Source organism: Anarrhichthys ocellatus, unplaced genomic scaffold, assembly GCF_004355925.1.
Source record: "Anarrhichthys ocellatus isolate YVR2014 unplaced genomic scaffold, GSC_Weel_1.0 scaffold22, whole genome shotgun sequence".
Classification (NCBI taxonomy): Eukaryota; Metazoa; Chordata; class Actinopteri; order Perciformes; family Anarhichadidae; genus Anarrhichthys; species Anarrhichthys ocellatus.
This window is the reverse complement of record NW_022280052.1, coordinates 5,359,192-5,431,280: the sequence shown is the minus strand read 5'-3', so window position 1 is coordinate 5,431,280 and position 72,089 is coordinate 5,359,192. Positions and strand designations below refer to the sequence as shown.

The 72,089-nt window shown below is 40.1% G+C and overlaps 4 protein-coding genes, 1 long non-coding RNA gene and 1 other non-coding gene across 6 annotated transcripts in view; 4 read left to right on the top strand and 2 right to left on the bottom strand.

Annotated features, from left to right (window-relative positions):
- Positions 1 to 22,809: 22,809 nt before the first annotated feature.
- srek1ip1 (SREK1-interacting protein 1) lies at positions 22,810 to 25,997 on the bottom strand. Its single transcript, XM_031859701.1, has 5 exons — positions 25,885 to 25,997; positions 25,257 to 25,304; positions 24,906 to 25,055; positions 24,569 to 24,647; positions 22,810 to 24,348 (listed from the first exon to the last, which is right to left on the bottom strand). Exons 1-5 carry the CDS (start codon positions 25,895 to 25,897, stop codon positions 24,117 to 24,119), a joined length of 522 nt encoding a protein of 173 aa, XP_031715561.1. The 5' UTR covers positions 25,898 to 25,997; the 3' UTR covers positions 22,810 to 24,116.
- An 8,946-nt stretch (positions 25,998 to 34,943) lies between these two features.
- On the top strand, positions 34,944 to 43,714 carry alpi.1 (alkaline phosphatase, intestinal, tandem duplicate 1). Its single transcript, XM_031859665.1, is given in 11 exon segments — positions 34,944 to 35,020; positions 35,606 to 35,734; positions 38,119 to 38,234; positions 39,260 to 39,434; positions 40,587 to 40,759; positions 41,025 to 41,159; positions 41,247 to 41,316; positions 41,426 to 41,560; positions 41,819 to 42,010; positions 42,284 to 42,400; positions 43,265 to 43,714. Coding segments are annotated over 11 exon segments (1,530 nt in total). The 5' UTR covers positions 34,944 to 35,007; the 3' UTR covers positions 43,540 to 43,714.
- A 3,959-nt stretch (positions 43,715 to 47,673) lies between these two features.
- LOC116390181 (alkaline phosphatase-like) lies at positions 47,674 to 53,970 on the top strand. Its single transcript, XM_031859573.1, has 11 exons — positions 47,674 to 47,778; positions 48,281 to 48,397; positions 49,603 to 49,718; positions 50,390 to 50,564; positions 50,913 to 51,085; positions 51,380 to 51,505; positions 51,628 to 51,697; positions 52,003 to 52,137; positions 52,405 to 52,596; positions 52,723 to 52,833; positions 53,536 to 53,970. Exons 1-11 carry the CDS (start codon positions 47,703 to 47,705, stop codon positions 53,805 to 53,807), a joined length of 1,563 nt encoding a protein of 520 aa, XP_031715433.1. The 5' UTR covers positions 47,674 to 47,702; the 3' UTR covers positions 53,808 to 53,970.
- A 2,474-nt stretch (positions 53,971 to 56,444) lies between these two features.
- LOC116390309 (5S ribosomal RNA) lies at positions 56,445 to 56,563 on the top strand. The gene has a single exon (XR_004213151.1). It is a non-coding gene; the product is annotated as a 5S ribosomal RNA (ribosomal RNA).
- Positions 56,564 to 57,145: 582 nt separating this feature from the next.
- LOC116390304 (uro-adherence factor A) lies at positions 57,146 to 65,686 on the top strand. The gene is made up of 9 exons (XM_031859822.1): positions 57,146 to 57,539; positions 58,125 to 58,277; positions 58,490 to 58,595; positions 58,724 to 58,847; positions 59,455 to 61,842; positions 62,147 to 62,315; positions 62,863 to 63,025; positions 63,121 to 63,253; positions 64,014 to 65,686. Exons 1-9 carry the CDS (start codon positions 57,475 to 57,477, stop codon positions 64,178 to 64,180), a joined length of 3,468 nt encoding a protein of 1,155 aa, XP_031715682.1. The 5' UTR covers positions 57,146 to 57,474; the 3' UTR covers positions 64,181 to 65,686.
- Positions 65,687 to 67,529: 1,843 nt separating this feature from the next.
- The window catches only part of LOC116390157 (uncharacterized), a 28,891-nt gene continuing 24,331 nt past the window's right edge, over positions 67,530 to 72,089 (bottom strand). The window contains exon 4 of the long non-coding RNA XR_004213145.1: positions 67,530 to 71,670. This is a non-coding gene — a long non-coding RNA (uncharacterized LOC116390157). The remainder of the gene's footprint in view (positions 71,671 to 72,089) is intronic.

Here is a 72,089-nt window from a genome sequence, read left to right as displayed (position 1 = left end):
GGTTATCAAAAGCAATACCATATGGAAATTACAATATACAATTAAAATGTGTTTCTTGCTGAAAGACAACACTTCTCCTCTTCCTGAGTATAATATTACACATTAGCAGATGAAATAACCTGACCATGAAGACAAAATAATCTTTCTAATGGACAAACATTCTAATCCAAATGCTTATGCTTATGCCAGAGGTGACCATTGACATGGGGCCTCATAGCTTTGACTTTTAAGCAGTCAGCATCAGTTATGGAAATGAAACCTTTTAATTTCACAAATGAAAGGAAACTTAATTTTCTTCTCCTCCTCCTCAAGCATTTTGTTTAATGTACCAGATGGCTGATATTTACAGCATAAGGACAACTTCGATAGCCTCAGGTAAATTGTCAGTCTTGGAAAGGTATATGGAATTGACCTTTAATCATCTCTAAGTGGCTGTCTAAACTTTCCGGGTTTCATTGTATTTACCCATATGGTGATCCCCAGCCATCTGGCAACAGATTGGACAAAATCAAACCATATTCTGCAGTGCCAAACAGTGTTTACCCAAAGTTTCACAGTGGCATCTTTTTGGAAAGCCTTGTTTGTCAAACCAAACTCATGAAAAGCAACATTTTTAACATTTACCATGATCGAGGTCTACCCTGTCTTACTTCATCATTTGTCATTCGATGAGTTTATATGAGTACATACAAGTACATACAGTACATACAGTAACAAAGTCTACAAAAAAAAAAATACAACTTTTTTTCCAGTTAACAATGAGCTTCCTTTCCTAGAATAGAATTATATCAGAAGTGTATTTTTTTAGATTGGAACGAGTGTCTGCTTTCTTAAAACAATGCATGGACAGCATGCCAGATATAGCAACTGATAAAATATTTGTCATGTCAAGTCTTTTAGTCGTTTTAGATCCAAACCATTGTCTGAGCACCTGACCTCAAAGGAGGAATAGGCACAAACGTTTTTAAGGGCTCTAACCTTAAGTGGTTTCCCATGAAAATTGAATCATAACTTTGGTCTTTGAGTTCTACAACTATTACTTTCTTGGTCTTTGATAAGAAGGGTTTGATGTGGCTCCCTTTGAACACTTGAGAAGACTGGATGTCATTCTGGTCTAAAAACGATCAGGGGTTTTGTCACCTACATGATGTGTTGCACAAGCAGAAGGATGTGTGTGTCCTGAGTAGCTCGGCTGCTGGTGATCAAGGTTGAAATCGCTCAGATCTTTGAGGATGATTGCGGCAAAAGATGAAGAGAGAGTAAAAGAGGTGCACAGGGACAAAGCTAGCAAGAGTACACCAGTGACCCTTGGCTGAGCTCTCCTACCAACAACTTGCACCAGCGGAAATGGGGGAGGGTTGGGGAGCACTCACAAAAACTGCAGTAACACTAAAGACGGGAAGAGAGTGAAAGAGAGCGAGAAGCCACAGGCAGGGGAAAATAGAAACAGAGGTGAGGGCGGGAAACAGATAGAAAACGAGACAAAGTGAGCAAGGGCGATTAGAGGTTCAGGTTTACCAAAACATGACTTAAGCAATTAACTGTGAACAGCCCCGTCAAGGTCATCGGCAAAGGGCTGAAGAGCGGTTCCTGAAGGCAAAGCCACTGCAAATGAATTTAATCCACTGCATCCGATTGGCTTATTGTATGTTTCAGGCGCCACTTTTGCCTTTTTAAAAATGGTCAAATCTTTGGCGGCAGCCCTGTGAAAGTATAGTGAAAGAGGAAGTATGGAAAGTTTTAGATCATGGCCCAATGTCTTTCCTCTCATTGGCAGAATGAATGAATTTTCCTTCAGTCCCCAAGAACTGTTAGTCCAGACCAGCAGCAATAATCTAAGAGTTTTACGTGGGTCTGATTCCATGCCCAGCTTTAAAACGCCTTACATTTGTTAAATTCATTCATTCTTTATCAGAGAATGAATCAAACAAATGTACTTCAATGAGTACACAATACAAGAAAAACTATATCGCTACAAATTAGGATAGATGCTTTTTTACTATAAGAGATTCACAAAACCCTCCATCCTTCTGAGATGTCAACATGTGTTGCGTCCATCCACAAACACGTTTGAAAGGACTCGTCAGCGCACAAGAGGCACACCATTTTATTTCCCAAAGTTGAATGTCTGTCTTGAAGTGTGTCACTGATGGCTTTTTTTAAAGATGACGTCTTCAGTTGCTTTCATCTGACATTGAAGGAGGCAGTGGTTTTAAAATGTAGTGCACAGCAATATTAGCTGTTTTCTTAAGGGTGCGCTACAGCAACTATCCCAAGTACCAGACGACCACTGCCAGCCTCCTTTCAAGCCTCTGGGGCAAATTGATTTGAAATTGGTGGGCTGATGCATCATTTCTTCGTCATAACAATATGAGAGGCTGTTCCTTGTTCCCAATGCCTCTTCATGTTGGGGGCCATTTCGATATCCCCCCTGTGTTGCCTTGAAAGGGGTTCCCCAGCAAGATATTTGTGTAACAACAACAACTTCCTCAGCATGTACTGTTTTTTTATTGCATGGTTCTATGCCATTAATGTGACATTGTGAGAACCAGAACCTGTGGCAGCAGTCATCTTACCATCACCCTCACAGAGCTGTAGACAGGGTGGACACAGATTCCTTTTGTGACTGTGTTGATTTAAGTCATCCAGATAAAGCATTGCCTTTGGCTGTCAGAGGTAATGTTGTAGTTACAATTGCAATAATGGTTCTGTACATTGTTTGCCATAGTTTGGCCATCATTCTAAATCTTCTAAAGATATTTTCAAACAAAAGATCTGGGTGTACCATTATACGGAAGGTTTTGACAGAGATAATAAACCTGGACGTTTATATGTCATCAGAAATTACTTGAACTGTAGTTATATTAATAACCCTCCTTCTTTCTATTCCTACCAACAGGTTGTCGTGCTTCTGCAGTAGTGCAGCTGCTCTCTATTTTCATAGGATGGTTAAGTAAATCATTTAACACATCGCTAAAGCACTCCAACATTCCAACCTACAACCCTACTCTCACAACTTACATCTTTCCACGTTAAACCTACTTTTAATGTCGTCAGAACACTTAATCGTTTCCTTCTTGCTAAAAATATACAAATAGGCTTGGCTCACATGTCCATTAAGTTGACATCGTAAAACGAAGGTGTGTTAAATACTTGGTCGTAAATGATACGCCTCAATCACAGTGAGATTCTTTTGTGATTTAAGGAACAGATCTTTAAAAATACACTCTAAAGGTTTAAGAGAAACTCTTTTGTAGATTGGATAGCAGTTTCATAACACAGCAGCTCAGTTTTACTATATGCATACAAATACTACAAATGTAAACAAACATTTGACAGCATAGAAATACACCTGTATGAAAAGTTAAGACATACATTTTCGAAGTCAAAACAGTAAACCACCATGTAAACAAGATAACTGGCAACCGATGGTGTTACCGATAGGGATGTGAAGTCAGATCTGTCCAAGGAGTTTTATAGACTGAAGGTCAAAAATGAAGAAGGAATACCTCAGCTTTGCCAGTGAATTCATTTTAGGATTTGTGTAAATCACCACATGTTGACTAGCCTTCACTTTGCTATGCCAGATCCGGTCCGTCAACAATTTGTGTTTTGACTGCTTATTTTTCAAGGGAAGTGAAGGAGCCTTATAACAGGTTCATTTGTACAATAAACAAAAGGTTCAAGACTGAAAAGAGAGAGAGAGGGAGAAAAGAGAATTTAAGGCCTTTGAATCAGTGATCGATGAGATGGCTTTATTTGACTTCAAAGACTTGTAGAGCTGTTCAGGCCGAGTTTTTGGCTCTCTCTATTCTTTTTCAGTGGTTGAAGCGATGCACGTGATGTGCCTCAGTCCTCGCTGAAAGCCTACCCCTGCTGTTGCAAACAAAACGATCAAAACAATGCTACTTTCTCTCAGTCTGGTGCAAAATGTCAATGGATATTTTTCCCCATTTTCCCCCTTTTTCCTTCCTTTTTGGCATTCATTTTTATTGGTGGCCTTGTTTTGTACCCAGGGCCCAATGGTCCCAAAGTAAAAGAAGCTGGGATTCTTTACCCCGTTTCTTTTTGTGAAGAGGTGCGTGCTGGGAATATCTATGGCTGCTCATATCATAGGTCATGCAAACCCTGCCTTTCGACTTTGTGGTTTTGGCATTTTTCTTTGTGCTGGGTCTGATTGATGTGGAACATTGTGACTCAATCATGCAACAACTAATTTAATCAAGGAGGCCAACCTAGTTTTCATGTGCAAATGTTCACTCTCTTTAGGCATGTGAAAAAGGTGCAAGAAAAGGTTCCACCTCCAATTATGGACGACAAAACATAACTGTTATGGAGCAGACAGATGAGTGCCTTAGGTTGCTAGTTAAATACACTAACAGCAGTGTAATGTTACTTCTATACTCTCTCAGCCCTCGGCCTGGCAAGTTTCAGAAATGCCCAGCATTGCAACACATGACAGAGAGGAGGCAGTTGTAGAGGAAGGGTTATCAGTGAGAGCTACAATAGACGTACACATAGACGTCATCCCCTAGTCTAGCGTTATGCGTGTACCTACCTTTGCCTCAACATGCCTTTGTGTTGGTCAAGGCTGAAGAAATATACTCAACCCACTGTGTTCACTGTTGTCTATCATTATTATGGAAATGCCCATGTTCAACTCCCTGTTGACAGTTTCATACATACATATAGATGCCTCTATACATGCAGACAGGTATACAAATACAACACTTAATTATGTATTTATTAAATGATTAATTCATGTAAGAATCCAAATCACTTAAATGCATTTCCACACAGATTTTCGATCCCTGAGCATTTAATGATTGGGGTTTGTTTTGGACTACAAGAGGACACTGTACACATATTTATGATTCAATTTTTAACTTTTGTTTAATATTAGATATCTACAAATACCCAATTTGTTACACAAAAAAAACTGTTAATGTCAATAACTAAAAATGATGAGTCTTAGCTATATTTTTGAGGCAATAACATCCCGAATGTGTATGATTTCTTACGCACTGTGCCCGGATCCAATCAACCTCTCCACTAATAGATAGACCTGTCCTCTTCTCACGTCACAAGTCCGCTTCACGTATTGCAAAGAGACTTCTAAAAAAGACTTGCTTAAATTCCTCATAACTTTACATTGTTTACTGTAATACAACTACCAACATGTGCATGTGAACACAAAAACCCCACTTCCTGTGAACTGTTTTCCTCACCTCACCTCAGAGGATGCGTGTTATTTTTTTTTCATGTTGGATGATTCACCTTCTTTACAAGCTATTCTCCAAGCAGCCCTCATTGGAGTAATGCATTCATTTGACGATAAAGGGACATGATGCAATTGGAATACAGTTTTGTAGTCAGTGCATCGGCAGGCCCCAGTGATTTATAATGTCACATAGTTTGATGGTTTTAGAGTGTGAGTGGGCTCTCACATTGAAATTTTCACACTCTGTATCTTTTGGATATGTTTTTCTTCAGATGAGGAAATCTAGGGTGCTTTTGGATGGATTCACGGCAAAAGACTTTACAGGAGGGAATGCTAATTTCTTTGGCAACCTGAACCCGCAGGCAGCAGCGCTAAGCGCCATCCAATAAGTATGTGACTCAAAGCATGTAGCCTGCCTCCAAAATACAAAGCATTTTATGAATATATGTATAGTAATTATTGCAACCGAAGCACAGGTCCAATGCGAGGCCAAGATTTTACCCCTTTGAGCACTTTGGAGCAAACATGTCAAGAATTGTCGTCCCCTGGGAGTATTGTTTTTTTATTTCTTCCTGTTTCATAAGCTCAGCCATATCCAGGTATATGGATGAAAGAAGCATTGATTTTATGAAGCCTGACAATCACCTGGGTATGACTGGCATGGGAAAGGTTTGACGATAACAAGAGTGGAAATGCTGGTCTTTTTGTGTAGCCTATCGATACCCCCCCACAGGCTGCAGCAGAGCAGAGAAGCTGTGGGCAGCAGTCACAATCCATCGGATAACTACAAACTTACTACAAACTTAGGTGTGGAGAGCCTCTGCCAGAACCACTGGGAGTAACCTGACATTAAATAGTACAGGGACAGCTAGGGTTGATGCTGTTGTCATCAAAAGTTAAAGAAGTATAACTGCAACAAATGCTCCATTAATGCTCGTCCATGGACAATTACATGTGGTCTATAAAGGTTGAAATTTACAGGGCTGTTTTTCAAATCAAGGTTGTGGCAAAAGTTAGCTTCACAAATGGAAAAAGGAACCAGATCTAAAATAAGAATGTGGCCTGTAATTTATTTTATTTTATTTTTTTGAAGTCGATCAAAACAAATGGATGCTGATGGGCGGAATGTATGAGGTACAGGTCTGCTCTAGCATTTGACTATTGCTTTGACTCAAATATCTCCTGCTATGGATACAGTGTGGGACAACTAAGTGCATGTGGCATAGCATTACAGTTTGGTGGATCGTGGCTGAATATTATTGAGAAACATTTAAACCCAAATCAGTAGTAGAATTCGATCAGCCGGGTGTTGTTTCCATGAGTTAGTTTTGGAGTTAGGTCATGTTGACACAAGACTCAGTTCATAAAATTGTACAGTCTGCCATGCTGTTATCCGGTGTACAATGACACAGCTTAAGAAAAAGTGCCGTGATTTGACCAACGAAATGCGAGTAAACTCGGGGGCTTCTCGACGGATGATTGAAATGATCTACTGTTAGGGTGCAGCCTTCGCTATGTGTGAATAAGACATTGCGGACAATGACACATCAAGGCTATGGACAGGAAACCCATTATGGGCACAGCACACTTTAACAGGGACTCGTTTCCTGCCTTATTATCATCTGCACAGATGTGACACAGAGGGTAGAGTGGAGTGGAGTAGAATAGCGCTTTCCCATACATCAGGTTTATAGAGTGAGGTGGGGAGCCAACCGGAGGTATGATTCAGGATCAGAGTTTGTCATACCATCATTGGGTTAGGTCAGGGTGCAGTACAGGGCACCACAGGACGAGTTTGTTCGTGGTGGCAATGACCGCAGCACCACCAACTCACAGCTGTTGTCATCTGCTCCCCTGTCTTCCAGGTTGAAGTCTGGGATGCCGCAGTGTGATGCTCATCGACAAGACAGATTTAGCATGTGGGGTGAAGCTGTGCTGCCCTGATTGTGTGTATTTTAAATGGTGATTTATAGTTTTTCATATCTTATGTAAAGCACTGTGGAATAGAAAGATGCTATACAGAAAAACCTACCAAGTATTAGTGTGGTTCTTCCACCATACAAAGATAAGCTTACCGTCAAGGTCGTTAATATCCGAAGGCAATTTCTTGGCGACCTTTTCATGCACAATGAATAAAAAAAGAATTTACAATAAACACTGTAGGAGCGTGTTTGTAACCTTGTTTTGTTTTGTTTAAGTTAACTGTACTATTTACAGTGTGGTACTATATTATATGTGGTAGTGTGTATTGTACGGACCTCTGAGTCCCGTTCTGTGTTGTGTAACATAACTTTTGTGTTTGATGCTGCTGTAATAGTGTTGTTCCACGCTGTTTATTAAATCCGCCAATAAAGTCGGTAAACTGTACTTAAAGATCCAGAGCTGTGACCTGAGTTGGGCAGTCGGGCTTCTGTGTGATAAAGTTACAGTTACTGTACTTTGCTGCTGCCATGAGGATTGCCAGATCCCAACATACCTGTCGGAGAAAGAGTACAAAGAGCAAGTTTGTCCTCTGTGTGGGTGGCGCCACGATGCTGTTGATGATAAGTGGTCTATTTATCTGATGGTAAGAGTTCTCGGTTGCATTTTTCCAACCTCTCTCTCTAATCTGCTATTATAATAAACAAGTAAAGACAAGTCTGACGGATTTCATGTTTAAACATGAAAAAAAACTAGTGTTACAAGCCCTTATCTCAGTGATACATATTTGCTCAAAAAATAATTGTCTGTGTAATCAAAATGAGATCCCACAGAGTACGTGTGTATCGCACTGTTCTCCTCCGGTTCTTTTTAATGGCTTTTGTGTGATGTGGAAGATAACAATTGATTTATTTACACAGTAAAGACATTGCAAAGGTAAATCTGTGTTTTTATTGTGATCTAAATTGTAATAGTGAAGTATCACAATACCATATTGAGTCCTTGGGAGTCAGCGGAGAACCCTTTCCCAGCCTAGTTAGGACATCTGCCAGCAGAGGGATTGTCCAGTAGCAGGTTCTGTCCAGAACCCAGGCCTCTATGCAGAACCAAGTGACTCCCCTGAATTTACTGTAGAGCTTGTGTTAGAGCTTGAGTTTCCAGAACGTTAGTGGAAAATGAGGCCTTTATCATGAAAAGGAGACCACACAAGAGCCGCATAGGTATTAAACTTTCCCACTAAAAGTTTATTGAGTTATTTTGGTTGCAACATCGCAATACCCAGCCCAGTATGGGCCGCCCCAAAAATAGAAACCAGTGTAGTAGTTTTAACATGGGATCTCACAATAAAACCAAAAGTGCTGGACAGGTAAATGCTAGCAGGGAATCCTCAGGATGTTTCACTGTGGGAAGGGATTTCCCATAGTTCAGGAAGTACAGAAGCTGACGAATTGCAGGCCGGCCCGTCTGTCTTTTAGCTGCTGTATTTCTCTTGCCCTCCTAAGCTATAGTGGGCCACTGAGACTTCCCAGTCAACAACTTTGAGCCAGCTTCAAGTGACAACTCTCTTTTCATGTTGGATCATTAGTTGTTCAGTCAAACCTTTGCCTGGCGGTTTACTAGGAGTCCTAGAGAGGCTGAAAAGCAAATGGGACCTGTGATAAATCTAGACATGGACACTGGGGTGCTGCACAGACATAGTGAAGAATGGTTGGCCTTTTCATTCTCAACTCGGGGCGCTCAGGTGGGGATTTATGTTTGGCTAAGAGCTAGCAGGCTAATTTGATGCTGCTAATGGTGGGATAGCATGTGGGAATCACCCATCGTCTCTGGACGACAGTCATGGTAATACACTGCTATTATTAGACAGTGAACCCTTGATGAGTGTGATCCTATATAACTACATCCGACAGACTGACATCATAACATAGCCAATGATGTCACTTATCACACAAGGGGATTTCACAAGGGCGTCGGTGTCATCCCCTTACCAAGATGGAAATCCCTGGTCATCTTAAGGTTGTTGGCTTCTTATCCTACTTTCTGTAATAGGATAAGGAAAGATGATGAACCCAAAGGATATACAGGGTAAGGAAACAGAACAGTTCTTAAAACACAACTCCATCACACAAACACATCTAACATTGCACAATTATGTACTGCTGATGCCCAAATTACTGTTTACTTTCCCAGGGCAGTAATGGAAAAGTCGTTGTTCTTTGGCAGTTAAGGTGGAAAGCTGGACAGATGTTGTCTTCATGATAAACATAGAGGCCCCAGGTTAATGAGAACGGGGGGTTGGAATTGTTGAGTTGGTACGGGCGGGCGAGTGCCAGTATGGGGTTTCTACACCTGAAGGAAACTGTGAAATACCGATGGAAGAGAGGAGAGCCTGTTTAAAGGATTCAGATGTTACAGTTGAAAATGAATTTAATTCACTCAATCAAGAAGAAGCTCTCCTCCTGCATAGCACATGGGGGTGTCAATTAATCAATTTTGATTTTCACTTTGCAACCCTAAAGTTGGACCAAAGATGCATCCTACTTCCTATGCAGATGGTGCTACTGTGTACCTTTGTAAAGGATGAAAAATAGAAATTGCACATCCGCCACTCATTCATAAAAAAATTGTATGAAATTATGGGTGACGTTACCAGTAAAGTCTAACAGTTTGGTTCTCACAGGATGATCATTTTAAAAGGATCTGATGTCTGAGTCGACTGGATTTTTCAAGGCTGATGTAGATCCTGGCTGGAAAATAAATAAATAAATTCATATTTGTGGTACCATAATACTTTCTGTGACAACATAGATCGTACTTAATCCTAAAATCAAGTAGTAGTCAAGTGTAGCAGGAGGTACCAGATTTCCATCACACTGTACCGTCCGTATACAGCATGTTAATAATGGCAAACTTCAACAGTTCTTGTTAAGATCTATATAAAGCTCTCTATAAAATGTTGAGGGAGCGTGCAAGTAACTCATCCTGAGTATACAAATGTATTAATGAACACGCCTGTTGGTATTTGGAAACCAAAAGTCGTAGAGCACTCATCCAGGAAAAGTAATTAAAGATCATAACCGTGTGCAAAATAAACACAACATATTCCAAGAGCTTTGTTAAAAAGTCCTGTGCATAAAACAATTGCCTGTGCAACAGAGGGGAAGGGGTGCTTTTGACCTGGACGCCAGCCCAGACTCTTGTGAAAAGACTTTGACGCAATATGCAACTACATTATGGGCCAAAGTAGGGGTTTACATTCAAGACCTTTAGGATGAAACACCCTAAAACACAAATGTTGCGATGCATGTTGCAATACTGGGCCTATTTTGTAGGTGTTTTGCTTTGAGGTAATCTTGTGGAAGGACAATCAGTTAAGTGGTAAATTACTGGGTTTAACATCTGATGGTTGGCTGTAAGGGTATATGTTATCTATTTTAATCAAAGTTTGTGTCTATATGTCAAAATGCCTTGCTTTAAGAATATTTTTAAATCAAATGTGAGCATTTGACATGTATGTAATGTCCCAACAGAACAGTCCACTACTTCCTTTCTTTGATGAAGTCATTGTTTGGGGTTTCAGTGAATGTTTATCTCTCGTGTTCCCTGGTCTGTCCTTCTATCAGTCACAATTTCCTCAAATATGACTCAGCTGTGAGGTGAAGGGAGAAGTTCAGATAAGCTTCCTGTCTCTGTTCTTCGAGTCCATTACGGGAACTGGTGTAAGGGAGAGTTTTGCGAATCATTGTGATTTGTTTCTACTAATGTCAGAGACCATTTTAGGCAGATAGCACAAAGGACACTGTTTTAAAACAAGGAGCCAAAGTCCACCTGCAAAAATGGCAGATGGCTGACTTCATATTAAATTATAAGTGTATATCAGAGCTCTATAGCTCAGGGCTTATGTGAGTGTAACATTTGATGTTTACGTACCTCTAAATTAGACATAATCCTCCAGAAAAATAAATAGCAAACAACACCTTTGGACTGCTTTTAGACATTGATAGAATTTACTACAGTTTTACTTATAACATCAATTATTTGATCATCTTAAATAGACAAAGCTTTGATCGTTTGGGTGTATTCATATACATTTTGGAATCCTTACTTTTCACAAGTTATGGCAATGTTTTGACAACATTGCTCGTCAAGCCTAATTTTAGCTGTTGACTAAGTCAGTCCTGAATAACTTTGAATAACAATGGTGATTTCAGAAGTGGTCTGTCTTTGTCTCAACAGGAAGCACCATTCTTTAATTACAGATCAGTTCCTCATGTCCCCTGTTTAAACTTCTTTGATAAGAGGTCACAACAGTACCCACCATCTAAACCAAGATCAGAGAATCTCTCAAAAGGTAACCAAGTAATGCAGGTTTTCAATTTGCTCGGTCTCGCCAAAGGGAAATCATTCCCTCACCCGACCGCTTTGAAATCTATTTCAATCTATCAAACTGAGGGTCCAAAGGAAACACGTTTAATCTTTTGATTCAAGTGCCCCTCACTGAGTACAGAATTCTCTTTAAAGTATGAGTTGGCAGCATGACTCCTGAAGATCAAACTGTTGCTGTGGTTAAAATAGTGACATCATCAATTTAAGATTGTTTAAATAGATTTTGGGAAGACAGGAATATGGGAAAAAACTCAAGGTTGACTGCTTTGGTTTCCAATTACCATGACCTTTTTCAATCACTGACGTCTCAGAAGATGAATTAATAATATATTCTGCTTTTGGATCAACCTCCACCCAAGATATAATTCACTTACCGTGTTGTTGTTTTGTTACTTTTGTTGTCATCTGGTTTGGCCTTAAGGGCAAACGTCAAGCTGAGGAGTAATAGAGTGTGTAGGAGTGTGTCCATTCTGGCAGTGGCCCTCAGAGCTCAGACATCCAGCACAATGTCAGCGCAGCAGGGTGAAAGCAGGGTGAAAGTCGAGCAGGTTCTGGAGAGGGTTACACATTTGGGCAAGCACACACACACACACACACACACACACACACACACACAGAGCAGCCATCCATTACCCCAGTCCTATTATTCAACCTTGCCTCCCTCCTTTTCTCCCATTTCTCACGCTTCTTCTGTGTACTGTGGTGCAGTTCCTGATTTTATGGGGACAGGACCAGAATGGAGATGGAGAATTACGTCACCTCTTATTGTTAATCAGACATTACATAAACAGCAGCTGCCACACATAAAAACAAAGCACTGAAAATGTAAATCCAGTTGATAAAGGTTTAGATGTACACTTGCCCCCACTGTTGTTCAAATCCACTGAATGAATTCTGTACAGACACGTGTCCAATGCTATTATTGCTGTATTTTTCAGACATAGCGTCATGTAAAGTTCTAGTAATGGCAATGTTAGTCGGTAAGTCCACCCCTTTTGGTCCAGACTAAAATATCGTAAGGTTTAGGAAAAGAGTGTTGCTGATGTTAACTTTACTTTCCAGGGACTTATTTCACTACAGAGTGATTAACGACACACGTCACTAGCGATTATCAATCGAGTCACGCGGCTAGACGGCTAACAACTCAGGTGTAAAGGTGTAAACCTTTACTTTTAGTTTTGTACCTCACACGAAAACCTTTTTCCTGGAAGAAAAGCCTGTTTGTTTTATGACTTTGGTGATACCTGATTCTACTTTTGCACCATTATCAATAGTATTTCAACAATAGCGAAAAAGTACATATATATATATACAGGACATTGTAATCAACAATACAATTATAATTTTTAAAGGAGATCTTACTCCTCATCATAATTCAAATATTTTTGTGTAAGTTCTGAATGTTTTCTCATGGTTTTGTATTCTGAAACTCTTTAGGAAAAAGCGAGACCTGCAAAATACAGCATACTTTTTACTCTATGTCCGGTCATTTTTCATTTGATACTTGTTGACTGTTACATAAGTAACCTTTTGATGTCCTTTCTGTTCTGTATTTCAGTATTCCATGTTGATTCATTGATTCAAATCAACATGGAATACTGAAATACAGAACAGAAAGGACATGAAAAGGTTACTTATGTAACAGTCAATATGTATCAAATGAAAAATGACCGGACATAGAGTAAAAATGATGCTGTATTTTGCTGGTCTCGCTTTTTCCCAGGAAGAGAAAAGCCGGCTGTATTTTGAACTACTGCATTACTCACAACCCCCACTGACATAATTGGCCATAGCCGGAGCAGAGAACGAAATGCCCCTCTCCAGGCCATGGCCAATCTCCTGCACAGATCAATCAAGGCAGTTCAACACTGGCCCTTTCAGCACCAGGCCACCCCTGGACTGATGAATGACCTTGGCTACAGTATACCCCCTGCGCACACACGCACACACACACACACACACACACACAAACACAAACACACGCCTACTACCTGTAGCTGCCCACCCACCTAAAATGAGTCCAGAAATATATCTCATCTGTTGCTGATGCTAAACATAATGCAAGTCCATTTGGTGGGTTCTTTTATCCAAAGAATTTATGAGCAACCCTGGTGGGAATTGAACCCTTTACCCCCAAGAGATTAAGTAATGGAAAATCTTAACTCTAGTGGTATACACAAAGATTAGAATAATCCGTCCAGCACTAGTCAGTACAGCAGCATCACTCCACATCCTCTGATAAGATTAAAAAAAATCATTTTTCAGGAATTACGTGACTCATACTCCCTCTGCCTTTTTAACCATTGAACAAATTGCTCTCATCCTCTCCATGCCTATTTAACGCTGATTCAGCAGAGCAGGAGCCAGGATTTTAGAAATTCTAAGGTCACCATTTAGAAACGTTTGACCATAAAAGTATTTCATATTTTATGTATTTCTACGGATTTTATTCCCAAACTGGAAAGTCCAAATGCTGGAAATGCTGCAGCACCTGCATCTTTCACTCTTCAATGTTGATTTAACAAAAGAGAGACTAACTCGTAAAATCCAATGAATGGCTCTATTCAAATTGAGAATTTTTTTCGAGCATTTGTTTTTATTAGGGTCAGGTCGTCATAAGATAAGTGACGTTCAAAGATTCATTCCAAAACCTAAATATAAACTGTGAATGTAAGAACAAAAACTCTGTACCGCCCAAGTTGGGTGGTAGACTGGTGCTTCGAGATGTCTATATCTGAGTTTTGAAGCATATGCGTTGGTTTTTTTAAAACAGTTTTTTGAATGAAAATTTTCAGCACCAAGGACAGTGCCAACGTTATTTTTACTTCTACTGTGGTATGGTTTGTAACAGGCTGGTAATGGAGCTTCAAATACGTGTAATGAGTTTGTGTGTGTATAAAACATTTTAATAAAGTTTGCATTTGTTGGAACTTTTTCGTGCTTCGTGTGTGGCTTATATAGGAGCCGGTTTAGTGGTTGTGTTGTTTAAATGATGCTGACCGACATTGCTGTAGAGCCATCGCTTCAGTGCTGTTTATTATTTCCACTTAAGATTTAACTATAGAAAATGTACATCTGTCAGTTGTTTTGTAACACAAATTATCAAGTGCATGCATGTAACTGACACATGCATGCAAATATCCAGGGCAGGCCCCCTGCTGAAAACGCATTCCCCCGCTTCTGCAACAGGGTGAAATAAATCCATGCATTACAAAATTGATCCAATCCAGTGTTATTTTTAGGATTCAACTTATCCACTGAAATCTGTCATGATCAGGGTATTGAGATTTGTAATAAGAGACCTACGTGAAACTACACTATCTATTTTACCCAGCTAGGTCAGGTTCAGGTGTTTTCATTTGTCTCCACTGACCCTTTCCTTTTGTTGTCAGTGTCTTCCCGCTGTAAGCGTTTAATCAATGGTGATCAACACTACATTTCTCATAAAGGGTCATTTACGTACAAGGAAGCCTTTTATTAGTTGTCCACCCACATTCTCCCCACATCTGCACTTACTTGGCACCTGAACATCTCAGCCCTCAGACTTCCATGTTGGTGCAACAGTTTGATAGTTATTGGCACAAAAAGTCATTGAAGATTGATTGGTAAGGAGGCGTTTGTATATATATATATAGTATATATATTTTCCCTCACTGCACTGTGCTTCTGGTAATCTCATACCAGTGTTATTCTTTTCCCTCAATTTTCTTGACAAGTGACACATGAAGTGGAAAAGGCAGGAGCTGAATCATCTGAAGGTTTCTTGGTTCACGTTCAATTCACAGAGGTTTTCGCATTAATCACCACAGATGATAGAACTTGAGAGTTGGCAGCTGGAAGTGGATATTTTTAATCGGTAAAAGCTTAACATAAATAAGAAACATGTTTCATGTTTTCATGATAGTCATTCAGTATCACCAGTAAGTCTCTTTTCACTCCTAGAATAAATACTGTCCATGCTCTAGCTAGACTATAACTGGATCAATCCCTTTTGGCAACAGGGTGGCTGATTTTATTAAGTCTTAGGTCCAACTATGCTAGTTTTAGTAGGTGTGAAATTAAATTTTGTGTATCTTTAACTGTATCAAAATCATTTATTAGCTGAAGTATTATGGTATGTATTAAACAGGTATTGTTCAACACAATAATACATCCATCCATTAGCTATTGATCTTATTCTTTGCCTGAACTAAGGCGCTTTTACATTGCGGCATTTTGTAACAACATTACTTTGCTTAGCGTTGCCAGCTTTATCATCTTTACTTGCCACAAAAACAGTTTTTAGTTTTATAAAAAGTCGTTTTTAAGTTTCATTTAGATTCCCAATATGTGATCTGTTTATCCAAATAACGCCCATTTCAAAATGAATGCCAATGTTTTTGTGAGTTGTGAGGAGCTGCTGAATGTGTGAGACGGGTCATTTTTTACAACGCCACTAGCACTGAACCAGAAGAACCGGGAAGGAAAAAATGGGCAGGGCAGCATAAAGCGAATACATGCTTATTCTTTCAATCATACATTAAGTGCAATTATTTTTCAATTGGTTCAGAGTAAAATTATACAAATATAAAAATGGAAGCAATCAAAGTCAAAATTCCTACTATATATCTATGTAAACTCTTTTTTAATCATTTAATGATACCAACTTATTTGCCAGCAACTGACAATTTCCTTACACATACGTATGTAGTTTAGAGGGATTAATGCAGACAATATATACCATATAAAAGCCCCAAAAGTGGTTATAGTCTCCAAAATGTTTTTTTATTGATGTTGAATCGAGTATTTGTTAAGAAGTGAGCTTCATGAGGTGAATTAAATCACTCCATCACTCCATCACTTCCCAGTCATTGCACATCTCTCATTGACTATTTCTTTATCATCATCTGCTCTCTGGCTCCATGTTTTTTCTGTCTCTTTCATTCTCCTTTTCCCTTTTTCAGTGTTTGCTGTGAACAGACTTTCCCATGCGCTGCAGGCGTGGTTATACCCAAATCCAAGAGGGAATTACTGAGAAAACATCTCTGGTTATCATCATCTTTGTGGCTATGCTCCTTCTCGATTTTTGCAACTGGTCTGTTTGAAGTCATGGATGAAATATTACAATACTCTCGCTCTGTCCTAAAAACAGGTTGGTGAGCGCTATTCAGTGGCAATTAGAAGCCTTACACAAGTATTGAAGTATTGAAAGTGCTGAGCTGCTTCTTATTTTTGTGCTAAAAAAGCCTAAAACCTTTCTAAGTGTATGTAAAAGCTCTTCCAAGGAGCTACTCTGGTGCAAAATTTGCTTTTTTCTTAAAGAAATAAGTCTAGTACAAACATTGGTGTTTCTTTAAGGTTAAAATAATATCTTATTCGAGGCTATTGGATGATTAAATGCAACCATCCGAGTTGCAACTTTAAACTTAATTTAGTATTGGTTTCTTCAACACTATGACCACAATCGTTCTCTGACCTTAATCATGTGGTTATTATTTTAAACTTGATGATGAAGGTCATTTCAACCCAAAATATGATGTTTATCCCCTTAACCAAGCACTTATTTTAACCCAGAACTTTTTACCTTTATGCAAAACATGTGTTTAAGCTGACAGACTGATTCTGGATGATTTGAATTAGTAACAATTTATGTCCTAGTTTCCCCATGAACCAATATAAAGACAGTCACTTAGGTCGTTAGAGTTGTGCTCTTTTCTAACAGTGGTTGAGAGAGAAAGTCGCCTTAAATGGAAGATAAACCAGCTTTCTCTGTGTGAACCGCAGGGATATTCCAACAGAGCTGCTCTCTGTGATATTGCTAAGAGAAAAAAGGGATTATCCCAGAAAGTGCCAATTAATTGCCAAAATATTAAACTGCATTGATGTTTAGAATTTAAAGCTAAGCTCATCACAGGCCAGAATGAATAATTGATCCTTTGAATAACATGTTAGCAAGCAACCGCACGTTAAACACACCCACACAGGACTTACTTTTCTCCCACTGCCTAATAGGTGTTTCTCCTCCTCCTTCCTTTGACATCTCCTCTTTTTCTCTTTTCCAATCTTACAAACACATACACTCAGAGACAATCTCGACAATTACAGACGTCTGCTCATTTTGCCTTGGGAACTTTTGGCAGTTTACGGGCAAGATACTTTGGAAGAAACAATTTAGGTCATGAAAGAGCAGATCGTAAAACGCTCCCCCACGTAGTGTAGACATAGCAAGGCCCATACCTTGAGGTAAATGGTCATATCTTTTTCCATTTATGAATATTGCTCTTCAGCAACAGTAATGGCATGATTTTGTATCATTGAGTGCGAGGTAGACTTGGCAAAAGGAAAAAAGAGATCATTACTGAACATTATGTATAATTCTTTCTCATGATGGCTTTCCTCTTCCATTGATAGAGCAAACATCATCTGAGCTAAAAAAATCAAAAAAAATAAACTGGGGGAATCAATGATAATTGCTTCTCAGAGGCTGAATGTTGGATTTGAACATCTAACACCACCAGAGGGCCCTCTTCTGGGGACGGGAATTTAAAAGAGAAAGTTCCAACATCTCACTTTGCTTTTACCCAAATGTGGTCCCTCATCTTCCTTAAATATATTTTCTTTTTGTCAACTCAGGGTTGAGGTACAACTCAACATTACTCACTCCATCTTCACACAGTATAGGTGCAGCGGTAGTGTAAAATGTCCACTGTCAAGATGACAAAGAGGAGATACATTCTGACTATAGGGTTTCTGGTTTATATCCCTGACAATTTTAATTACATTTTAATTTTAAATTTAAAAAAAAGTTATACTACAGTTAATACTAAACTAGGACTAAACACCTACGACATCACTTGAAGCAACCAACAGACTGTGAAAACATTTGTTAACATCTGTCAAAAAAAGTGATGACATCTGTGCCATTTTTCTGTCTTATTTAAAGTTTTCCATCAAAAGAAAAAAAAATGAGAGCCAAGGCGAATGACAAAAAACAACAATCTCCATCATGTTCAAGCCATCATGCCCCGCTGGCCCTGTTTGATGTCTCTTTTAAACAAAGGGACAGAAACCCCCCACAGAACAGAACAAAGGCACACAACTTTCCATATAAATGTGGAATGGAAAGAACATTAAACCTAAGAGTGAGCAGATGTGCCCCGGCACAGAGATGACACCATGTCGTTCATCTTTCAAAAAGCCACATGTGTCTGATGTTGGGGACATGTAACAAAGTCTATCGTCATTTGAGGAGCAGAGAGGAAAGACTGTGGTGCTGAAGCTGTTGGGTGGGTGGTAATATATATATGTGTATATATATATATATATATATATATATATATATCTTTTTTTTCTTTCTGCTGGTACGTTGTCAGCAGTGCCACTCCTGCCACCTTCTGGACCTCAGTGGGACGGATGGATTGGGTCAGAAAAGGAGGATGAAGTCTATGCGAATTCAATAGTCATATTATGGTCATGTAAATATTTTTGCACAACAATATGAGGAAATAAAGCAACCTCTGCATTGTTTTCAACCATTTGTCATGATGATCACCGAATACATACTTTAAGAAAGAAGTCTGAACTCAACAGAAAGATCCATCCCCTTTTATGTGGAGCTAAAAACAAGTAATTAAATAAAACAAATGGAATACTAAGCCCCCAAGTGTATTTTTAAGCATGAATATACCAATAAATGTAGACATCAAGATCATTTACATCACTGTTCACGCTTGCCAAAGATAATTGAGATAAAATCATATACTGTAGGCTAAAGTACTTCCTCCAGCTATCAAAAAAGGTTGGGTCTTACAGGGCAAGAGATTCCCAATATCATTAAGACTAATCTGGAAAATGATGGTTAAATAAAATGATATAGAAATGAAACAGTAAGTGGAAAAGCATCAGAGGGATTTATGACTTACAGTTCCGAGGCCTACACATCCTGGGTTCTGGCTGACCCATATTCCAGAGCCAGGAAACTTGTCCTCACCGCCACCACCTCCATAGGCAGCCCGGTCCAACACAGGTTAGCCGTAAATGACCTACTTATCGTGATCCAATGCGACCCTGTGCTAATTCCCTGGTGAAAGCCACCCAGTCAGTGCAGCGATGCCTCAAAACCTCAAGGTTTATATGAACAAGCTCCACTCTGAATGGGAACCCAGGAACTAGGCCGGTAATAACAGACCTCAAGAAAAAAGGTTTTGACCAAAGAAAGAGCGGCGAAGAGAGACTCACCCCATTCACCCTCTCGTTTTCTCTCCCAGCAGGTTTTGGGAGAATGTCGAACATGCTTCCTGTAAAGCGATGTAGTATTTGATACAGCCTCCGTTTTTCGATGACTGGGGTCATGTAGCCTGCTGTCTATTTATCCTAGAAGTCATTTACTACATTACGCCTGCTTTTGGGGCCAGGAGAGGAAGAGAAGAACGAAATCTAAGATGCAGGAACTAAATTGATAGCAAATGTATAGTCTCCAACTTGCCCCTTGGCCCTAATGCATTTTTAAAGGGCTCAGCTCACCGTGCTCCAAGATGCGGGGACGGCTTGCCTCTGAAATAATATTTCAACAGTGGTTACAGACGCAAAACCGGCGCCATCTCTCAGCTTGGGTTGTTCCCACCAAAGTGCAGCATAAGGGATTTTCATTTTATTTCTGGGAAGATGTTATGCTTTGCTGTGTATAGTGGTGGTGGTGGCCTTAAGGTTAAGAGAAGCAGGCTCAGGACCAAAAGGTTGCAGGTTTTAATTCCCAGGCCCAATGATCTCTGTCCTCCTTCCACAGCTATACCACTGAGGTGCCTTTGAGCCAAGCATTTAACTGTATGTGGAGCTGTGCACTGGCTTCAGCAGGAGACTGTGGTTGTATTGGGCCGCTCCCAGGTTGGATGAATGTAAGTGTGTGAATGTGAAGCAGGGCGTTGCTGGAAAAAAAAGAGCATGTGTGCTCAAATCCCCAAGAAAGGTTAAAAACAGACACCAGCACAGAGGCTACCAGGCCGCCCACACAAGCTACTAAAGTTGTATAAACAAATTGAAAAACACACCTAATGCTAACGAGAGATCATTTGCCCCGATGGGGTTATTCTGGTCAGCGATTGTGCAGAAAAGTTTGAGATGAAAGCCTCAGGGATGTTTACATGGAGGCTGAATCGCCGTTCCACTGCAGCTAAACTCTCTAAAAGATCACTCTGACCATCTCATTTTCATTTAAATGGCTCAGTGGAGTCCCATTCGCTTGCTGCTTTCCTACAGCCCAACAGGCTCAATAAAAGCAAATGAGCTGATGAAAACAGGCAAAACCTAGTTGTTGTCTTATACAAACAGCATATGGTTTGCTCAGTGTGGCTGCACATGGCAGCACTCCTTCAACTTCATTTGTTCCTCTGTATCGAGTTGTCCTCTTACCATCTGGACAATTATGAATTTTCCCTCTCTCCAAGTTTCTTTTGTCAAGACTTTACTATTGCCTTCATTAGTAAGCATATGCACAGGAGGCGTATACTGTTAGTTCAGAATGAAAACATTGAATGCTTATACATTTATGCTGGCAATAAATGTGTAATTTACAAAGTTTTTTTTCGATGCATTAGTACTCAATCATTTTATTTGAGAATCTTCTTTGAAGCTTTGCACTCATTACTGTGGATGGGGGACATAAAATCTACATAACATATGTCATGAGACACAAGCTTCAGATATTTTTAACATGTTTTTCCAAATTCAATGAATACCCCTCTGGTGAATTTTTAACCTCCTACATGTCTTTAAAAAGGGCGGTTGCCAACAAGTAGCAAAATGAGACTACACAATGTCATCACGCCGACTAGTAGTGTAGTTCTTACATTTTGGTTTCTGTACGGATTAAACAAAAGAGATATAACAAGTTAATTAGTGAGCTGTAAAGATGCTGGTAGGTGGATTTGTTACTTTTGGACAAAGCAAGGCTCACTGTTTCCACCTGTTTTCAATGTGTTGCTAAGCTAAACCAACTATCTTCTTAAAATGTTGAACTATTCCTTAAAAGAGGCTTGAGTGCCTGTAGATGGCACTATTCATACTCAGCTGAGAAGGAGCCGAGTGTTGCTTTTTGAGATCCTCACCTAAACAAACAATTTCCTGCGAGGACTTTTCTTCACAGGAAATTGACCAGACACTGAGAACATGGGACATCAGACATCACGTATTCCGTATTCCCAGAATTTGTATTGACTTCTCGACTGTCTCAGTTGTCAGTAGCAGCTGAATGTTAATGTCCTGTCATAATGCGGGGCTTTGATCAGCAGCCATGCATGTAGCTGTTCGGGATGTTGCAGATGTTTCAAAGAAGTGAAATTAATGGTGCTATTATAAACATCTGTCACACAGCCCAGATCGGCCAAAACAAGTGCTTCCAAAGATCCTAGTTTTGTAATGTCTGTAATGCTATGTGGCTCTTAGTGCAGTTTCATGTCTTAGCGGGGGAGTGAAAGCCTACTGACAACATGGAGGTAGTGGGATGGAAGCAATAATGCATGTACACCAATAACTCATGATGGTTTGCTGCACCTGCCTGTGGGCCATGGTGCCTCAGCGCATAGACACATGCCTGAGCAGTCTGATAACCGTGTGTACACTGTAGGTGCAATGAATGGCCCTTTGAATTAACGTAAAAGGTTGTTTATGAAATTTGCAGACACTGTTGTGAATCTTAAAATGATTGTGTTTTTGATACGTTTCTGTGTGTGTCTGTGTTAGCATGTGAACGTGGATTGGATCTCCCTATGAGTACGTGATCGACTTCCCCTCCAAACATTTACAGTTTGACACATGTGCCTCTGCAATTAAGAAGTTGAGCCAAAGAGTATTGTTACCCAGCAGCTTCTGTCTATTCGTGATTATTTGGCAAATTAAACAAGTGTCAGAAAGTTCAGTAACACTCCTATAAATCTGTCTGTCTTTCACCATTGCACATTATCAGTAGAGATGATGGCAGCTTGAATGGATTCAGCTCAGTCCCTGACCACTCACACACCATGACCACTAGATGGAGTAAAGATAGATACTCCAAGTCTACAGTAGATGTAGGCTTGTATGTCATTATTATGGGGTTTTATCATTTACAATTATTCTTTTAGATTACATAATAAAGGTAAATTTACATAAATAAATGTAAATATTACTATTATATATATTTTTTTTCCATCCCCTTCCTGCTTTTCACCGTTTTTCTCAGTGGATTTTCTAATTTAATTTCCTTTTTTTTGTCTATTCATGAAGAATATGTATGTAAAAAAAATCATGTTAAAAAGGAGGGACTCAAATATAAGTACCTGATGCAAAGCAGTTGCATGTCAAGCAACATTTTAATGGTTTATACAATATAGTGAACTTTCTTGTTACTGTGCTTCACACCTAAATACAGACTCTCACCAGAAATATTAAGTATTAACATGTTATTCCACAGAATATGTGGCATGTGTGCCATTGAATGACTATAATAGTCATATTGTAAATTGATTATTGAACAAAATGTTTGCTTAGGATACAAACATCGCACTTTGGATTTGTGTTTGACACTTGAAACATACAGATTAAATATTTTCTTTTTGTTGATGTATATTTGCCTCAGCCACACATTTCCTTTTCATCTTTAATACTCAGAAAGGTGTTTGAGATCACTGTCCTTCATCTCACATTCAAGGTATTTTGCTGCCCTCTACAGGAAAAAAAGAATTCTAGAGACAGAGATACAAATATATATATTTTACTACAATAAAAGTACACTTATGGGGAGGACCAAAGATGACAGACCGAAGCAATAGTACATTGTGCATAGGAAATAAACAAAGCTGTATCAAAAAAATCTGTTAATGATTTTTAAATAATACGCACAATATTTTTGGAATGAACTTTTGAAATGACCAGATGGTTTTCAACAAGGTGTGGGTGGTTAAATGATAACCTTTCTTTGACAATAATCACATTAGTAGCAACCACACAGTCTCACAGGTACGTCCAGGAGTTTCATTGTACATAAAGTCATCCTAGAAAAAGTACAACATAAACATTTAGGCAATTATAAACTAAGAGAAGACCAGTTAGCAGCAGTTGAACTACTGGCTGACACGTCAGCACTGATAAAAAAATACGCCACTGAGTATTGGTGATCGTTATCCTTGGCCATTCGTATCTTGTCAAATCAGGTTTGTGATTCACTTTTGACCCCTTTAAAATATTTTTGGGTCAAAAAAAGAAAAAAAAAAAAAAAAGGCATTAAAGCAGGAAAACGTATAAAAGAGCAACAACTACAGGACAGCATCCAGAAACGTATTACTAAAGACATGTATGATGAGTGTACCATGTGTCACTTAAAGATTCCTCTGCACGCAGCAAAGAAACACGATAACAGAACATGTTCCCTGGCTTCCTACATGTTTTACAAAATTCTTCAGAGCATCCCAAAATCATTTTTTTTCCACTGACATGATGGCATAAAACATATAGTACGCTCTACGGTATTTTTGGACTAATTAATCATTTAAATCCTTGATGAAGTGGAAGATGAGGCGCCTTATTCACGCAGTTTGACGGAGAATAAACCTGTTGGACCTCCGGACACTGTACAGTCTCAGTCACTGTCTGAGGAGTCACTAGAGCCGGAAGAAGCAGAAGAGGATTCTTGTTTCTTCTTCTTCTGACTCTTCTTCTGATGCTTCCCATGTTCCTTTTTGGTCTTTTTGCTTTTCTTCTTCCGGCTTTTCACTTTCTTTTTCTTCCCCCTCTCCTCCTCGTCAGATGAGGAGCAGGAACTGCTGCGTTTCTTTTTTTTCTTTGTAGTCTCATCACTCGACGAGTTAGATCTGGAGAACAGAATTTAAAAAAAAACATTAATATCACTTGAAGAAAAAAAAAAAAAAGGTCAAAATATGTAAATTGGCCAATAAAAGGCAAACACATCTCAACATCAGCTTCAAAGTCTGATCATCTGGTCTGGGACATTAACCAACAAAGCATAAACGTATAAAACAGTGATGTGTTGGGTCGGTGTGGATTGAAGAACTAGGTAGGAAAAACAGTTACCTCTTTCTTGACTTTCTGTCACTGCTCTTCTTCTGTTTGTGTCTCCCTTTCCTACCATCATTTTCATCATTATGGGAACCTGCACAGATTTGAAGACAGAACAGTCAAGGCACTTTTTACTGGAATAATAGCTGCTCATGACATACAAATGAAAGTAACATCTTTAAAATCTGAAAAAGTATGTCTAATAGTAGCAACATTGAGATTTCAACCACTTCCTCTTCTGGGACTACTGCTGCATCAAAATCACATTTTCCTCCTTAATAATCTTCAGCTGGTCTTTGATTATATCACAGAGTGTTTTAAAAAAACAAACACAAGAGGGTCATCATTGTACCTCTACTTCGCCCCAGCTTCTCAATGACTTTAGCTGCAGGTACATCGTCTTCGTCACTTTCCTCACTGCTGGTGCTGCTTACATCCAGAACAATGTCTTTCTGGGGGTCAACTCGGACAAAGTTCCGGCACTCAAAGGTCAAGTGGCCCGCTGGGGAAAAAAGTAATCCAAAAAGGTCCAAGAGAGCATGGATGAACAACCAGAAACACTTTTATAGTCTACATTCAAGTATTATAACCCTTCCAGCTGCAGAGTCCAACCGACCAAACAGACCCAAGACTAACAACACATACACATTGAAACATCCTCCTTTAGTAAGCGATGGAACTAGTGTGTCAAAGCTTTACTTACGATATCCACATTTCTTGCACCCAGCTCTGATGTTGTCCTTATTAGGACCTGTGAGACGATAAGAAACAAACGTGTGTTTAGTGTTTGAAGTAACGTTATTTAAGAGCTCGTATACATACACACATTAAAAAGACTATTAGGTCATTGTGTAGTTACACTAGCTAACTTGCACGGAGCTAAATACCCGGTTCTGTATGTTGGGCTCTACAGACCATGTCTGGAGTTTTGCGCAATACCTGTAAGTGCAACAACAGATTCAAGCTTTCCACAATGAGTAGCTACATTTCTTTCTGTTTTTACGTCGCAAACTGCTAACTCACTGCTTATTAATTGCTGTGTCGTTAGCTATATTAACGCACTATATGTAGACATGTATGAAGACATGAACACAGGGACGTTACAGTCTCTTTTCCATGTGGAATAGTGTATTGTGTGGGGTCAAAGATAACTTTACCGTTTAAAGGTAACTATTAAACGTTTGTTTGGGTCTGTGACGTACGTTGAGTGAACACGTGAGGCTAACGTGAAGGTTAGCGCCACTTTGTTGAACCATAACATTACTCTGTGTGCCATTACACTTCCAGAGTGAACTACATTCATCATAAATCACATAAAATGTCATACCGACCTGGGGCAGCCATTAAGCTCTCCACGATGAAGCCGTAAAGGTGATCGTTATTAGAGCGCGAATCAACCAGGATTTCCACGAGTCTTCACTCAAAATAACGTCGGCCGGAAACATTTGTTGAACAAACTACTGGTTCCGTCTTCTTCTTTTCTCCGTTCATTTGGCGGCTTGCAAACTAAATTCTTGTCGCATTGTCGCCACCGACTGGACTGGAGTGTGGAGTGCAATGGTTTGCACTGGTTTGAAGGATCTGCTCCTACTAGCAGTCTCGCAAGACCAAGCTTTAATAAAGCCAGCAGCGTTAAAGAGCTGAAAAACATCGCGAAACAATTTGATCAAACAAACTAAGCCTGAAACACACTGTTTTGAATCGCTGAGGAAGAGTAGATGTAAAGAGACACAATTCTCTATTCTCTCTTATGTTCATACTTGTATGAATTATGAATAGGCTACTATCTGAAAAGTGTAAGGGGCTTTAGCTATTACTTGTATGTTCAATGTTCACATGTTTATTTGTTGGTATCAAGGCTTAGCCTGCAGTAAGGTGGACAATAGTCAAATTAAATGTTAAATCAAATTAGAAAATGTCAATGCAATATATAAACGATGTAGGCCATTTGTGCAAGCATTGTTTAAGACACAATTAAAAATGCAATTTTGTAATCATTTTGAAAATGAAAATGACAGCATTTGACATCAAACTCTGCGTCAAGTTATTCCATCTCAATAAAATGCTAAGAATTTTTCAGAAACAATATTGTGCATATATTCTGAATTATTGTCAACAAGAAAACACACAAATTCATGATTTTGCATCTGTATTTCATACCTTTTGACTGTGTAGATGAATATGTCTCAAATGTATATGGTCACAGAGAATAGACTGGGCCTTTAAGGAGGGCCTTATTGGTAGCTGCTGACAAGCTGGTTCACTTGTATACATTTTTGTGCATATCATAAAAAGCTCTATTAAATAGATAAGACTGTGGTAAAACATTCCTCAGTTGCTATGTTGCTGCTATTTTTTTTTCATCCTGACCCTCACTTCTACAATATCTGTCTTCCATTTTGCCCTCCGTTAAAGTTCAACTTGATTTTTCTTTTAAGCAAAGGAAGGAGAGTTGTATTTGTGTAAATGTAATGCCAGTGAATCGACAGTAAAAAATGAATTTCTCTGTATTTGACATGCTGGAACATCTTTTATCTTGTACCTAAAGGTTTGCTTTACACCCTCTAAACATCATTAATGGCAAAATTCGCACTGCATTCAATGTGTTGGACGGGACTCCCCGGCTCAGCCGTGGCCATGTGGAGAGCTGTGCGAAAAATAAATGCTCTGAATTTCGTATTTAGCACCTTTAATGTTGACTCTTCCTCTTTGTCTCTGCAGCCTTTGTGAGTCACTAAACAACTGAAAGAGAATTTTTATTGTTGTTGCCATAGTGCAACAAACAATATACAACTTTTACAAACTTGATTGATCGGGAAAACTGTCAAAATGAGATACGTCCATCTAGTTTCTGGGAATTATTCTTGACTGATTTGAAAGCGGTGCGGTGCCTGCAAAACATTTCCAGTAACTAGTTAAATTGTTGGAGAAGCCTGACAGACGGACATGCTTCCTCAGGGACTAGAAGCCCTTGCTCTTAACTACTGAGAAAAGAAAGAAAGAAACATTCCTTTATTAGACCCACACTGGGGAAATTATTCTCTGCATTTGACCCATCCCTGTATATATAGGGATGGGTGGGATGCCAATTACAGGCACCCAGGGAGAAGTTAAGGGTACAGTGTCTTGCTCAGGAGCACTTCAACACAGGACACAGTGCAGCCGAGGATCGAACCAGTGACCTTTCGGTTGGCGGACAACCCTCTCTACCCAGTAAGCCACGGTCATGAGAGATGAGATGTTGTTGAACAAGAAACCCAAAATAAAAATGTTAAAAAATTCAACCAACAAAATTACAGTAATATGAAAAAGTAGGATCATGATGAAGGTGGTTTTGTATTCCTTGATTGAATTCATGAAATTCTCCAAACGAGATGAATCTTAGCCATTACACACCACGATCAACTCATAGCAAAATGGTTTTGGTAATGTGTATATGTGCAAAGTTGAACAAAAGATTGAAACAATCTGTACTCCACTGAGACACTCCACAGTCAATATAATGTAAAATGTGTTTCATTGTTTGCCACCGTTTGCTCAATTTCAGATTCATTATTCACATGTTCGTGCCACAAACACAAGTCAAAGACACAGTTCAAACAGCGGTCTCAAACAAAATACTCTGGTGGCGCCTTGAACTTGTTTCCCAGCCTGAATGTCACCAAGTTGCATGTTACCCCAACAAGCATCTGGAGAATTAGCCTTGAGGGCAGCAGGATGTTTAGGCATGAGGGACTTTTTCCGACAGAAAAAAGCCAAATGTTTTTGAGCAAAACCTTTTGTACTCACTCATCTACTGTAGATCAGTAAACATGTTTGAATCCGAAAAAAAAGCCCCCATGTATAGGATTCACAAAACAAGACTAAAAGTCTCTTTAAAGGGCTGATCACACCGAAAGGTGTTGCTACAGACACCATCGCTACAAAAACACCTTAGCAAAGCACACACAGCAACACAGCATACTGCGCCTGTGGAGCGGGGTTGTGTGCGCAAACGGTACATTTAATGGGATTAATGGGATTAACGGGATTAACGGTAAAAATGTGGTCTCTCTCTCTCTCTCAAAGACAGTAGCCAACATAAAACTTTCACAAGCATGAGATTCCCCCTTCCCTCCCACGTAGCTCTCTGACAGTTCAACAGCTAAATAGCTCGATAGCCCTACCACATCTTCCGGCGTCAAAACAGTATGGAAGTGGTTAAGTTAATTGATTTGATTGGCTTCCTGGGCCAAGTGTGTAATTGATAAAAAAGCAAAACAATGACACTTCAATGAAGATATGCCATGTACCAGCCTCTTTCAAGACCTCCAATATGATCCCCGTCCCCAAAAAACCAAAGATTACAGGACTAAATGACGACACGCTCTGACCTCTATGGTTATGAAGTCTTTTCAGTGCCTTGTCCTGTCCCACTTCAAAACCCTCACCGACCCACTCCCGGACCCCGTGCAGTTTGCCAACAGAGCCAACATGTCTGTAGACGACACAATCAACATGGCCCACCACTTCATCCTCCAGCATCTGGACTCCTCAGGAACCTACGCCAGGATCCAGTTTGTAGACTTCAGCCCTGCCTTCAACACCATTATCCCGTCTCTGATGCAGGACAAGCTCTGGAGATGGTTGTGGATTTCCAGAAGAACCCTGTGTGACTCCCTGGTTGCCACTGTGAAGTCCTTCTGCTTCATAGAGATCTGGAGAAAACATCAGGGGTTCGCCAAAGGTATTAGGCCTCATCCTCTGGGGACCTTTCTGGGACCACCAGGTGTGTAATGGGTGATGAGAGCATCAGATAAAGACTGAACAGATAAAAAACATATAAAAAAAAGCAAACATATGCTGGGACATCTATGTTGCCTCTTCACTGAACATTTCTGTTGTAATTTTCTAGCTTACTTATCTGTGTAATTATACATTTCTCTACAGTACATGCAGTTCCCTGGGTGGTCCAGTGTGTTTCTCAGGACATTTCAACCCCATGCCTTATTGGTAATCCATGCATGAGTGTGTGACCTGAATGCCTAAATTGTATATGTAAATGTATACCACCACACCAGCTGAATGAAAGAAGCCGTCCATCTCACAGCAGTTCTCCTTACGCTACTAACAGGCTCTGTCTGGTCAGCACCTGGCGGACACCGAAGACGCTGTGGAGGATGTTTTTGGACAGAGGCCTGCCTAGCAAAATAAACCTAAGTCTGACCTCAAGCGCCAGTCGTGGAGTCTCCCGACCTCACCACCTTACACAATGTTCCTCCCATAAGCATGGGCATCATGCCTGGGTGGCCATGTAGGAAAAGGGAAGTCTCTTTGGCATCATTTCAGAGGGGAAAACAAAAGCTGTGAGGAAGAAGAGCAAGACTCTGATTTCATGATGTTTCACCACACTGATTGGGCTCCCTGTTTTATTCAAATTCATCTTATTGGCCTTCGTTTAATTTGACTCAAAATAAAAAATCTTTTTGCACATTGTTCTTCGTTAACTGCAAGGTTATTTTTTGTGTTTCTGCCTGGTCTCGTCCAAGGTCTTGCGAGGTTAGGCAAATAGCAGCTGGAATTGATTTGTTTTGAATGATACGTCTGTATGCTGTCGGAGTGTGCTTGCTCTCCCTCACCTCCTCTGTCCTCCCATCTCAGTTCTTCCCTCCAGGCTCTCACTTTCTCCCTCCTCAAATCTTTCTGTGCATGTTTGATGGCTTCTGTAATGAGGGCTCTTTGATGTGGAGGAGATCTAGGGTAAGCAGAGTGTCTAGTTGAGTGGGAGGCGAGGAATGCGGGGCAGGTACACCACGATTGTGTGTGTTGATTAAAACAATTGTTTCTTGAATACAAATGCATCTCACTGGATTTCTATGGTTTCTGTCTTCCCACACAATCCTGGTTTTCAGTCAACATTTAGCTCATTAGTGCAAGTTTATTTTCATATGCCTGTTTTTGTAATGTATAACATCTACACATTTGTTTATTTCCCTGCATTCCTTAAACCCCTTCGTCCCACTTTGACTCCTCTGAAACCAATTCAAACATTGCCTGCAGCAAACTACAAAGCCCTAACAAACCTGTGTGAGCTGCTGACTGACATGTGTCCACAAAGGACCAAGAGAGAAAAGCACTTTGATGCGATGCATTGTGGAGGAAAGAGATGGACAGCGTGGGGAGGGAAATGGGCCTGCTCTCTGATTTGATGGATATTTCTGACGCAAACATGGGAAAAAGGTGAGTGCTGCTGTTGGTGCAGATATATGTGTGTCCAATAAGTGAGTTTATCCCTCCTCCTCTGCCTCTGCCTCAAACAAAAGATGCAAGCCACGGCTACAAAATGGTGGAAGGAAAACAACTTTTCTTTTTCTGGATACCTTGGAGGTGAGAAACTCATATATAAGAAGCAGAGTGTAATCACTAGGCATTTGGAGTCCCAAGAAAACAGGAGAAGCAGAAGAGGAGCAAGAACAGCAAAGTGGGGAGAACTACAACTGCTTTAAGTCTGATAGCTGAAGAGGTTTTAAGGCTCAGAGGCAAGATGATAGTGTTCATAATCTTACTTCTCCTCACTGGATGTGGCCGCGCAGGTGAGTCAGAATGTTTTATTTGTGATGTTGCTAAGAGAGTGAGAAAGCGGGCAAAGGTTAGCAAACCAACAACCATGAGCAAATATTTGATGTGGTCTCTGTGTAGCCATGAAAGCATTTCTTCATGACATAATGTCAAATGCAATATATTCTTCAATGCACACAGTAAAAACTGGGGCTAAAAGCCTGGATATTAGTTTGCTGCAAATTACTTTTTTCCACGTCATAACTTTCATGTCTGAAGTCAGACATAACAAACCATAGACACATCACACAGAGGCAGGCAGGCATGTTTGCATTCGCACGCACGCACGCACACACATACACACACACACGTGCATGTCTCATTCACATGCAGACTTTTCTTTTATTCTCTCATGCTCACATGTTCTCTGCTTCTTGTTAAGCAAGTATTTTTCATTTACTTTCACACTATTTCACACATCGAACGCATGCACAAAAACACACACACACAAACACACACACAAACACACACACACACTCTGCATATTTCCTTTATGAGTCCAATTAAAAACTAAAAGGGGCAACTCCTCAAAGCTGTCAGATGTTTGATGTTGAGGTAGCAATCTCTTGCCTTTGCTGCTGTGAGCCGTCTTGAGTTGGGACATGAGCACCTCTGTACGTCACTTGTAATTGTTCCCCAATTGAGTTGCGTGTCAGCAGTAAAACCTTTTATGACTGGCCGTCCAACTGTTCTGAGATGGGATCTCAATCACCAGTGCTTCACATAAAAAGGGGTTACATCATTTATGATACCTCTTAAAATTGAATTATTTACTTTGTTCCACCAGTGCTATCTCTGTTTTTATTCTCTTTAAGTTCTGGCAGTCCATCTGTCTCCTACGTCTTTTTCTTTCCCCACTGGATGTCTGGCTCTCTCCCTTCTTTATGATACCATCTCAAGCATCTACAACTTTTTCCATCAATGTTATTAGCTCGATCTTCCCCCTCCCCCTCTATCTTTGTCATACCTAAAAAAAAAAATCCTTTTTAAAGAAATCTTTAAAAAGCCAGGGGAAAGGATTGTGTTTGTGTGGTCTGGCACCACCCACACGTATATCCTCGTTCTGACAACCTGAACCTAAACATTTCCCTCCGTGAGTTGTAATCTAGAAGCAACAATCTGGCTAACTACTGTAATTTACAGAATATATAGGTTAAAGGACCCTGCAGAGGGAAGTGAAGCAGAGGGGAGTATAGCGTTGGTAATTTACTTTTAGGAGAGTCTGACTCAGGGTCCAGATGCATGGAGCGAGGGAGTGCTTGTGTGGGTAAAAAGGTATTTGTGTAACTGTAATACAGTGTATATATCTTTACACTTTAAAAAAGGTTTGCTTTAAGTTCTTTACTTATCAATCTTACAGGGCAACCCTTGAAAGGAACTTCTTCACAAGAATTCAGGAATCCCAAAGAACTTGAATGCTCTTCCATTACAGTGTTATCAGCTGCACAAGACCAAGGATGTTGTATTTAAATGGCATCTTAAACCCTATCGTCCAACAGGACAATTAAGGATTTTTTTCTATATTTGACAATTTGGCAGGGCGTCAAGGTTACATGTTTATTTATTGCCGATTGACAGTTCATCAAGGGACACTTGGGGGTAGATTTTCAGTAAGGAACTCAAAGGCTCCAAGACATTGTAGCTGAAACCCCAAATAACTTGTAGTCAGGAGAGTTGTTCATTTTACCCTAAATGTCATATATTCTGTTCAGAAAGGGATGTGGAGTAGAACTAGGATTCAGCTTAGGCCATGCGCAGCAACTTTCACCATTTGTTTATGACTCTTTTCTCTTAAGATCTTTACAGCAAAGAAAATAATCCGTAGCACAAGGGTAGTCTCCTTCCAGTACAATATTCACCATTTGAAAATACATCTACTTCTATGAAGCAATAGATGTCAAAGATTTAAAACAAACAATATACTGTTGTAGCAACATTTCGTATAAATCTTCATTACAGATTATGATTATTCCTTACCAGGCTGGATTCTATATGTTTTGGAGATTTATGAACAGGGGCTTTTTTTTAGTCAGATACAACAGGAAATCAGATTGAACACTCCAAATGATGAAGAAAAGCCACCCTGGACAGTTTTCTCTACAATGTCAGCTCAATAGTGTCCACAAGTCACCATCTGCTGCACTATAAATATCCGTCTTTATACACTTGCTCTCTATCAGAGGGCCGGGACATTCTGAATGCATATACTGTAGATCAAGTTAGAAATATTATGTATAATCTCTGTGTATAATATCAGTGGTATGGCTTTAATTTTAGAGACTAAATGTTGGGAATCATATATTGATTCTACTACTGAAATATATATATATATAAAGTATACATTGGGATTTTAATTCTTAAACAGTTATTGTGCTTTCTAAATTCCCAGGAGTTCACTGTCTTCTCACGAGGGTTCAAGCTTGCCATATAATCAGAAAACAAAAGCTACTAAGCACCTTTCGGTGAATGGATGATCCACTCTGAGACCTAAAACAGCCACCAGGTGTTTACACTTGTCTTGCAGGAAACTAATTGCACTTTCCCAACATAAGATTGACTTTCTTTCAGGGGCAAACCCATAACAAATGGACAGACAGACATTCCTCCACAAGAGTTCCTGCTCTTGCACTTTGCCGCTGGTATTTCCAGTTCATGTGGTGTGAGCCGCATCATGTGAGGCCTCTTTACACAGATTACTGCTATGATTTTATTGCAGTCTTGATTAGGCACATGTGACTAACTGCAAACCCATGTTGGCAACGGATGAGTGGTTGGTAAAAATACAGAGGTCTTCCAGAGCTCTGAATTGTAACGAGATTCAGCCATGCAGGTTCAAGAGGCGAGACCGGTTCCTCGGGAATTTGATTCCTCTGGCCGTGTGGAACACAGTTGGCCCAACTCACTTCATTTCACACATTAACTGTTATGTTTGCGTGGAAGAGAGACATTTTCATTCTGCAGGCGGTCTCCACTACCTCACTGAAGAAAAATGCTAACCCCGCTTCACTTCCCACAGAAAAACAAGCCAAGACAACTTGGTGAGAGAGGGAACATATTGGGGTCTTTCAAATGCAAAAAATTCAGAGGGGGGAAATGGAAATATGACCATTTTCCTGACATGAAAAGCAGAGCATAACAAGACTTAATCATGATATTTCAAGAATAGCTTGCACCTCGTTCCTTTTCTTCCCTTGGACTGTTTTTTCCAGGGGATGAGGGGAAATAAATGGAAAAAGAGTTATGATTTGTGTCGTGATGGATGCCAACACAAATTGGGTAGCCATTTTTTTCGCTCTCTGTTAAAGGCTGCTACATAAAAAAGACCCATTATACATTACCACATCAAAGGACCATTCAAATTTCTATCATACACAGTTCAGAGTAGGGGAGCCAGGGAAAAGAGGGACAGCTAAATTAGAGCAACCTTTTAAGACAACAAAATGGGGGTAATGCATTTTCAGGAATCAAAGTGAGTAGAGGGGCTGTGATGGTAAAGCACTCTTGTGTGGTCCCAGCTTCTCTGTCTCTTCCTCTCTCTCTCTCTCGTCTGGCTCTTCCTCCTTCTCTCACATTTTCGCATCCCCCTTTTATGGCTCTAAGCCTATGAGCTGGCTTGGGCCCTTCCTTACTATACACCCAGTGGGGCTTTAAAAAGGCAGGGCCAGAGGTCTTAGCAGCCACACTCACTCTCTGCCTGTGCCTCTTTGGGTCTCGGTGTGCTGCGCTGAAAGCCGGCTGTGTCAACCTCTCCAGCCTCCAGGTTGCTCGGATTAGAGATGCAGACGCCACACTGCAGGACCAACAATCTCCTGCTTATCCTTCTGGGCCCCATACTGTTGGCTGTGGGCCGGGCCGCTATGGAGAGCCAAGGTGAGGAGACGACAGACTTATTATTGCTGCCTGCGGTTGGGATATTAGTAGCATTTTGTGGGCAGACAAATGGACATGCAAGCAGGTAACCTCAACCTGGGAAAGGGCGAGTGTGTGAGGACAGACTTTTGCTTGAGAACTTTAACTGCGTTGCACTGTGTCAGTGTAGGTGCACAAAAGCGTGTGTTACTATATTTTTGTCTATACCTGTTTATGTAAAATGTGGGGTTGGCTGTTTGTCTTTCTGTTGTTTTTTCATCTGTGGCAGGAGGAATTTTCCTGTTTGACCTCCTTCACTGTGACTCTCAGTGGGCATGAATGGACACCAACCAAAGTGTCTTCTTTGCTTTTTTTGAGAAACCTCTTGTAACCCAAGGCTAAATATAATTCTAATTATCAGAAGAAGACAGAGAGAGATGCATGAGTGTGCAGGCACCCACAGAAACACTTGAAGCTTTTATGTACTGGAGCTTTACAATTCCACGCATGTACGGACCACGATGCAAAATCTCTGAGATTCCCTCCTATGCATCCACAATCCCCACATACCTATCTCATTCCCCATTTATGTGTGTTTCCACATAGCAGCACTGTATGAACGTGAGAGAGAACCAGCCTATTGGGATGCTCAGGCCAGGGCAACACTGGATGCTGCGCTGAGACTCTGCCCTCGGGAGCACCAGGCCAAGAACCTCATCCTGTTCCTCGGCGATGGTAGGTCATGCTATCATTATGAAATCTATTCCAGCAAACATTCAACACTGACTTGACTGTGATATAAGTTTGAAAAGGCTACTTCCAGCCTCAATGACAAATACAGCTCAATATTCAATGCAAGACAGTGCTAGACAAGTGTGGTCAGTGTTTACTGTGCTCAGAATGAATAGAGGGAAAGCCGTTTGGACAGCAGACTGTGAGTGACTGGTAGTGCAGGTGTGTGTCTATATATGGGAAAGCTGATAGTAAAACTTTGGACAGCTTTAGTCAATTGTTCAAATGCTTAAAATCGATTACGTTTATGTAGACTTGACCACAAAACGCATGGAGTTGTGTGAGTAATGGATCAAGTAGAAAGGCATTAATCTCATGTTTCCTCTCCTACCTGGTTCCTGACAAAGATTTGTCTCTTAACCAAGAAGTTTCTGATGCCTAAATTTAAAGCTTCTGTGACCACGGGCCACGGCAAGGCCCGGATTGGGTTAAAAATTTTCAGTGCACTGCACCTTTAATACCGGCTCAAACCACTAAAAAGCCTACAGATTCTATATAAGGGTACATGTGGCAGTGAATGACTTACTGAGACCAAGGATTATCCCAAGATTACGACATTTATTATAACAATTAACAGGGTATTAAAATACAGGAAGTCCATAAAATCTAATAAATTAAAAAACCATAAAAGGTATATATCTAATATACTTGGTGACACAGGTTATAATAAAATAGGGTAACTAAATGAACTAACTACCAACACAAAACCATGCAAAACAAAACCATGCAAAACAAAACTATGAATATAACTAAATTGATAACTTAAACAAAACAGCAGTGGCAGTCAACGTCTCTCCTGCCTGCTCACTGCACAACCCCCATCCGGAAAGCCTTCATGTGGAGGTGTAACCCCCAGCCAATAACAGCGTGCAGGGTGTGCAGCCCATTCAAGTTGACAAATGATCCGCTTTGTCCCGCCGCTTGATGTCTGATACCGAGGCACAAGTCCCCTATTTAGCTCGGTCAGATACCAAGCAGCCGTATTAGACGGATGAGAATAAGTTGTGACATCGCTGTGTTTTCCCTTGCTCCTCTCTCACCTCTGCTGTTTGCAGAGTATAGCTCTGTGTCTGTTTACCGAGGCACACACACACACACAAACAGAGAGGACAAGATGAAGCTTGCCCTTGGGCTGCATTTCTTTGTACTTTAAAACGTAACTGCTGTGAAATAATTAGAAATTAACATTTTATTTCTCTGGTTCACTGTTTTGTCCTTGTTAATGCTGCTTCTTCTCCTCATTCACTCTATAGCTTGCTCGACCATCGCCGCTGTCTCTCACTTGCTCGCTCATTGGGCTGAATTGAATTATGTGTGTTTACGAACAGCATCCGACAAATGTAAAATATTACACCTTTAAGGTGGCAGGAGCTGGCTGTCACCCTGAGGATCCACTCCTGTCGTGCTACAGTGTAACGTGGCATTTAGGCATTTAGTGACTGTACTGTCTACCGAAGGTACAACTACTGCCAGAAACTTTCCATCTGGATCGGATTTGATTGAAAGATTCTTCACAATAATTGTCACTGGTGTGGTATATTTACAGCTGGTGAGGCATGACGTTTTTTGTTTTTTTTTAAAGGGGAGCTGTTTAACGGAACAGAGATTTAAGAGTAAAGTTTTCTGTGAACCACTAGAATATCTGCTTTAAATCAGACCTACTTAGTCACATTTCTGGGTGGTCGAGGCTGAGTTTTCTTTGTGCATCTCTCCAGTAATGCCCAGAGCACGTTCTCGGTTTTATGACTATGATGTTGAAGGGAGAGTGCATCACTGTGACATGGGCTTCGTAAAGTATGGTTGTCAAAGTCAGGAGTGAAATACACGAGTGGACCACAGGAAGAGATAAAACAAGTCCCTTAATTGTTTTAGAAAATTAAAAGGCAAATGCTGTATGTTTCATGTAATATATGCCAGATTGTGACATGGCAGCTATACAGTATGTTCGACCAATAATGGTTTGAGCCAGCAAGAGTCGATGTTGGGCTCTGTGATGAGTTTGTTTGAAAGTGTAGTTCTAGAAAACAACCTTAAATGCCCTATCCATTAGTGGATTCAGTTGATTCCTTGACATGCTTTCATTTAGTTTGTTTAGAGAATTACTGAATATTTTTTTTCTTCAATCTGAGTCTGAGCTTTTAAAACATACACATTTTAATAAATTTGGTCTGGATTTTAAGAAATTTTCACAACAGGGCAGTATTCTGGGCACGGTGTCAGTTTCTGTAAGATCTGATTCAATATGTCAGTACACTGAGATAGTGAAGCTAAAAAGATAAATAGATGGACCCTATCAGTGACGTTGCCTGTAAATTATTGTCTCCCAGGGATGGGTGTGTCCACAGTGACGGCAGCTCGAATCCTGTGAGGTCAGATGGAGGGCGGATCAGGGGAGGAGACAATGCTCGCCATGGACACCTTCCCATATGTGGCCCTGTCAAAGGTGACCGCACAACACTGTTAACCTGTAGCTCATCAGGCATTATTCATTAACAAATTATCCAAATGTCGACTACAATACCATTTCTAATATGAAAGAGCCAGTAGGGTTTCTTCATGTAAGTTCAGCTGTTTGATGAATGATTTTTCCATTTCTTAGAAAAAAGGGTATTTTATAACTAATTCTGTGTCTATACTGTCACGATGAGTATATTTTTCAGTGCTATGTGAATTGTGTGTGTGTGAAGGCAAAGCAATTCAGAGGTCACAGAGTGCAAGGCCATAATAAAAATAATCACTTTGGCCTGTATACATGTCTTAACTAACTGTTAAAGTTTTTGGAAATGCGTATATATAAAAATACATTTATTTTTCTCATTTAAACTTATAATTGGCTAATACAAATCAAATGTTATTAAGGAGACGTCACATCACATGAAAAGCTATAATAAATGACAAATCCTAATCACAACAGGAACATGTACAGGTGTCACTGGTAAATGATGAATGTGTGTATGTTATTCAGGAGTGTATTTATGTGTCTGTGGTTCCTTGGTAAATCAGTACAGCGTGACACATGGAGAAAGAGGTAGAAAAAAAGAGTGAGTGGTTAAATGAAGAGTGGGTCAGGGGCTGTGTGGCTGTGTGTGTGTGTGTGTGTGTGTGTGTGTGTGTGTGTGTGTGTGTGTCTCCATTTTTTACATACTTTGGTCTTTTAACATGTTGCAGCTTGCCTCATATTATCCCACTCTGACTTAAATCGGTAAACCTATGGTGTTAAGGGATTTAGCTAAAAACAGCACTTAAACTGAAAATGCTGACATTGTGGTAAACAGGTTGGATTCAGCTACACGGACAAGTATAATCCCTGAATTATTGTGACTTAAGTGTAAGTGATAGTGTGACTTAGTCTGAGAATTCTGCATCGTTTGTGTTTCTGTGTTCTAACCTATATAAAAAAAAATGAATACTACTTCAAATACATGTTTATTTCCTGTCCTTTCCTTTGTTTGTGCCTCTACTCAACAGACCTACAGCGTGGACAAGCAGGTAGCAGACAGCGCCAGCACGGCTACAGCCTACCACTGTGGGGTGAAGGCCAACGCTAAAACAGTGGGGCTTAGCGCTAACGCAGTGGCCTACGAGTGTAACACCACCTTCGGTAACGAGGTCTTCTCAGTTCTCCGACGTGCTAAAGCTCAAGGTAAAGACACCTTCTGGCTTGGCTAAGTATGGTGGGTGTGCTGTGTACTCGAAAGGTCAACTGGTTTAAATTATATTCTTATCTCAAGCTATGCAGACTATATCTGCCTTCAAATAATATACGAGGAATAAAGTGTGATATTTTTTTCTATAGTCTGCATACATCTTTATACTGAAGTATTTCCAAAAAAGCCATAAAGTTTTAATTATACAAAGTTTCTAGAAGGCATCAAAGTTGAACTTGAAAGGGTTGTGCCAATAAAGCAATGTCATCCAAAGGCAACCATTTTTAAAAATTTTATTATTAATCATTGGAGCAGCAAGCATTACACAATATATCTAAGAAGCATTGATTTCCATTTTTAATTTCCGTAGAAACAAACTTACCTAGAAAACAATAAGTCATATGGTTAACTGGAACCTCTTATACCTCTTTTAGTTGGCTTCATTACATAATGTATCTGCTCTTAACCGTCTGCAGGTAATCCAAAACGCTACCGCCAGATTACTCACCAGGACAAATCGACGGTCTCACATCACCCCCATACTCCGATCTCTCCACTGGCTCCCTGTAGCATTTAGGATACACTTCAAAATTCTCACCATCACTTACAGAGCACTTCACGGTCAGGCTCCTACTTATGTAGCTGATCTACTTCACCCATATTCACCCGCCCGCACTCTCAGGTCAAACGCTCTAGGTCTTCTGTCAGTTCCACGCACACGATTTAAGACCCGTGGTGATCGAGCCTTTGAGGCAGTGGCGCCGAGGCTCTGGAATGCTCTGCCTGCTACTCTACGCCTCGCAGATTCTGTGAATACTTTTAAAAAACAGCTCAAAACCCACCTTTTTGGGCTGGCGTTTGAGTAAAAACCCATGTCCTAGACCTGCTCTTAAAATATGTTTTAATTTTTATTTTTATTTTCTCTCTGTGTATGTAATTTATTGACCCTAGGGTCACATTGTGTTTTTTATGCTTTTAAATTTCTGCTCTGTTAAGCACTTTGTGATTTTCTGTCTGTGAAAGGCACTCTATAAATACATTTTTTTTAATTTTATTATTATAACCAGGAAGGACTGCAGGACTCTGGCTACACTCATTAAGAACTAAACTGTTACACTCTGATTTCAGTGTCTCTCTGCTTTGTCCAGGTAAATCAGTTGGTGTAGTGACCACCACCCGTGTCCAGCATGCCTCCCCGGCCGCTGCTTATGCCCACTCTGTCAGCCGCAGTTGGTACAGTGACGCAGATCTTCCTTCCAGCGCCCGCCGACAGGGCTGCGTCGACATTGCAACCCAACTGGTCACCAATGTTGATATTGATGTATGTTAGAACAACGACGTTTGGTGCATTTATTTTGTTCAGAGTTTAATACTTAATCTATAAAGTATTACTGGATTCAATTCTAGCCGTATAATCAAATAAGTATTTACACATAATAATTAAGTTAAACACTTGGTAGTTTATTAAATCAACAGTTCTGTGAAAAACACTGCGCTCTATTGTTAATGCAGTATAGTTTATCAGTACAATGGCCATCATAAGCTATTAAATATAATGATCCTATTCTGCCTGGTGTCCCTTTAAGGTGATTCTCGGGGGAGGGAGGATGTACATGACACCAAAAGGAACTCCAGACCCCGAGTACCCTACCTCCAACTCTCGCAAGGGGGACCGCAAAGACAAGAGGAACCTCATTGACGTGTGGCTGAAGGCTAAACCAGTAGGATTTAAATAACATTGCTTTTGGATATTTCCATATATTTTAAGAAACGATTCAAGTGTCTACTGGTTTGATTTTCAGAACAAGAAATCACACTATGTTTGGCACAGGAAGGAGTTTGATGAGATAAATGTTAAAGCTACTGACCGGCTCATGGGTGGGTATATTAACCTCTTAAGCCCGACCACCTTACAATATCAAATTATTTCTTCTTTTGATTCTACAGTGCCTACAAAATATGATTTCCTTATTTTTGTTGGTTCCAGGTCTGTTTGAGCCAAAGGACATGCGATTCGAGGTTTTCCGGAACAGCACACGTGACCCCTCCATTGTGGAGATGACAGAGAAAGCCATACAAATCCTCAGCAAGAATCCGAAAGGATACTTCCTGTTTGTGGAAGATGAGTACTATATCAACAGTCCACTAATGCAAAATCTCATCAAGCTTGTCATGATGAGAGTATTATCAGATTTTAAGAATACAAGGTTGTCAATATAAAACCGGGAATTAATTCTGTAATTTTTTTTTTAATTTAAGGGAAAAACAACATGTAGCATAATCCAACAGGCATTTTCCTTTTAGCTTCTACTAAAATGAGTCCAGTGTAGTACTAGTGGGATGTTTTCAGGCAGGTCTAATTTTCTTGTTTTTGTGTTACGAGGGAGAATTGATCATGGCCACCATGATGGCATTGCCAAATTGGCACTGACAGAAGCTGTGATGTTTGACCGAGCCATTCACCGCGCTGCGCAGCTAACGAGGGAATCTGATACTCTCACTGTGGTCACTGCTGACCACTCCCACGTCTTCACTTTTGGCGGTAGCACACCTCGAGGGAATCCCATCTTTGGTATGGTTCAACGCAAACAATTGAACATAGTCCAGATTGAAATTAAAAATTGAAAATAGAGAAAATCATACTCAGAAACATGAGATTTACAAAGTAAAGTAAATAATTTGTATTCAGATGCAAACCCTACATCAAAAATAGCAGAATTTGAAGCTTCAGTTTTGTATTTGTCTCTTAAAGTACATGCGAGTCTGTATGCTTGTTTTACCTCTAAAACGATAATGTGACCGATGTATTATTACTCAACTTCTCTGCCATTTCTTTGTCATTCAGGCCTTGCACCAAAGAAAGCTGATGACAAAATGCCTTTCACCAGTATCCTGTATGCCAACGGCCCCGGCTATGTCCATGTAAATGGAACCAGAGGGAACATCACAATGGTGGATTACTGTAAGCACAAACTAATGTATTTCAGATGTGGCTGTCGTCTGCGCTGATGTGTGTAGAGAAAGCGTGAACTGATGTGGTTACGGTTGACTCATGCCTGTGTCTTGCTCTGGAAAGCAAAGATGACATATGATGTTCATGCCATTGCTGTCCTCTGTTCTGTTCTCAACGTAGGCCTTAACTGTACTTAACAAAAAGCTATTTGTATTTCTTTGTGGAACACTGGACGGCAATGATCCAGTTCCTCCTCCTCTTGTTCTGCACCATTCGCTTTAATCTTTGCATGAGTGTGTATACTTGAAGGTGGAAATACCACTATTCAGGGATGAAATACCTTTTAAAAACCCCAAAGTTTTTGGAACCAGTAGTTCAAAAATGCACTCTCAACCCATCTGGCATCTTAAGTAAACATGCATTTAAAAGTGAGGGACATAAAACTTTATGTATGAAGCACTGTAAAAGTCAGTATTTATATTCTGATGAAGACTATGTTAGTTAGTTATTTTGTCCACAATGTGGAATTTAAAAAAAGCCGTCATTTCATCAAAATTATTTAATAATATTCAGAGTGTTGAAAATAATTACATTGAATAAGGTAAATTACAGAAGACTTGCAAAAAACATAATTTAAAACATAACATAATTTCATTGGCAACAGCCAATAAGGTGAAAATAATCTTATAGGTACTCTCTGTGGATGATATATGACACAGTCAAAGTGAAGTTAATCTGGACAGACATCATGGTTAATTTACGGTGACATAGTCTATAACAGCATCTGTTTTGTATTAACAGTTGATGATCCAAGCAGAGAGTTGTCTAAAACAGTGTTTGGTTACATTCTACATATAACACGTTTCTTTCCAGACGATGAGGAGTACATGCAGCAGGCTGCCGTCCCATTGGATGCTGAGACGCACGGCGGGGAGGATGTGGCTATCTACGCCAAAGGCCCAATGGCTCACCTCATTCATGGGGTAAAAGAGCAGAACTACGTGGCACATGTCATGGCCTACGCTGCCTGCTTAGAGCCCTACAAGAACTGCCCTCCTCACCCCCACAGCCGCACCTCGAGCGGGTGTGTGAACACAACCCCGAGCCATCTATTTGGCCTGCTTAGCCTCCTCTGGTTACTCAGATGACCACCGAACACACACACATCAACATAAACACTTACACAAATACATTGTATGCATACAGCAATACAGACACTTGATGCACTTAACATTTATTGAGTACAAGCACACACAATCACTGTATGCACACAGGCTGGCAAGTCAGGACACAGGGATAGACAAATACAGTACTGTATGTGTTAACAGAAATACTCACATACATCGTGATCACCCAGTGTATTCCCAGTGTATTCACATGAGTTGTAACCTCAAGTGAATCCAAAATGCAGGCTTTAACATGCATGTAGTAGCTTTTATTCAAATACAAACATACAAACAGGCAGGCACTGCAGGCTAGAACATAGACAAATATGCAAACGTTCATTTTCACGAAGGTGGCTCTATAAGAAACACTTCATGCAACTTTTGTCATTGCAGAGCCAGCTGCATTTACTTCATAAGGACTATTTCAAGCCTATACTTGGAACATGACTACTAACTTGCACTAACTATTTCTTTCATTAGTTAGCTTGATTTGTATACTCTTCTTGTTTTCCAACATTAAATACATACTTTGTGAGCACTGTGCTCGCTCAGAGCTAGTTAACACTTGCAAGGAGCTGTAATTTTCTATTTACAGGCAGTATTAATGTGAGGCTTTACCCAGAATAACTTGAAACAAGCAAGCAGGCGGAGGGCTCACTGTTCATCTTGTGGACATTTAGACACACAGCTGCTGATGTACATGATCGTCATTGTCCGGAAGGAATAAATGACTATATGATGGTAACAGAAACCTGAACCACGAGCCATCGTGCCATGCCAAGCTGCAACACCAACAGACTTTACAAGAACTCATGAAGATGCTGTACCTCTTTCAGGAGTGAAAAATATGTAACTTTTCAGTTTTTTATCAAGTTTGTATCTTGACCTCATTGGTTTCCAAATAGTAAATCTGGTTTCTGCTGGATCACTTGATATGTAATCTATTTGGATTGTACATGAATGTATTTTGTAAGCAAATATTTTTGTCAATGTATTTTTATACTGCTTTGCAACTGTTACTTAAATAAGCATTTCAACTTGTTCTTGGCGAGTCCTTTCTCCAATTCAACAAATTGCTAAAATATAAATATATGAACATGACCATTCTCATGGCATCAACAAAATACAGCAATAAACAGGAGAGTTCAGTGCATTTTACGCATTTACGCTTCCTGTAATTATGCCACACTATAACAACAGTAGAGAAAATAATGTTATATTGAAGCGACTTTCATGGCTTCGGCCATTTGGAGACACTCGAGGTCATTCTAACATCCCACTTCACAATTGAAGGCGTGCTTTGAAGCTATTGCCCCCATGGCAACCTATATAATAAACAGGCCCCTGTCTGCTGCGGTTCTCTCCAACTACCTATGAAGCTCTATATGAAAACCTCCCGGTCTGACTTCAGATCTTCCTGACCAGGCCTACCAACCAAAACTATTCAGAGGTTACAATATGTCCAAAGCAATGCCGCAGCTGACAAGCATGTGAGATGTGCCTTCTTGTTGCTGGGGCCTGTGGTAGAAAAAACTATTCAATAGTACCGAGTGAGTCCTATTGAAATTGAGAAAAGAAGTTTGTCTTAAAAGTATCTATTCTCTGCACAGAGAAGGTTCAATCGTCATACAGACCGAAATGCGGTCTGAAGGAGGAAGGCACCCAGAGTGTTGGTTGCCTTGAGCACATGGTGGGGTAGGAGGAGTTCATCACTAGGACATTTGGACGACCATTCTTTGATTGACCATTGAAAGGTTAAATGGCTGCACCCACATTCAGCTCTTATCTAAGTTGACAATATCATGTCCTTGATTAAGCCCCACACCCACACACACACACACACACACACACACACACACACACACACACACAATACTACTCAACTTAAGTGGACCCTCACTGACCATGTCTGACATTGATTAACTTTGTCAACACAAAAAGAGCCAAAACACTGAGTGGTCAGACAATAAAAACAGATAGATAAGTCCTAGTGGAAATTAGCCATCACAGGCCTTGCTTGTGGAATCAGCTCCCAGGAACAATTAGGGCCTCAGACTCACTGTTTTTAAATCTAATCTAGAGTAAAAATGGACAATAAAGCAGGTTATGCTTTAGGGCGGGCTACCTTGTGATTGACAGGTGTCTACAACCAATACGGCGACTGTACGCCACTCCTCTGCAGTGCAAATATGGTCACTTTAGTTCACTGGTTGCAAAAAGCCAAGATAGTGACGGCCGAAATCTAAGATGGCAATGCCCGAAATGCTGAACTCAAGGCTTCAAAACGGCAGTCCACAAACCAATGGGTGACTGCGTCCACTTCTTATATACAGTCTATCGAATCACATGATCCTCTCTGCCTTCCCTAGTGTCCTGACTCATATGAGTTTACTTTTTAATTTTTTTTTTATGAATTTTGTTTACATTTCAACTTGAGTCTTGAAATATTTTGTTAATGATTTCATTTCATTCTTTATAAATGCATATTTCTTTTTTGTAAATTGATCAGTTTTAATGTGCTATATTTGTTTTTACCCTGTGTGTGAAGCATGTGATATTTGGTTGTATTTTAAAGTTTGCTATATAAATTAAATTCCTTATTATTAGTATTATAAACAAATGGTTAATCTGTTAAAAAACAGAGGCCTATATGTTAATATAAGATGTATATTGTAGAATTGCAATGCAATATATCATAATATAGTACCACAGTGGCGGCTGGCCAATAGAGGGCCATGGGGTGTGGCCCCACCTTGAGCACCCCTCCTTGAGTAACAAAAAAAATTAAATTATAATAATAATACATTTTACAAATTGTCAACATTTGTGTTTGTGAAAATGGAATGTACCCAGTAATATTTGTAAATTATGATATCTGCGCAAAATATATGCTTTTCCTGCATGTCTCCATGTCTCAGCACGAGCACTACTCCTCAAGACCCGTTTGAGAGAAACATTTTGGCGTAGATTCTGCAGGCCAAAGAGCTGATCCCAGATCAGCCTGACCTCACAATCAGACAGCAGACTAGCGGGAAAGGGAAGCAGTACATGCGAAGCTTCTCTACTAGCTGTACACCAGACAGGTTTGGCTAGCTGGATGACGTCATGCTAATAACTTATTTAGCTTTTTAAAACAACGGGGACAGATCCAGCACGGACAGTTAGGGAGTGAGGGATGAGGAGGTAAGGAAACATGAGAACACCAGGACACACATGGAGAACTCTGTCAAGCTACATATTAGGCAAAGTGAACATCTTTTCTTCTACATAGTTGTCCTCAGTCTCATCTGCTTAACTTGGTCATGGAGGCATCAACATGTAATTGAGATGGTAGATTAACAGTGAAAACTCATCATAGCTTAATTTAACATCAGTATTCATAATTACACTTCATGTTTACTTCTCCTGATCTTTACCTCATATAACAAGGTCCATAGGGGCATCTCAATAAATAAACATGTTACATTATATTATATTTTATTTTATATATACATATGTATGTGTGTGTTTTATATTATACTAAATATTATTATATGATATATATATACTGTGTGTATATATATATATATATATATATATATATATATATATATATATATATTCTACTGAATTGCCTGTGAGGGTGACAAAAATAAGATGTCCTGACATGTTTATCAAAGTTTTATTTACTACTTTTTTGTTGGAATAAATGTTAAATATTTAACTGCAAAGTAGTAATGCGTGTTTGATACCTTCATTTTTTTGCATTAAATCATTGTGGGATGTTTGCTGAAATTGATTGGATGTGGCACAGCCCTACCTAGAACATTTTCCACCAGCCACCACTTTAGTACCATAAACACTATAATTATTATCATCACATGAATATTTATAGTGGCTATAAAACGATGTTGAGTAAAGCTGCTTCAGGTTAACATTCAACATAACGTGTGCTTTTATGTTACCTGACCCGAACTCATAAACGCAACAATAAAAATAGATAACTGAAACATTAGATCACAGTTTAGATCAATGATTATGAAACCTCATGGCCATTTTCTGGCTCACATTGAAAGGCTCCTCCATGTGCCCTTTGCTCCTTGCCTGCAACTATAAAGGACAAGCACTTCAGTGCTCTTTTTTTTTATTCACATACAGTCAACACCATGGCCAGCCAACATAAACTTATTTTTACTGGATTATTGATTTCTATTTCAATGCACTGGACTTTGTCCATTTCAGGTAAGAACTGTTACATATTGCTACTGTTAGACTAAAATGAGGTATCTTCAGAAACTAAGAATGTTCCCTCTCAGATGTCACGTTAGCCTTATACAACTGGATTTCAAGGACAACACAAAGACATGGTCTGTTCGAGCACACAGTGTAAATAGTTATACGGGCTAAAGAATGATAATAGTTATTTTATTCATTTGTTACAACAATTTTATATATAATAGAGTGTGTCTATAAAAAGCAAAGACTGAGCAAGGTCACATAATCAGCCTTAGTTTTTAATTCTCATTCATCTTAATGGTATCTTGGGATCATGGGAAAAAACTTTTCTTATTTTTTCATGACCGTGATGTAAGAATTGATTTTCATACACCTGTTCTTGCAAGTCAGACACAAATAAAATACAAATCACCTGCATGGCCCATATATATATTTAAAATGGAAAAGCACATTTAATTAAGTCACTTGTGATTGTGTTTAACACTATATTGTCTTTTCTTGCTTTTAGAGGAAGAGCTCCATGCCAGCTACTGGAACAACAAAGCGAGACAGGCTCTTCACAATGCCCTGAATGTTCAGCCTAATATTCATCAAGCCAAGAACATCATCCTCTTCCTGGGGGATGGTGAGTCTTTTCCCAGCATTAAAGCTGTTTCTTTCATTTGTAGAGCATTTTTCCTTTCAGTTCCTTTCAGAAGTGTGAGTCTCGCCATTATTATGGTGTACTTCCCCATGGTAGAGAGAGAATTCAATGCAAACCAAATGCACTATATGACCCCAAAGAGCAAGGAGATGAATGTTGACATCTGATCACCAGTAGTTATTACTGCTTGGAAAGCAAAGCGTAGCAAAATAAACTGAAGCTAAACCACAGTCTACACTGCATGTCTAGCTATTTCCACATGTGTCCTTAACTGATCTGAACACCAACAAAGGTAAATCGCTGCAACAGGTTGAGAAAACTGTTCCATGCATAGCTAGCATTTTAGAAACTCGCCTATTAAATTAGATCCAACTCCCCTTTAGTACTTAAATCTCTGAACTGGTAGGATTACTGATATAAGATGTATTATGACACACACAGACAAAGGAATCACTGCTGTGTACTTGCTTTGGTTAACTCCATGATCAAAGATCAGAATCTGTCAGATTCCCTGCACAATTTGAATTGATCAATTATGGATTTATGGTTACAGCTGCCTCTACCCCAACCCACATATCTGCTGACAACAGCATATTTAAGATTTTATCAGTGTTTGGGATTGATCAGTGACATTTAATCACCTCATAAGTGACATGCCTGTGAAAACAAGTTGTGCCGTTAATGACTTGGGACTTTAGCAACTGACAGTTCATTTTATTAAGCATTTTGCAGATCTATGATGAAATACGATACAAAGAATTGTTTAATCTGATGGTCAACTTGATAAACATAATGACCTCCTGGGAAAGTATAGACTAAGAGAAAAATAGGTTATTTGTTTTAGCAAATGTTGGTCGTAACATTAGATGCAGAAGGAATTTAGCTTGACTAAAAATTCCTAAAGATTGCCAAGCTCTGGCAACAAATGTTGGACCGGATGCCCTGGATTTTTCATGAAATATATAAAAAAGTATAATCAAGTTTGTAAAGGAGTAAAAATGTGGAATATTGCTGTTTTTGCTTTGCATATTCTCAACCATTTGTGATTGCAAATAACTTAGATGTCTTTCATCACCTTTTAAACTCTAACATCAGCTGAGCCTTATGAGGTTCAGGGTGCACAATGGCAGCCCTGTGCCTGCCCGGCCTGTTCTTTAACACTCAGGTGTGTCTCCACCTATTTCCAGGTATGGGAGTAACGACAGTGACTGCTGCCAGGATCCTCAAAGGCCAGTTGGCAGGGGAATCTGGGGAGGAGACCAGTCTGGTTATGGATACCTTTCCTCACCTGGCGCTGTCTAAGGTCAGCCCACTCTCCCTGACGCATTCAGACTTCTATGTGTGTTTCAACTTTCTGAATGAGGATAAGATGCATGCACTTGTGGTGAAAAATTAGAAATCAACATAACAGACTACAGAAGGCTACATTCATACCACACTAACAAGCCAATTATAGGTTTTGCCTCTTTTGCTGAATGTGGGGAAAGATTTTAGTTTGAATGTGAACAGGCTGTATTTTGAGGTTGGCAAGGCTGTTATTATAATCATGTCATGGTGACACAAGCAGCCTGTTATCAGTATGTCTTGGGTCTGACTCTTGGCCTGTAACACTGGCTAACACAATTTCATCAAAATTCATGAAATGCCAATGAATGCCTGACATGCAGTGTTGTCAGCATGACAATATGAAGATAACATGTGTCTTCCATGGACGCAATATATGGTGAAAGCACTGAATTGAGTTTAGGCAAAATAACTTAAACTCCAAATGCCAGGTGTTTTATTTCAAAGACAGTAACTCAATTGCAGTTATTAATGTTCCTAAACTTAAGGGTATTGCTTGTTTGAGTTGAGGGTACATGTACATGCCCACCTAGTCGAAAGGATGTAATCTGAGTGGTTAAGAGCACTTGCTAAATGCCTGAGATGATAAATACTCACGTTCATTTGTGTGAATCTATTTGACCCTTGCAGACGTACAATGTGGACCAGCAGATGCCAGACAGCGCTGGCACAGCCACAGCTTACTTGTGTGGTGTAAAGGCCAATTCCGGCACCCTGGGTGTCACTGCCGCCACCCCAAGGGGCAACTGTAGCGCTGCCTATGGGAACGAAGTCACATCGGTTTTGAACCGTGCCAAGAAAGCAGGTAGGATCATGCTTCACACAGCTTTACTTTATACTGGTTTCATGCTCTCATACTGTTAGGTTGAGTCTTTGTTGATGTGTTATTCACTAAGGACATTTAGTCAGACAGGTCAGTATTACTCTGTACATATACGTTTTTGCTGGTTTGTACATGTTAAGAGGATGTAAGGCCGCTGTCACTCACAACATCTGTCCTTGTGACCTAACCTTATATGGATAACATCTGTATTCACTGTGGTGTGATCTTTTTTTTGGTGGTAAATAACATCTCATAAGTGTAAATATATATCTATATCAATATTTACGGCATGAAAAAAATGTTGACCACAGCTGCTCTGTGTTTTTGCAGGAAAGTCTGTGGGAATTGTCACTACAACCAGAGTGCAGCACGCCTCTCCTGGTGCAAACTACGCTCACACTGCCGACCGAAGCTGGTATTCTGACTCCGACCTCACCCCTGAGGCAATCCAAAATGGCTGCCGTGACGTTGCCTACCAGCTGGTTCATAACATAGAGATAGATGTAAGTCTTAATATAAAGGTAATTCCGAAGCAGAACATCAGAGCAGCGACTCAATAGAATTCATATCCATGGCTATGCATATAGCTCTCTAGTCAGAAAATGACACCTGTCAGATCAGCCAAGACCAAACAGCAAGTCTAGTTCTGGTTGTTTGGAAAACGCATGTAGAGAAAACCAACGAGATAGTAAGGCTTATAGTTGGAATATCACTCTGGATTAGAGAATCTGCTAAAAGCTTAAAATGCAAAGTATGACATATAGGCCTATAACTGTCACTGTGTCATTTGATTCCAGGTCATTCTTGGTGGAGGTCGTCAGTACATGTTTTCGAGAACCACGCCAGACCCTGAGTATCCAACTGATAGAGGAGACCGAAATGATGGACAAAATCTTGTTACAGAGTGGTTAAAGAACAAAACGGTAAATTGTCCCTCTGGCTGCAACTACATTTTTCGCTATAGAGTTGTTAAAAAAAAAGTTTCCTCCCCCAACCCTTCCAGAAACTTCCAATTAATGTCTTTGTTTTTATTCATTACCTCCAGAATGCTAAATATGTTTGGAACAAAGCTGAATTTGATGCCATCAATCCTGCAAATACAGACTTCCTGATAGGTAAGAAGTACAATTTCATTCACAATCAATTAATCATTGAAGACACTTTTCAATAAAACCACTAAAGGTTTGCCTGAGCTGTCCTTGGACAAATTGGTTCAGGGTTTTGATTAAAAATCATCTTCTATTTTACAATCTCAGTTTAATTGCAATTTAGAGCCATAACACAAGTTGTTTTTGTTTGTTTTTCAGAAAAACTCAATGAATGCACATTTAATCATATCGTGGCGCTAACACTGCCAGCTCTATTAGAAAAATTAGGAATGTGTTTCTGAGTTCTTCAAACTTGTTTTTTCTGGATTTAGGTCTCTTTGAGCCCAAAGACTGCCGCTACGAGTTGGAGCGTGATGCATCCATGGACCCCTCCCTTACGGAGATGATGGAGAAAGCAATTAAGATTCTCAGCAAGAACCCAAAGGGATTTTACCTCTTTGTAGAAGATAAGTGTTATTGTTTTCTATCCATATTTAATACATATTATAAATGAACTGTTAAAAGATAAACACACTAAGCTCAAAACCATTGAAAGCTAAAACCTCGCCCACCCTTCCAATAGAAGATATATTAGGTTTAAAACATATACTTTTGAAGTTATGTTGCAGTAAATACGAGGTACATCAATGGGATTTCAAAAAACAAAACAGATCACTAATATGAGGGATATTCTGCTGATGCTTATTTGAGAATTGCTTTCTTTTGGACTTTAAGCGGAAGAATTGACCATGGTCACCATGGAGGGAGGGCCAAATTCGCTCTCTATGAGACTGTTGAGTTTGACCGGGCGATCGGGCGAGCAGCTGAACTCACCAGTGAGCTAGACACCCTGTCTGTGGTCACTGCTGACCACTCCCATGTCTTTGTCGTTGGAGGATATTCTGCCAGAGGAAACTCTGTTTTAGGTAAAGTGCACTCTTAGAATTTGATAAGAGCTGAGGTAAAGGAGGTTTTATAATAAAAAAATGAAAAACATCTGCTTTCCAGAAGTGAACAAACCTGTAGATACCAATTTGTCCTGTGATTTACAGGAGTGTCTCGCATATTAGCAGACGACAAAAAGCACTTCACTACTGCTGTGTATGGAAATGGACCAGGATACCGAGAAGGAGCACGCCCCGATATGAATGAGACAATTTCATGTAAGTGAGACAAAGTAATTTAGTAGCTCCATCTTGTGGTGTAACAGCATACCTATTGTAGAGGCTCGAAGAGCCAAGTTATGGTGTGACACAAATGCCACTCATATTTAAAAAATGTGTTATAGCGTCAAGGAAATGTTGTTTCTTTTAAAAGGACAGCGATTAACTCGAGTGTAACAACTTTATCAACTGTATCCTATGAACTGTACACCAAATATTGTTTCTCTGCAGTGAGCATGTAGTATTTTGTACAACAGCAATGCACATTTTTAATTGTTTGCAAAAACATGATGAGATGGGGGATCACAGCAGATGGCTTAGAATTTTTTCCAGCAACAAATAAAAAACAGAAGAACCAACAATAACTGTTATTATATTATAAGCATAACAGGTAATGTATAATGCTCTAGAAAAACTTTAACTTTATAATCATTCTATAATAATTAAGAAATCAGTCAGTCCAAAAACTTGGTGCCATACACTTTAATTTACCTTAGACTGTTAACTTTGGGAATGATCCTTTACAACATAATGCAATTATACAGTATGCAATGAATACTACAACTGTAAAACTTATCATATTCCATTTTTGCTGTGTGTCAAAGATCTGATTAAGTAGTTTGCCATTTAGCTGCATTGGATTTCATTGTCGTTTTGTGCCAGAAAACTACTATAATGCTCCTTTGTCCTTTTCTTCCTCAGCGACTAATGAGTATCTTCAGCAGGCTCCTGTTCCTCTTGACTCAGAGACCCACAGCATAGAAGATGTAGCCATCTTTGCAAAAGGCCCCATGTCACATCTTTTCCACGGGGTCCAGGAGCAGAACTACATTGCCCACGTCATTGCTTATGCTGCCTGCCTGGAGCCCTACGAGAACTGTGATCTGCCCCCACCCGACCACGCTGGATCCATCCACCCCAGCCTCCTGCTCCTCCTGATGAGCCTCCTTCTCCTCTCCCTCTGCTCTGTCTGAGATGACAGCCTATGGAAAATGTGTCCTGACCTTTGAATAGCTGTGCTATCTGACATTTGATTTAAAAAAGTGTTGTTCTTTACACCATTGGTTCTCAACTGTTCTGGCTGCGGGACCCACCATCACCCCTTAATGACAAGCCGGGACCCACGACCCAAATTATATATATATATATATATATATTATATATATATATATATATATATATAATTTATATATATATATATGTATATATATATATAATTTGGGTATATCTATATTCAAGAAGTCTAGTAGTAGTAACGTCTCTCTGTTGTAAACAACTGTCAAATCAAATAAAGAAAGTATACATCAATTATATTTTAACAAATATTATTCTCATTTTTCAAATTTAACTGGATGGATTATAAATAATACATAGAAATACATAAATAAATGTTCTCTCATTTCCAGTAAAATAAGGGCTGGATTAAAAAATAAATTACGTAACAAAATTCATTTTAGAAAAATAATTTTCACTGAATTGCCCTGCAGCTTTAAATTCAGTTCATTCAGGGTGAAGTGAAAAAGCCATGATATTATATTTTTCTCATCAACTAAAAAGAGAAATTAGTGTTTGAAGAATTCACCTCTATGAGTCTGTCCAGTCAGAGTCTAATGACTCTGGTCTCTCTGGATATTTCTCTCTTTTGGAAATCATCCTATGATTTGACTTTCACATCTCACAGCTCAACAGTCCTGCTCTGCTGTCTCTATCCTCGTCTCTCCCCGTGTGTCACGGGGTACATCCCAAGTCTCTTAATTCTCATTTCCTCGCTCCTTGATCCTCGCTTGAACCGGAAGTTGTTCCGCGACGCCATATTGACGGCCGTCCCAAAGCTCTTATTTAGCTCTGAGGAGCAAGGATCGAGGATAGAGGAGGGATCTCTGAGGAGCCATGAGCGAGGACCCACGAGAACAGACTTCCAGGAAGTCTTTTAACGGCCGACACGCCCCCTCATTGTTCATCTGTCATGTGATTGGACGCTGCAGCCGATCAGATTGATGAGATTTTTTTCAACATGTAAACAGTGAAGACGGATCACAGATTAAACTCAAGCTTTATATTTGATTAGTTTCTGATTCAACATCTGGTTTAAATAAATGTTCATTGTAGACTGAACAACAAAAGGACCACAAACAACTTTCTACATTTATTGGAAAGATTTATATATATATATATAGAGAGAGAGAGAGAGAGAGAGAGAGAGAGAGAGAGAGAGAGCTGGAGAGACGAAACACTTATTACATCATTTATCATCATTTCATTCAGTCACGTGAGGCTGTTCATTCCTGATTGTCGGGTTTGATGAGTTTTATCATTTAAGAGAAACAATAATCATATTCTGGGTTATTTAATATCGAAGTCACAATCTGAATTTCAAAACGTACAGACGCAAATAATTCATAAATAAGATGATCGCATTCCGCCGGTACAAATGGATCCTGTGCTTATAAACAGAACACAGGACACAGTTTGTAAACAGACTACAGAGAGAAACACCTCTATGTGTCTTTATTAGTTATTAGTATTATTAGTTACTGTTATTAAGTACAGTGATCATGTGAACAGACACAAACTTATCAAAAGTATCTCCAGCTGTTAAAGCCGACTGACAGCTGATCCAGCTGTGATCATCAGCACCATCATCAGAAACAGACGTCACTTCACGTGATGCAACTGAGGAAAGGACTTCTCATGTCTCTTAAAAAATATTTCCTCGTTCCTCTCTCCTCGCATGGTTTCCTCCATGCATCCCTGGTGGGAGGGACTAAGACACAAGGAAAGGACACAAGTGAGGGAAACGGGATGCAATTAAGAGACTTGGGATGTACCCACGGTGTGTGTATATCTCACTCAAGTCAGGAAACTTGTCAGAATACTCATATTTGATTGGCTGAGCTTCATCACGTGATGTAATTCACAACGCATTGGTCGGTGTTTGTCCTGCACCGCTGAACAAGTACCGTAAATGCTGGAATAATTCCGCTGCATAAAAAATGCCCTTCAAAATAAAATCACAACTTTTTTTTTTTTCTTTTTATTGTCAGGCAAAGGCCCGCGACCCACTGAAAACGGGTCAGTTGTGAATCACTGCTTTACACTGTATGTTCTATGTACTATTTAATAGCTGTATAGTTGCACTTTGAGATCACTGACATTTTAAGTATTTCTTCTTGTTCAGATAACCTTGTCATGAACTCAACCAGTTAATCAAACACAACCGTGATTTTATTGTGCTTACATGACAATAAAGCTTTTGATTGATTGATTGATTATGAAAAGCATGTATGTCATTACTGCATAGAGGCATGAATTGTAACACTCCATTAAAATGGTTGCTGTGATTCTTTTATCAGTCTTTATTTCACGTCATTTTCTCTTGTCATGTTTTATGATGTCAGGCTTTTAATTTTTTCTTACAAAACCTTAATTGGTATATCCAGCCTGTATTAACGTAACATTGACAGCGTATGGTATCAAGGCAATTGCTTTTTCACCATAGCGAGAGTGTTTGTTTGTGTTCCGGGCAATAGGTGCTCCCTCTTTGCAAAGACAGAATAGCAGAAAGTGCTGTTAGAGTGTCTTTAAAGGGCCCTTTGGTAGACAGTTTCTTCGCTTACGGCCATACCACCCTGAACACGCCCGATCTCGTCTGATCTCGGAAGCTAAGCAGGGTAGGGCCTGGTCAGTACTTGGATGGGAGACCGCCTGGGAATACCAGGTGCTGTAAGCTTTTTATTTTCTCATCCCAATCACCCAACTTGACAGGGCAATTGCCATTGTTGTAGGCATATATATATATATATATATATATGTGTATAATAAGCATATTGTAATAGGTCACATTTATGTCACCTTCCATTGCTATTATGCAAATAGTGTAGTTTTAGGTGGCTTGTGAGTGTCTTGTTACTAAAACATAACTTTATAAAAAAAGTATGCAATGAACACACAAGACACAACATTTATTGTGGGATAATCAAACCAAAAATAAACATAGTATTTTGCCCAAAACATAAAGTATGTCTTTGCACAATCCCTGTAGCAAACATTTGTGCCATGAACCTTTTGACTGAGAGTGAATAAAACAACTGCAACATGTGATTTTTAACTGGAAATTAGGGTATATCTAAGATTATATGCTTAATAGGTCATCTTAAAAAAACACTTTTATTTGATTCAAACTTTAAGTAGAAGGAGGTGATAAGCAGTCATACAGGAACTGGCTCTGATAAGTAGATAAAAGGTGAAATTAAAGCATTGTCCAATCAGAGAAAGCAAAGGGCGGGACTTCCGCCTGCTGCCAGAAAGAAGGAGGAGTTTGTGTGCTTGGAGGGAATTTTAACGAAAATAGTCGTCTTTTCCTCGAGAGCTAAGATTACTTGGATAAACAACCGGTCAAAACAATAGCGGTACATCTCTTACACAACTAAGGATACAACACAACGACTGTTGGCTAACTGCACATGCAAACGTAATTTAATGAGTGCAGTTGAATATGTTTCTGCAAGTCAGTCGTAGCATTCTTAGCTCGCCTCGATGAAAGGTTATCCGTAGCTTGCCGCATGGGCTCTCAACGATGGGCTAATTCGGAATATGCAGATACTCGACCGTAGACATTTAACACTGGGATAAACGTTGGTCATGGATCGAAAGAAGAGGAGGCTCGAAAGTCAACTGTGTAAAGCTGTGAAGGATGGAGAACCGAGGTGACGTTCAGCTCCCTCTCTCTTTGTTTTGTCTAGACATGCCTTTTGTTGATGCGACGCGACAGATCGTACACGCATTTATTTGCGTAGCTAGCCGTCTTACACGATCTTAACGTAACCCTAGTTATTTTCCTGATAGTGGGAGCAAATTGAGTATTTCATGAACGAAACAAGTTTTTTCAGTCCTTGCTTAAATGTAATCACTTCCTTAGTACGTGTTTGGGGTCTGTGAAGTCCTCAAAACCACATAACTTGAACTGAAACGTGTTTCCTGTGGGTCTGCTCCTGATCACGGTTTCCTTTAAACGGTGCAGTTTGTGTATGATAATGTCCACATGTACTTTCAGGTTGTTACCCTTTTGCACTGTAACGTTAACACGTCTCACTCATGCACTAGCCTGAAGACTGCTCTAAAGATATAGTGTATCATATGTTGTACACATAAAGCCAGCAACCTGAGGTAAACTAACATTGACTTAATCCAGACTGCAACATTAAGCAGGATAGCATGCCCCCTTTTTCAATACAATGAAGCTGTATTCCACAATGCATGCCAGATTGTAACAGATGTCTCTTCGTTGGCAGAGCTGTGCTGCTGCTTCTTTCACAAGGTGCATGCCCCCACCTGGTGGGCAGTAAAGGGGTGGCTGCGATACATTTGGCTGCTGGCAAAGAGACTGAGAAGAACACGCGCTGTTTGAAAATGTTGCTGCAATATGGAGCGGACCCCAATATCAGGTGTGGTTATAAATAGTGACAAGAGAAAGCACCATGTCACCTTGTGAGATCATTTTCCTGTGTAACTACAGAACCCATTTATCTTCCACAGACTTTTTGCATCACTTAAAACCTGCAGTAACTTTCCATTAAAACATAAAATATTGTCACAAGCCACTATTAAAAAATCTTTGAGCATAATGTAAAGTTGTGATTTCTTGTACTTCTCCCAGGTCATCAGAAGGCCTGACTCCTCTTCACATTGCTGCACTGTGGGGATGTTATCAAAATCTGAAGCTGCTCTTGATGAATGGAGGGAACCCAAACATTAAACATAACGTAAGCTTTGTTTTTAGCGTTATTAATCATTTTCCATAAATGCTGCCACACCTGCGCTGTAACAAGATATCTCATTATAATGGCTTTAAATGTTTGGTTTACACCTGTTATCTCCTCAATTTATTTAGGAAGGGGATACACCAGGGCAGCTTGCAGAGCAACAGGAGAATCGAAAATGTGCCCAGCTCCTTCAGGAGTACCAGTTTAGCTCGGTGGACACGGAGGAAGACGAGTCACCTCAATTCCAATACTGTAAGAAAGTCTCTTTGAAGCCTTTGTTTTGTTAGGGGTTACTTAAAGCACTTCATCTGAAACGCACCACTTGAATTGCAAAGTCAATTTTTCCAACTTGTGTTATTTCATAAACGTGAAGAAAACGATACATATCCAGTAGTGTTATGAACAGAGATATTATAGTAATAGTATTTTGCAGTAATATGTATTCAGCCGGTCAAGTGTTTAACGTCAGCTTCAAGCGGATTGTCATAACATAGTAATGCTACAATAATTACAGTGATTGCACAACAATCTCAAGTGTTTACTTCCCAAATCCCTTGAAATGTAAAGACACACACACACAGTATTGACTATATACAGTATGTATGTATGTATATATATATATATATATATATATAGTCAATACTTGTCATCAGTTCCTAATTTACTCCAAAATTTGCCACGAGCACTCATTATTTTCCAGTCAAATAAACAAATGTATACATGGCTATCTGCCAAACCTTCCTCCAGTTTATAAACAGGAGTTGCTGCAAAACAGTTTCAAGAATTTGGCTGGCTGGTAGTAATATTTTACCTTTTGTAGGAAACCGTGTTAATTTAGGTTTCTGTATTTTCTCCATAGCTGTGTATTCAGACCAAACGGACACGTCCAGCTATCCTGAATCAGACAGCAGCTTCAGTTCCCACTCTTCTATGATAAGTGACTTTGGTGAAGCCCCATTGAGCAGCACAAGGCGCTCATCATTTTTCAACCTATCTAACATTAACGGAAGGCCAGATTGCAGAGGAATGTCATATAACGGGCTTTGTGACATGGACACTAAGAGGCATAACAGCCAGTACTGGAACAATGCCGCCTCACATTGTGCATCTGAAGGTCCCTCCATACTATCGAGCACTCGCATGTCTGCAGTGGGACCTGCAGCTGCAACCGATTGCAGAATCTCCCCCTCTAGAAGAGACACTCTCCCATCATTTCACTTGCTGCGAGCGAGTCGCAAGAGCGTGAGCTTCAGAAATGTCGATGAATATTTCCCTGTTTTTAATTCTGAATCTCCCACACAGCCGCCCGGTGTTGATGGCAGCCCGTGCACCAGCGACTTACCTTTTGACATGTGCGAGTACTCTGACTTCCTGGATTCAGAACGCATGGCCACCGTTTTACACAAGCAGGGCATCGACGTCACATCGCCAGATCACGTTTATGTTTTTTGCAGGGAGAGCAGTGAAAGCACAGAGGAGGACATGGAGAAAACGGTCGTCAGTCACTGTGCTTTGACAGAGAGTGATGATGAACAGGAGGGTGAATGTGTGAAAGAGGCTCAGGGGAATATACCAGAACAGCCAGTCCTTTCCCATGTTGACGTGAGCAGCAGTGGGTCTGGTAGTAGTCATTACAGTAGCTGTGAGAGCGACCATTACACCAGTACACTGGATGCTTCTGTACACCCCAGACATCTTTTACTAAAGGGGGGTTCTCTTGCGGCTGAATCCAACGAAAAGATTCCGATTTCTACAGACTCTGATTCTAAATTTGCAGGGCAAGACTTGAATCTACCACCTGTTCAAACAGAACCCCAGATGGATTCAAAACTTGAAACTAAAGTGCATGTACAAGGTATGTGTGATCAACTGGTGTTGTCTGAAGCACACCCAAACGATGACTTGTTTGAACCTTGTAGTAGGCCTGTTCTTGACACTTCAAGTGAGTGTGGCGTTGGTCAGCCGGTGGCAGACACCCCGTTGAATGATGCAGCCGAGGCGCTACAGGAAAACGTCGACCTTGCAGTCACACTAAGTCCTTTTGTAACAGGCAGGACTCGCTCGAGGTTGAGTCGCTGCTCACTGAGAACGAGCAGACCCTCCGAGAGCCTCCACATCGCGTCTTCTTTGTTTGAAGTGACCCTCCCCACACCAGTCCGAACACGCCGCCAGACGCCCAGAACTCAGAGCCGTGCAGACCTTTACAGTTCACCACATGCACATTGTTATACGCCGTCCTATTCGGGGAACGACGCGGTAGGAGGAGTCAAGTTTTCTGCTGATTGCACGGACACACAGTCCAGCACCCTCGGAGCTGGTTCAAGTGTTAGCGATAGCCAAGCTGACACGCTCGTCCTCTCCAACAGCGTAACGGACTCTGCCTCTCAATCGCAGACTTTGTCCGACACAGTCATACTGGAGGAAAACCAGGACTCTTCAATGGATGCTTATGAAAGAAACCTTGCAGAGGTGATACTGGCCATGCAAGGCCATGATCTTGCTGAAGGCAGGGATGTACTGACCGATGATCTGACAAGCACAGATGAGGCAACAACAAAGAATCACGTAAATGATGCTCCCTGTGAGGACAAATTAGATAGCCTAAAAAAAGAAGATGTCTGGATCACTGAGGACTGCAGCTCATCTTCATCCAGCTCCACCTATTTTTCCCCACGGAAGTCCAGGGAAGATTCCGACCTACCTTGCACTCCAGGCACCGGATGCACCCCCAGGTACAGCATGAGCCGACTGTCGAGCTGCCGCAGGCCTCAGCACCTGGCTAACCTGTCTTACACCCCCGGAGGGCGTCCGCTCATTCACGACCCGGACGAACCGGTGGAGTACCTCTACACCGATTCGGAACAGGGCCACAAGCTGATCGAGACCCACGTCCCGCCTACAGCAAACACCTCGCTCAGCTCCAGCATGAGTACTAGTAGCGGCGGCGAGGAGACCGTCCTCTATGATTGGCGCTCCATGCAGAGTGACACGGTCGACGGCGGAAAGGAGAACCAGACGCCCCAGATGGTGCCACAGAAGGAGGAAAATGCCGAGGACAGGCTGTTGGCAGAGACAAAAGGGATGACGGACAAGGAGCTGAGATTGAGGCTGCTAGAGCTGGGGGAGAGCCCGGGCCCTATCGGCCGCCGTACCAGGCCCGTTTACATGCGGCGGCTGTGTTGCCTGTTGCAGGAGTCAAACTCCCAATCGCCACATCCCCAGAGGCAGTTAGACCAGCCACAAACGGGTAAGGCTTGTGCTCGTCTTTTAAAGTCCTTGATTACTACTTACCTAACCTGTGCTATGACTAGGTAATGATCGTGTTAGATTGTGAGCAGTTTTGGGGCTGAGATGGGAAGTGTGTGAGGAGATAAATGGATTAAAAAATGTTTTTGAAATGTATATTCAGAATTATGCTTCTATTTAAATGTTTGTCCTGTGAAAAACGTATTTCTTAATGAGCTATACTGATACAATTATTATCATTTAGCTTATCAACCATGTCACTGACACAAGTCATTTTCTTATGTTCTATTATTTAATTTCTGTAGATTTAGGTTATAGTCCAGAATTGTGTCGGGCCCTGCGGACCTTCGAGCTGCCTGATTGCAAGGCTGACGAGCAAGCTTTGTGCCAGCAGTTTGACCAACCGGATCAAAACAGGAAGTGGAGGGAGGGCATCATCAAGTCCAGTTTCAACTACCTGCTGCTCGACCCGAGGTCTGCTGGCTCTTGATTTGTGTCTTTCTTTCCAGGCGGCTCTCTGAGGATAGATATTTAGCATGAAGTGATGAGATGATGCCATTCTTATTTTGCATGGAAATCATTTCTACAACCCAGTGCTTGTAATCAGAACACGAGGCTCTCTTGTGTATGAAAAGCAATTTACATTTTTTTTGTCCCATAATCAGAGAAAGTACCTAGCTTTGTCCGTTGTCATTTATCATAAATGTCACTGGGATGTTTAAAAAAAAAAAAGCTGAAAAATCAGGCAAAACATTTGCCAAATCAACAGTTTCTCAGTTGTGAGAGCAGTATAAACTCATCTCCATTTATGTGTTCAGGCTACATTATCATATCACTTTTCATAAGGTAAACAGAGCTAACACTACACTTTAAGCAATGTTTAATTCCCAGTGTATCTTTAGGAATAGCTTGTTTCCTCATTTATGTTTTAACCACCACTTCTCTTTAACACAGATAAACACTTTTCACCCTCAAAGTACAATAAAATGGATCTCTTTTTTTTTTTTTTTTTCTCCGCCAGAGTGACGAAAAACCTCCCGTTCCGCAGTCACACCATGACTCCACAGGAGTGTTTCCAGACATTTATCCACGCTATATTTTACGTGGGCAAAGGGAAACGCTCCCGGCCCTACAGCCACCTGTATGAGGCTTTAGAGTACTTCAAAGGAGACAAGACTTCCAAGGTGAGGCAGCACACACTGATCAGTCTTGATCAGATTTAAATGAATTAAATAAATAGAATATGTCTATAAAATACTGTCCCTTCTCTGTTTGACAGAAATTGTGCACCAAAGTGCAGCATATCCTTCAGGTGTGGAATGCCGAGCAGGGCGTCATCTCTCTGCATTGTTTCCAGAATGTCATTCCAGTGGAGGCTTTCACAAGAGAGGCCTGCATGGTGGAGGCCATCGGTGAGTACAACAAGGGATGAAACTCATCACCAATTATCTCTGTTAAGTAGCAAACAGCCATTTAATCTAATGGAAAATTCCTGTTTCAATACTTTCTCCATCTGCTTTGTATCAGGGTCCTAAATCACCCCGTCAATGCCTTTTTTTTAATGAGAACGTTCAGCCAAATCCATGAAACAAGAATATGTATACTCACTTTTTAAATTCCCATGACAGCTTCTGTTTGTAGATTTGTTGTGTGCAGTTGCCAAAAATTAGGTCAATGGGATTAATTTGACAAATTAACTATTTAATAACCTGTCAACTGTGTTTCTAAAATGCTAATGGTTATATGTTACACGTTCTGCCTTGTTTTCTTTTTGAAAAATTGCAAGTTGCTTATAATCTCACTATAGTGTAATTTTCCCAATTTTTTAGAAATCAAACATATGCAATCGTACCTTCCGTACAACAACCACAACCTTGGTTTTATTGGGTTTTATCTTACAGCATCTTTAATAGATCTTTAATCGTTTTGCTGTACCCCATTTTTATCAGTGTATGATTTATTTTTGAAATTGTCAACACCAAAATCAGCACCAACAATACATATACCCTTGCATGTATGACTCATAAATGAAATAGAAGAAAACATTCTGTAAAAATGAAAGTGGGATTTAAGGAAAATCCAAAAACGAACACAAATAAAACCACTAACTCTGACATAGAATTACACCGGTGCAGCATGTCAATAACCTTTTTGATTCTTTAATTGTCCCAGGATTGAAGATGCTCACCAATCAGAAGCGAGGGGATTTCTATGGCGTGGTGTCCAACTGGCAGGTGAAGAAGAAGCGGGACCTCGGCGTCCACCTGCTCTACCGGGCCATGCAGATCTTTCTGGCTGAGGGTGAGAGACAGCTCAGACCGGCAGACATCAGACAGTAGTGACTCCCACTGGAGGGGGGTATGAACAGCAGCACAAAGGAGGTCATACCACTAGTTCAGGGTTACAAAGTAATTCTTCTTTGTTGCACTAGGTGGGGTTTACAAAATCCAGCTCTCTGGAGCTGTTACCCGCAGTGTAATTGTCTTTCTGCTATAAATGAACTGTGTAAATTACTCAGGGATTAAGATCATCTTTCTTCTTTTCCATTTTAAAGTAAATCCATTTTTTATAACGTGGTAATATCAAAACTGCCTGATTTCTTTGGAGATGGATTTCTTCATTACATTGCTTTTAATCATCTGCCCAGATGTGACACGAATATTGATTCCTCAAAAAAACTTAAGGGTGGAATAATATGGCAAAATATATGGATTGATGAACATGAACACAATCAAAATTGGTAGACTGCAGGTCTTTCAAAAGTCACAGCAAATAAGCATGATAAAGTTAGTTCCCAAAAACATTCTTCCCAGACAGACACTTGGTTCTCTGTGGCACTAAAGACGGATTCAAATTGTTCCACAACACATTCAAAGGCCTTTCAGTATCATCAAATCAGCTTGTGTCACAAAAAAAGCAAAACAAGCTGGGAGGGTGTTATTTAGAAAGTAAGCAGAGGCTGGTAACTGGTTCTTAGTATTATAATTTTGTGTATAGTGTATAGTTTTAGAAACTTAATGTGTAAAATGTGATATTTGCTTACATGGCTGGCTTTCCATTTATTTTGTTGTGCTATTTTCTTTTATTGTTAAAAGCCAATGATATGATAGTGTCTAATAGTGATAGTTGTCTGTGTGTATACATTTCTTTTAGATGTGTCATTACAATGAGCTCTGTAGAACCGCATGGTTAAGTTTGTCGGTAGTACAGCAGCACTTACCATGTTAAAATGGGTAGACTGGCCAAGTTGGTAGCAGAACTAGTTTGTATTAGTCACACATCATTGGGTTACAGACGTTATTTGATGACATAATCTATATCAGGTTGTTACTTAGTTAAATCAATGCCAAATAGAAGTTTTCTGAAAAATTGTCTCCCCATGTCATGTCATGGTCTACCAATTTATGTTCATGGTCAGCGGGCTTCAAAATCATTTATCATCTCCCCAGGGTAATGCACTTGATCAATTATCTGGAGGCTGCACATATTCTTTATTTCACACAAAATGCATCAATATTAACTGTTCAAAACATAATTTTGTGTTTTAGAAATATCGTTTTTTACATCCTTATCCCCAGTTTCAAGAAAATCAAAGCATGAAATCAGCGAGTAAAACACCTGATCTGTGACATTTACTTTTAATTATGAAATGAATTGCATTGAATTTTATTTGTCAAACATACATGTATCATTCATGTGTACATCATTTATGCATACATGTTATGGATTGCTCTCTTTTCATTATGATCATTAACTGCTGTACTTCCTTGACCTGTTTTTTTGGATTTGTGTAAATCTAGTAAAAAGAAAAATACATATTATGACATAAACCTGAACTGGTTGAATCCTTTTTTCCTGTTCATCTCTTGTTCTCGGGTGTCCCTCTAGTGGACAAAAGAAGTCGTGTGTTTTTCATTCAGTCCAGAATTGTTCCTTTCGTGCAGTAACTGGTCTTCATCCACTGTGATTTATTTATTGTGTGTTAGGTGTAAATATGACATTTCTATAAAAAGTTACATAATCCCTACAGACAAAAATGTATAGGACCACTTGCACTATATTACACAGTTCATTCATCAAACATTTCATTTTGTTATTGAAGCTGTTTTGACACAAAATAGATTTGACAATTACCTCTCATCTCGTGAGGCAAGCCTTGCAGCCGTTGAAATCGGGGAGTAATACATAACATGTATTTACACCATGTCAAGTACAGCCTCGCACTCGACCATTGAACAGGTGACTTCTTAAGACCCTGAGGGATCAGGGTTTCAGACTTTAAGAAGGGACATTGGGATTTGGCCCTCGTGTTGAGATGCAGTATTTTTCTGGGCTGTCGTGAAATGATTTTGTAACTATGCACCATGTCCTCTAAAATCTAATCTGAAATTAGACAAATTGTCTCATGAATGTGATTTGAAGTTAGCGCATGAATGCGATTTTGAAGGGCTTTAATTTTGAAATGCTACATCAGAATGTCCTGACACATTTCTTTATGGCATACTTTAATGTGACTTTTTAAGAAAGTGGATACTATGACTTAAAAAAAGAAATGAATACATAATAATTAAATCACATATGCTATACTATTAGATGTTCATGACATTTGTGTGACATACATTTTTATGGTATACGAGACTGATATTTCTATGCCTTTATATGTACTACAAAGGCATATTTTATGGCATACTATACTGTTACATATTATGACACTTTTAATGACATACTATACTATTATAGAAATATTTTTTTTCATGACACACTATACTTTGACATTTTGCGGGGCATACTAAAGTTTATAGTAGTAGTGATATTTTTGTGACAAACTATTCTATGGTATTTATATATGTATTAATACATACATATACATATTTGATGGCATACTCTGCTATGTCATTTTTTATGACGTACTATAATTTTTGATGGCATACTATTATTTATTATAATTAAAAATATTGTTATTACCTTTATGCACACATTTTCTCCTTCATTCTTTGTGTACGTTTCTTAATCAATGTGATGGCCTGAACCAACATTCCATCATATATTAGTAGGTACATGTAACGTTCTTTCAAGGTGTCTGTGTGAAATGTCCGCCTATGAAAACTTTGGATATAAAAGTTTTTAGAAGATTTATAAAAGATGCATATTTTGATATTCATATTGTTTCAAGGCTTTTATCAAGTAGGTCAAGATTTTAGCTGGTTCCCCTCGCATGCAGCCAATTTCACCACCAATCATTGTGTTCATACACTCAGAGACTGCATAGCTTTGCGTCTTTGAGATTATACAGATCACACTTAAAAGAAAACATGTAGGCCATAGCTCAAAATGATGCTGTAGGTTATTACCCAAACACCTGAATAGTCTTGCCAACTGTCCCTAATGGATTTAAGGTTGGAGTAAGCAAACGTTAGCCTACTATCGTCCAAAATAAGCTCGTAGCACTCTGGTCCAAAAAGAAAAAAACTATTCATTCATCACATTACCTGTCTTTTTCCCACTTTTCCACCTCTTCTCTTCTTCTTTTTCTTCGCTGGGCCCGAGAGGGCTTTCGTCTTTTTGACATGATGATACACTATTAAAAGTGTAAAAACAGTCCAATTCACCTATATGCCACGGGCTGGCTCTGACATCTCCTCCAACCAAACCAAAGAAGAACGATGTAAAAAAGGACTCACCACATTATTGAAGACTGAACTAGTGACTTTATTTGATCAAATACAACAATACAAATAGCAGGCAGTTTAGATTTTATTTCACATTAAATAAACAGCTGATGGTAAAATTACTTACCATTTGATAGTGTTTAAAGTATCTGTTCAACCAAACTGATTATTACTAGTATATTTAGATGAAACCTGAGGGGTTTAGCTGATAGTGTTATCTTGAACAATAGTTTGAAAAAGGCCACCCATCATTTTAGAAAGCATCTATTCATATATAACATATTTTTGCTGTGTATTTGTTTGGTAATCATTACAGAAACTACATCTTTTATCAGACCATAGATGCTTCAAAGGTAACTTTCTTTGAACTATCCCTTGCATCTATATTCTTCTTTCTCCTCTTCTGAAGCCAGACTCGAGCCCCTACATCTCAGCAAGGGTGATTGAAATGCAATCTGAACTGCTAGTCGATTCACACTGCCTGTGTGTGCCTGTTTTTGGGCAGATGCGAAGGGGGGGAGACAGGCAGAAGAATAAATAATGCCATCATCAGCATATCGTGACGCTATTCCTTGTGACGTTCGGATGAAATCTGGGACACAGTTGCATTCATTGTTCAGCGAGCTCTTCTACACAGTTAAACCCACCGACAGCAATGAATGTTGATTGTGACCTTTGCTGTGGGTTTGGAAGTTGAAAGTATTTTTCGTTTTCGTTTGTCAAGGATGTATGCTGTGCTCTTCATGTGGTTTTTCAAGAAGTCATTGGTCATGCCTGTGTGCAGGTTTCTGCATGGGTTTTACCTCTTTTTCCTTCTTTTTTGGAGACACCGAGTGAAAATGGCTGGCCACAGGGCACAATCAACGGTCGATGGTTTTTTCAATTTAGCCGAAACTCACCGACAGCGTTGAATGTTCACTGGGGCGACCACAGACCTGATGGTGACCAGGGATGACAGTCTGCTTAGAGATGCAGAGGGAGCAAGTCTTCTCTGTGGGCAGGAGGCTTCTAACTCTCACCCTCTCTCGCTCAAACACTCTGTCATGCTCGGAGCAGGAAGGACACTGAAAAAGTCATTTGTGTTTTACCATACTTTGATTATGCTATCTTTTCCATCCGAGCTTATTAGATAACTACAGACCGCTAAATAGAATATTACAACACTTGATGATAAATATATGTATACACATGCATACATCATGAACATCTAACAGTGCTTTTTGTCCTCATTCTTTGGACCTGGTGTTGGCCATTCACATACTGTACCTGAGAATAAGAGACATGAAAAGGGATTCATGTCTATGTGTGTGTGTGTGTAAAATGCAGTTTATTTACATCCCCTGTGCTGACCTCTACCATAGACCCTTGCATCAAAAAGAAGCAGAACTGGCTTTGGCCCACCTCTTCTTAAATACTGCAATGGGCTCGAGTGCTATATGCACTATTAACTTCCATGACTCATGGTCATTATGGCACCAAATACAGTGTCACTGTGTGGGAACACATTTTACTTCACTGCAAGTAGCAGTTAGAAGAGGGAAGTCATCTTGAAACTCCTGACTCATAGCGGGCTTTTAGTTAACGCAGCACCTGGGCGGAGGTTGCAGCTAGTCGCCTGGATTGAAGCACAGCGGCACAGCCTCTAGAGAGGGCCCAACATGCCTTGAGGGCTTCGTGCAAAGTAGAGGATGAAGAAGAGTATCGGGTATGAAACTGTCGACTCATCCAGATCAATAACGTCTGTTTTTTTCGCTATGATGTGGCACTTTGGTTGAAGACTAGGATGTTTTTTCTTCTGCTTGCACCAATACCAGTAAGGAAACTGTCCACCAACTTCTACGAAGGTTGTGTTACACACTGCTGAATCATTGTTGCTCATGATGAGAAAAAGAAAACCGCAGTTTGTGAGCAGAAAAAATCAAATGCCAAAGAGCTGCTGTAGCAATTAGATACGACTTGACAATAAAACTGTGGCAGTGAGTCAAGATGTGGTTGGATGATAAATACGGCTCTCAAACTCTTTTCTTAAGTGATTAAGATGATGTGGTGGATACCTCATGCCCTGCCAAACAGTCATTTTATATAGAAAACAGAGTTAAAAATAACATAATGACTCTGATTGCCTTTTACTATAAAGCAAAACACATTGAGTACTAAATCTGAAGATTTCTAAAGACTTGAATTGCTACTATATGTCTGACAGCAATGAGTGTGCTGCTTCTCTTCTCTCCTTTGGATCACGAGAGCTGCTTCTACTTTGTCAGTCCTCTGAAAAGCTCGACATTTGTGAGCAAAAAACTAAAAATGATCCTAACTGAAAATACCTCAATCAAAATCCAGTTTGCTAGCTGTTGACACATCACCCAAAGCTTGGGCCAAAAAGCACAGTCCTTGCTGCGAGGGACACCACTAACTCTGCCTCTCTCCACTCTCGCGAACAGTGATTTGAGTGACAGAGTTGGAATTGACAGAAGTGGATGAGAAGTAATGTTGCTTTATAAGGTCTTCTCTGGCCGCAGGACGAGGGTGACAGTGGGAAGAAAGATCCAGACACGCAACTAGAGAGACAAGGGCCCTGAGCTGACAATGTGGCCCTAATTTGAATGACAAGGTCTGCACATCAGCCCTCAAACCAGCCTGGGTTGGGTGGGTGTGAGGTGGAGAAGATAGGGAGGGGACGGAAGGGATGGCGGGGCAGCTAAGGGAGAGAAGAAGGAGTGAGAGGAATACGAAGAGACAGCAAGGAGGAGGGAGAGGGCATGCAAGGGTGTCCTTCCTTCAAACAGGCTGGCCTTAATGGCACAGACAGCTCTGGCATTTAACCACTGAATCATTTTTAGATAAGTGGATGTGGTAGTTTGTGTGGGGAGAGTTGTGACTTGTACAAATTTCAGGAGGCGTTTCTATGCCTGAATATAAAGAGCTTTGTAAAAGAAAAGAAAAAACCTCAGCTACAGAATATAAGTGATGACAGAACGTGGACAATCTGTCTAATGGGTGAAATTACTTCAATTCAAGGGTATATGGAAGAGAAGGGAAGCAGTAGGAAAATCTATGCAGGAGATTTGACCTTGATAGCTCTCCCTTATTCAGTAACTATAGTTAAGGTTTTCTTGAGCAACAGCATAACCCACAGTAATTCAGAGAAATGCTGCTCAGTAGAAAACCAAAACTGAAACAGGCCTCCCCCAAAGAGGTAATTACTTTGAATGTGATTCCTGACACCACAGATAACGGCCACATATGCTGAGCAGATTGTAAATGAATGAAAGCTTTAAAAAAATAAAAATGTCAAAGCCTCTCCAAGGAGAGCTAACAATACAATACTAGCAGCAGAACACGTTTGTGTAACGGATACTGTTAGTATCCATTAGTATGGCGGACACTTTCGAAACACCCTCGTCATTCCAGAATGACAAATCATACTGACGGTGATCGAATTACTCTGAAAAACAACAAAAGAACCGTCTGTTCTCGATATTACAATGCTGTGTGAATCTGCATTTCTTTAATAAAGACAAAGAGATGTCCTTTCATCAGCTGAGGTGAAGGGAGAATGATGGGCTAACAATGCCACCAAAGGAGGGTGCATATTGGGTTTATCTCACTTTGGTGTAGCCTAATATTATTATCACTCCATAACAATCATTTTAGGAACGCAAAAGCAAACCTTTGCTTGGTGAGAAAGTACAAAGATAAGCAGTTCTTCCCATCATGAACTGGGTTGAATATGAAAACTTGTCACATAGAAGGTATCTGAAATCTAATATTTGCCTGCCAGTTTGTAATCAGGCTTTTACTTTGGTTTGCGTAAAACACTTCAGCCGAAACTCCAGCTTATGTCTGCCTGTCTGTCTCTCCTTCACTCTCCCACTCCCTCCCTCCCTCCCTCTCTCTCTCTCTTCTCAGGAGGGGGAGGAAATTCCTGGCGAGTGTGCTGTGAGTTGTTGCTCTCTGCCTGCAGGTACAGACCGGCCTGCTCTGTCTGCCTGTCTGCAGATATCATACCGCGACGTGATCTGTTTAGCTGCCTGACTTAATGCTCACCTGCTCACGCGCCCGCGGCTCTGTGTGTGTGTGTGTGTGTGTGTGTGAGTGTGTATGTTGACTTCTTCTGTCTCCTCACAGCTGGAATGGCATATCCCTCTTTATCTGCTGCCCTGCGATTACAGACACAGAGAGAGAGAGAGAGAGAGAGAGAGAGAGATATTGACTTTAACTACAAGTCTTCTAACAAACAATTTGCAGTGAACAAGAAAACACACACAAACACACACTAGGACAGACAAGCTGGACTGGAAAGAATGGCGCTGGTTAAAGTAATGGGGGAAAAGGAAGTGAGTAAGGCAGGATTGAACGTGCACTAAAACATGGACATAAAACTCCCTCACATTTGCAAGGATTTATCAAAACTAGCAATTCTTGTTTCAAACATACATTCCCATTTAATTCCAATACATTTGAATCTGTAAAGCTTCTTTGTATGTCTAATTAGGTAGAACAAGGGGCTCGATTCCCACTTGTGCTTGAACTGGATGCTTCCCTCTCTGTCGAAAGGCTCTGGATGAATTGTATGCCA

Excerpts from the sequence above, each read along its gene's own strand:
- srek1ip1 (XM_031859701.1), bottom strand. Across the intron at positions 24,648-24,905 it reads GAAGCTGGGGCGAAGTAGAG|GTTCCCATAATGATGAAAAT; the intron begins GTACAATGATGA and ends AAATCTGTGCAG. Across the intron at positions 24,349-24,568 it reads GACAGAAAGTCAAGAAAGAG|ATCTAACTCGTCGAGTGATG; the intron begins GTAACTGTTTTT and ends TCTGTTCTCCAG.
- LOC116390181 (XM_031859573.1), top strand. The coding sequence starts at position 47,703 with ATGGCCAGCCAACATAAACTTATTTTTACTGGATTATTGATTTCTATT. Across the intron at positions 47,779-48,280 it reads CTGGACTTTGTCCATTTCAG|AGGAAGAGCTCCATGCCAGC; the intron begins GTAAGAACTGTT and ends TCTTGCTTTTAG. Across the intron at positions 49,719-50,389 it reads CTCACCTGGCGCTGTCTAAG|ACGTACAATGTGGACCAGCA; the intron begins GTCAGCCCACTC and ends TGACCCTTGCAG.
- LOC116390304 (XM_031859822.1), top strand. The coding sequence starts at position 57,475 with ATGGATCGAAAGAAGAGGAGGCTCGAAAGTCAACTGTGTAAAGCTGTG. Across the intron at positions 57,540-58,124 it reads GTGAAGGATGGAGAACCGAG|AGCTGTGCTGCTGCTTCTTT; the intron begins GTGACGTTCAGC and ends CTTCGTTGGCAG. Across the intron at positions 58,848-59,454 it reads GTCACCTCAATTCCAATACT|CTGTGTATTCAGACCAAACG; the intron begins GTAAGAAAGTCT and ends TTTTCTCCATAG.